The sequence below is a fragment of the Apium graveolens genome, chromosome 5 (assembly GCF_009905375.1).
Source record: "Apium graveolens cultivar Ventura chromosome 5, ASM990537v1, whole genome shotgun sequence".
NCBI classification, from domain to species: Eukaryota; Viridiplantae; Streptophyta; class Magnoliopsida; order Apiales; family Apiaceae; genus Apium; species Apium graveolens.
Window position 1 is genome coordinate 66,917,865 of NC_133651.1, and position 72,089 is coordinate 66,989,953.

Consider the following 72,089-nt stretch of genomic DNA (forward strand, 5'->3'; position numbering starts at 1 on the left):
ATCTGTTGATAGAACAATTTTGGCTTTCAACGGATAGGGAATATCCGTTGATAGAATAATTTTTACTTAAAGCCAACTTTGTTCTTGCAGCAAATTCATTTCAGGCTTCAAGGCAGATTATAAAGAGGACAGAAATTTATGAATAATTAAGCATACCTAGCTCACTTACTAATCTTGTGAATGTTGATTCATCAAGTGGCTTGGTAAATATGTCTGCAATCTGCTTTTCACTGGGAACAAAATGAAGTTCCACTGTACCTTTCATCACATGCTCCCTAATGTAGTGGTACTTGATGTCAATGTGCTTGGTTCTTGAGTGCTGCACTGGATTTTCAGTAATGGCAATGGCACTTGCGTTGTCACAGAATATAGGAATTTTGTCAACAGTTAGTCCATAGTCAAATAGTTGATTCCTCATCCATAGCATATGTGCACAGCAACTACCAGCAACAATGTACTCAGCTTCAGCTGTTGATGTAGAAACAAAATTTTGTTTCTTGCTGAACCATGACACAAGCTTGTTCCCTAGAAATTGACAGGTGCCAGTTGTGCTTTTCCTGTCTATTTTGCAGCCTGCATAATCTGCATCTGAGTAGCCAATTAGATCAAAACCAGACTCTCTAGGGTACCAAATTCCTAGATTTGGTGTCCCTTTGAGAAATCTGAAGATTCTTTTAATAGCCACTAAGTGAGATTCTTAAGGGTCAACTTGAAATCTAGCACAGAGACATGTAGAAAACATTATATCAGGTCTACTAGCAGTTAAATATTAAAGTGAGCCAACCATGCCTCTATAACTTGAAATGTCCACAGACTTTTCAACCTTGTTTAGTTCAAGCTTGGTGGTAGTGGCCATGGGAGTTTTTGCAGGTGAACAGTCCATTAAGTCAAACTTCTTTAAAAGATCATAAATGTATTTAGTTTGACTAATGAAAATTCCACCACTAACTTGTTTAACTTGTAAACCAAGAAAATAAGTTAGCTCTCCCATCATGCTTATTTCATATTTACTTTGCATTAACTTAGCAAACGTTTTACAAAGCTTATCATCTGTAGATCCAAATATAATATTATCTACATAAATTTGAACAAGTATTTTAGAGCCATTAACATTTCTAAAGAAAAGAGTTTTGTCAACAGTACCTCTTGTGAAGTGATTATCTAGAAATTTTTTTTGACAAAGTCTCATACCAGGCTCTAGGTGCTTGCTTTAGTCCATAGAGTGCTTTCAGCAGATAATACATATAGTCTGGAAAGTTTGGATCTTCGAATCCTGGAGGTTGGCTTACATAAACTTCTTCCTCCAATTCCCCATTTAGAAATGCACTCTTGACATCCATTTAATAGACTTTGAAATTGGCATGGGCTGCATAGGCTAGAAAGATTCTGATGGCTTCAAGTTTGGCAACTGGAGCAAATGTCTCATCAAAATCTATTTCCACTTGTTGAGAATAGCCTTTAGCAACCAATCTGGCTTTATTCCTTATGACAATGCCATTTTCATCCATCTTTTTTCTGAATACCCATTTTGTGTCAATAGAACTCTTGTTCTTTGGCTTGGGTACCAGCTTCCATACTTTGTTTCTCTCAAATTGGTTTAGCTCCTCTTGCATTGCTAAAATCCAATCTGGATCCAATAGAGCTTCTTCTATTCTCTTAGGTTCCTCCTGTGATAGAAAGCTACTATACAGACATTCATCTTGAGTAGCCCTTCTAGTTTGCACTTTAGATGTAGCATCACCAATGATTAGTTCAAAAGGGTGATTCTTGGTCCATTTCCTTTGAGGTGGTAGATTAGCTCTAGATGAGGTTGCTTCAGTATTGTCATGATGTGAGATAGAATGTTGATTGGTTGAAACTCCCCCTGAGTTGCTGATCCTTTGAAAGGAATTGGGAGCTATATCAACTGATGAAGTGAATTGATTATCCGTTGATAGACTGTTATCAACGGATGCTTCATTGTGAACTTCAACGGATGATGCACTTTGTCTTTCAACGGATGCTGCATTTCTTCTTTCAACGGAAGCTGAATTATGACTTTCAACGGATGCAGCATTCTGTGCATTATCCAAAGACAGATTTTGAATACTTCTTGAGATGCCTTCTTCATCATTCTCATCTTCACTATCATCATAATATATCTCGATATTGTCAAATTTGAGTCCTTCATGATGTCCCTCATCTGTTAGTCCATCAATCTTTTTATCATCAAACACAACATGCACAGATTCCATGACAATGTTGGTTCTTAGATTGTAGAGCCTATATGATTTTCCAGCAGAATAACCAACAAATATTCCTTCATCAGCCTTTGCATCAAACTTCCCTTTGTGATCGGGTTGATTCCTTAAGATGTAGCATTTGCAACCAAAGACATGCAGAAAGTTTAAAGTTGGTTTTCTTCTCTTGAATAATTGATAGGGGGTCATGCCTTTTGCCTGATTGATTAGAGAAATATTCTGAGTGTAACATGCACAGTTAACAGCCTCAGCCCAAAAATAAGTTGGGAGTTTTGACTCTTCAAGCATTGTCCTTGCAGCTTCAATTAGTGATCTATTTTTCTTTTCCACCACACCATTTTGTTGTGGAGTTCTTGGAGCTGAGAACTCATGCATGATCCCATTTTCTTCACAGAACAACTTCATGGTTGAATTCTTAAACTCAGTTCCATTGTCACTCCTAATATTCCTTACTTTGAAATCAGGATGATTGTTGACTTGCTTGATATGATTGATAATGATTTCACTATCTTCATCCTTTGATCCAAGAAAATAAATCCATGAAAACTTTGAGAAATCATCTACAATCACTAGGCAATATCTTTTCCTTGAAATTGACAATACATTGATTTGTCCAAAAAGATCCATGTGTAGCAGTTGTAATGGTTCATCAATTGCAGATTCAAGCTTCTTACTGAATGATACTTTCTTTTGCTTTCCTTTCTGACAAGCATCACACAGTCCATCCCTTGTGAATTCTACTAGAGGCATTCCTCTAACTAAGTCCTTTTTGACTAGATCATTCATTGTCTTGAAATTCAAGTGGGACAGCTTCTTGTGCCATAGCCAACTTTCAACTGAACTTGCTATGCTGAAAAGACAAGTAATGGATTCTGCATCTGTAGAGTTGAAGTCAGCTAAATACACTTTCCCTTTTCTAACTCCAGTTAGAACCACTTTATTGTCCTTCTTACTTATGACAATACAGGCTTCAGAATTGAAGGAAACAGTATTCCCTCTGTCACATAGTTGACTGATGCTCAATAAGTTGTGTTTGAGACCATCAACCAATGCAACTTCATCAATGATGACATTTTCTTTTGAAATCAAGCCATATCCCATAGTAAATACTTTGATGTCATCTCCAAAGGTTATGCTAGGGCCAGCTCTCTCTTTAAACTCTGTGAGCAGGGTGAAATCTCTTGTCATGTGTCTTGAACAGCCACTGTCCAAGTACCAGAGATTCCTTCTTTTTCCCTGCACACAACAAAATCAATCAAGTTAATTTTGGTACCCAAGTTTCCTTGGGTCCAGCCTTGTTAGTCTTCTTCCTAGACTTCATTCCTCCTGCATCTTTTGACTTAGGTAACTTTGGGTCAACCTTGGTCTCAGATGTGGTTAGTTGAAGTGTAGGGTTAGTCACAGAATCATTTAGCACATTTGATTGAATTTGATAAGGCATAGATTGTGCAAACATATTATTCCACATAGGCATATTATATGGCATTTGAGGCATACTAATTGCAGTAAAATAAGGATTATTAATATATGGCATGTTTGCAAAGTGTGCATGGACATTCTGATGAGACATAATAGGCATAGCATGCAGAGGTGACATAGACATGTTAGGCATGGAGGAATTTGAAGGCATGGGAGCATTCTTGACAGATTTGCAGTTATTAGATAGATGATTAACACTTTTACAATGCACACAGCTTTTTCTAGGAGCATACCTATCAGGTGTGTAATTGTTATGTTTATTAATCCCTACCTTCTCATTTCTTTTAGATTTTCTTTTAGTTTCCTTTTTATCCTCAACCAACTTAAGCCTATTTTTCAGCTGATCTAAAGTCATGTGTCCTATATTCACCTTACTGACATCTTTGGATGTGCTAGCTCCTTCTTTGACAAAGTTCTTGAAAGTTGAACCATCCTTCTTATTAAGATTTTTATTTTTGAAATTACTTGCCTGTTTTAATTGATGAGCCTTCAACGGATGCTCTTTTTCTTCCTTCAACGGATAACTTTTATCATCCGTTGATTCCACATCCGTTGACAATCCATCAATTAATTCTAACTCTTTTTTGTTTTTCTTCCAGGCATCCTCACAGAATGATTCAATTTCCTGAACCTTGGCAATCTGAACACTAACATCCCTAGATGTTTTCCAGGCCTTGATTACCTCTTGCTCACTTTCTAACTGTTTACAAAGAATTTCTACTTTCTTAACAGCTTCTTCTAGTTCATTCTCAACAGTCAAGCATTTAAGTTTAATCTTTTCAAGCTCAATTACCTGATCCTCTAACACAGCATTCCTATCACTTAAAAACATATTATTCTCTTTGATCCTAGTGTTTTCTTTAGCTAGTGATTTAAGGGAAACATGCAAATGATATAATTCATTGGACATATCATTTATGGCTTCATTGCATTCATTTTTAGAAAGCTGAGAGAGATCAGTAGTAATTACCTGGTTGCTTGATGAACTAGTTTCATTTTCATCAGAATTAGCCATCAGGGCTAGGTTGACATATTCCATATCATCATCTTCATTGACTCCATCTGCTGCCCAATCATCTTGAGTGAGAAAAGCTCTTTCCTTTTGTTTGAGCAAATCAAAATACTTCTTTTTTTTTAATTAACTTGCTCAAATTTCTTCTTGTCAGAGGTTGGCTTCCTACACTCACTTGCAAAGTGTCCACTAATGCCACAGTTATAACATTTGAACTTGGATTTGTCCACCATGTTTTTGTTTGGCTTAGTGAATTTTGTATTTTTCCTGAACTTCATCTTTGCAAACCTCCTGGACAGAAAAGCCAGATGTTCATCAACATCATCAGATTCATCCTGACTGGAATTGTCTTCATCCTCGGCTACTTGCTCTTTACCCTTGCTTGATTCTGATTTGCTTGTGCCAATTTTGAGACTTGGCATTGTCTTCTCCTCATTCCTGGCTTCAATCTTCTCACTGTCAGCTACAAGTGTAACTGTTCCTCCTTTTCTCTTTCCCTTTTCCAGCAGCTCATCCTGCTTCATTTCAAGTTCATAAGTCTTCAAAATTCCATATAATCTTTCAAGTGTGAAGTTCTTATAATCTTGAGAATTTCTTAGAGAGACAGTCATAGGCTTCCATTACTTTGGTAGAGACCTCATAAATTTTAATTTGGAGTCCTTGACTTGGTACACTCTACCATACAGCTTCAATTCATTTAACAGTTTCTGAAATCTGTTGAAGGTATCATTTAATGATTCTCCTTCTTCAAAGTGAAAATATTCATACTGTTGAATAAGAAGCTGCATCTTGTTCTCTCTAACCTGCTCAGTATCTTCACAGATGATTTGTACAGTATCCCAAACTTCCTTTACAGTTTGGCTATTGATGACATTGTCAAACATATCTTGATCTAAGCCATTAAACAAAATGTTCATGACTTTCTTGTCCTTGCGGATTTGTTCCATGTCTTCAATAGTCCATTCTGCTTTTGGCTTGGGAATGGACTGTCCAACAGCAACTGTTGCAGTAGCAGTTGTGGCCACTTTGTGAGGGATGTGAGGATCATTTTTAATATAGTTGATGTAGCTTTCATCCTGAGAAAGAAGATGTAAATGCATCTTCACTTTCCAGTGATGATAATTATCTTTTTCCAGGACTGGAATCTTTATACCAATATCCTTCCTACTCATGTTGACAGCAGGAGGATTCTTCTGTGCACTCATGATGTTAGCAGAATAGATCTTTAAACTCTTTGTATGTTAAGAGCTTGCTCTGATACCAATTGTTATTCCCAGTGGACTAACAATGAGATTTACAGAAGGGGGGTTGAATGTAAATCTCAAAACTTTTTCAAGTTTTGAGTAGTTTTTAAGGCTAAGTGTTTTAGTGAGCAAATGTGTGTGAATGGCTTGAAGCTGATACAGACAGATATATATTCAAACACAAATGTAAAGAACACAAAGAACTTAAAAACTTTTCTGGTGGATTTGTTGTTCCACCAGAGATGTGTTATTTCAGAAAATCTTTGATTCAAGGAATTAAATCACAGTTGCTTCCTAGTACAAACTAGATGATTTTCTCTCTGGATTTTTCTAAACAGCTCTTGAAAATTCACATCTAATTACTAGCTGCTACTTGGTTTATATAACACCAAGTTTACAAGTGAAGACAAAACTGTAAAATACAATTAAAAAGGCTTCTCACATGTTTCTTCTTCATTTCTCTATCCAATGCAATTTAGGTTTAGCTGTTAATCTTTGAATACTCCCTTGTTTGCACCAGAATGGAAATGCTGTATTTTCTTGATTCCTCCTAGAGGCTGCCACATTCCAATTTGTCTCTATCAACCCATGTGCCTCTGACAGCTTATGAATTATCACTATCAACTGCTAATGAACTAAGCATCCGTTGAAGCTTTCATCCGTTGATGCCTTATCCGTTGAGCCTTTATCCGTTGAAGCTTTATCCCTTGATGCATTAGGAGTTGAAGCCTTATCCGTTGAAGCATTTATCCGTTGATGGATATTATCCGTTGAAGCTTTAGAGACATCTGTTGAAGCTCTGTTTCTTATCCGTTGAAGGTCTTCAATATCAGTTGATACTTCTTCACTTATACAAAATTACAAGGCATGAAATATTTACAATTTGCCCTCCTATTTGCATATCCACTAGTAGTCAACATGACTGATAATTTCCTATAACATCTAAGAATTACAACTTGAATCCAGAGAATGAAATGTGCTACAATACTAAACTTATTTCTAAGTAAAGCTACTCCTTCAACGGATAGCCAAGATGGTCTTATCCGTTGAGGTTACAAACACTAGATTTCTACTTAAGTGTTTTGTTTAACTTATCATCAAACTAATACACATATTCCTAACAATAGCACCCAAATTGAATTTTATATAATATTTCACATATAATGATCGACTTATATCTCAATAAACTTAAATTTTACTTATACAAATATCATCAATTAAAATTTTAACTTGGGTTTTATTTACACACAAATATTATTAATAAAAATATTTTATAATATTACTTCGTTAATAATAAGTCATTCTCAAATACTTTTAAATATACAATTTAACACTTCTAGCATGACTGTTATGATGTATATCGATATTTTAAAAAAATATATTATTTTATATATTAATTTATTAATTAATTACACATGCGCGTCTCATACAAGAGCCCCCAAATGTTAGGGAATAATGGCACTTAATATCACAATTTTGAGGTGAATGGCCCAAATACTCACAACTAGAAAAAGATGGACTTAAATATCACATAGTAACATAATAAATAAATTCGTTTATGACTTCAACAAGTGTTTCTCAGTTCAGCTGATTTGAAGCTTGCGCGCAAGTGTGGAGACGGAGGATCGAATTGCCTTTGCACCATTTTATTTTATAAAAACGCATTTAAGACTTGCGTTAACTGACGCGGTTTCACCTCAGACACTGCATATATCACCCCATAAACGCAATAGAAACTTGCGTGGGTAATTCAGGAAAAAAACGCAAAAAAGAGTTGTGTTTCTGAGTGATAAAGAGAATCAATTTCCCGCTCTTGTAAGATTTGGAGTCTTCTCTATTCAAATTATGATACCAAGGCCCATCACCCAATGTTGGGCCACATTTTCCCCCATTTTTCCCTTCTATTTTAATTTACTTAAAACTGATAAAAGGTGAAGGGAACAAGTACGACACCGTTTAGAGATGACTTGAATCTAATCCAACCAGCCACAAGACTTCCCTCGTTTAGAGAGAGAGACACACAAAAAATGGCAACCATGCTTACTCCCACTCTCTCTCTACAACTTCCCTCCAAATACCCTTCATTTTCTTCTTCAACACCCCCACTTCTCCTCTCCAACAGCCCCTCCCGGTTCATATGTCAAGCGGGTCAAACCGGGTTCTTCACAAAACTAGGCCGGTTGATCAAAGAAAAGGCCAAGAGTGATGTTGATAAGCTCTTCTCAGGCTTCACAAAGACTAGAGAGAACTTAGCTGTTATTGATGAGCTTCTTCTTTATTGGAATCTTTCTGATACTGATAGAGTTCTTGATGAGCTTGAAGAGGTTTTAATCCTCACCATTTACTATGTGTGTTTGTATGTGTTTCTTTTTTCGAGAATTTGGAGTTTGAATTTTTGTGTATTATTGGGTATTTTGATGTTTTTGTAGTTATTATGGATTTTGGAATCATGGGTTATTAACAAGTTTTTGGAATCATGGGTTATTAACAAGTTTGCATCTTGTGCATGCCCTCTTTAGATGTGTTTATATGTGTTGATACAAATGCAATGTTTGTGAGTGTGGTACATTGAGGTGGCAATGTCCAAGACGATGAGGCGGAACAGGGATCTGTTTTTCGACAAAATTGGAATATGATATGACTTGACTCATCTGCTTATATCACGAAATGACTAGTTTTTGCAAGAACTATACACAAACATGATCCCACTCTCGAAATTGCCAATTTTTTTTTTTGCTAAATCGAAATTGCCAATTGCCAACCCTGTTCCATAAAAAGCAGAGACTGAGACAGAATTATGCTAGTTTGTCATCATATTAGTAGTCATGAACACGAGTTATATTAAAGGGTTGTTAAAAACTGGAACTAGAACTAAGTTTAAGAGATGAGAGTGTACATTATAGTTTCTATATCTACATCTATTATTTCATAGGAAATGTGACAAAGTGCATTCAAGAGCACTGTTGAGGTATGTGAGCATGACGTGCTTATAAAACAGTAGTAGTGTTCTTTTGTAAAACCATTAACTCGACTAATGTGCTGAATGTCATTAAGTTTGGTAATTAGGTCTTCTAAATTGCACAATTAAAACTGCAGGCGTTGCTGGTTTCTGATTTTGGTCCAAAGATTACTATAAAGATTGTGGAGAGTTTGAGGGATGATATATATGCTGGTAAGCTCAAATCAGGAAGTGAGATTAAGGTAACTATGTCTTGCATTATGGTCAGATCAGATGATTTGGATCCCAAATAAAATGATGTTAATATATCCCTTATATATGTATATTTCATGGTGATTTATTGTGATCGTTTAGAAGTGTTGTGACATATACTGCGTGTGCGTTGTTCACTTGGTGCTATATATTGAGCTCAACACATTTTGTTGACCACCAAGGACTGGCAAATCTCACAGGGTTTTACATATGATGATATGTGAATTATAATGGCATGTAGGATGCTTTAAAGAAGAGTGTGCTGGATTTGCTGACAAGTAAAGGTCTTAAAACAGAGCTTCAACTTGGATTCAGGTTTGATGCATTTGGTACTTTTGTTTAATATCTCCATGCTGTTGTGATTTTACCTATTTTAGCTTAATTTCGGTGGTGGTAAATTATGCTTTTGCTAGGAAACCAGCTGTAATCATGATAGTTGGTGTCAATGGGGGTGGAAAGACAACATCTCTGGGTAAGACATGAATAATAAATCCCGGTTGACTTTGGCAGGTTACTAGTATAAACAGTAACAAAAGCTAACATGTAAATTAGATGATGGTAAAAATATTATTGGAAAAGAATATTCAATCTTTTTATTTATAAATCTGTCAATATTTTAGAAGAAATAGATGGATTATACAACCTAGTGTTTGCCATTGTAAGTGTATTTGTGCCGTGCCAGTGTTGGGTGTTGACACTAAAGCAGTAACTACCTTTTCCCACTTTTCTACTGAAATGCAGGTAAGCTGTCCAGTAGATTAAAAAAGGAGGGGGCTAAGGTAAGGTAACTATTTTTTTTATTAAAATAGTTCATCTGCTATGTGTTGATTTGGAACAAGTATGAAAATCATTACTTTTATTTCCCTTGACCTCCTGGGTTGAGTAAGTATGGCATTGACATGAAATACCAGAATCAAGCTAGTTTTCGGAATGCCAGCTGATTTGCTCAGCCATTCACAAAGATGAATCGCTGTTATTACCTATCATCGAGTTTTATATTCAAAGAGAAAATTGGCCTCATAGTTAACAATGAGAAACTCATTAAAGAGTTTATAATAAGATTAAGAGTTGGAGCCTATTTTAAAGTCCATCGTGCATTGGTCAGTCTAGAGCTATGTATTTCAACAAAGGTTAAATTATTAATTGTAAAAAATCACGTACTTGGTTTTAAACATATACTTTCCTTTAGTTTTGACTTGGGATGATTCACTTTACAAGATAAACATAATATTGGACTTTTTGACGGTATTCTGTAGTTCCATAGAATTTACTTTATGTTCTTTATTTAACTGCTATGCAGTGTAGGCTATTGGCATTTCCGTGAAAAATTAAAACATAATAAATAGTAAACAACAATTCAAACTAAGACGCTCTTCATTTCTTGAAACTTCATTTCTTGAAACTTCACGTGCTGTCATTTTAATTGACTTCAGTTCGTCTAACATTGTAGCAAGCATTTGTTCTGATTAGCGACTTACTGACTTGTGTCTTCTGCCCGTGAGAATATTGCTAGTACCTCTAGTAGCTTTCTTCTTTTCTGTCTTTCCTTTTGATTTATTATTTCAATGTTTTTATGTTTCTGGTATTGCCAAAGTAGATGTTTAGGTCACAAATTTGTTCTTGTCCAATATTTGCGTTTGATATTGTGCCAGATATTGATGGCTGCTGGCGATACGTTTAGAGCAGCTGCTAGTGATCAATTGGAGATATGGGCTGAGAGGACGGGGTGTGAGATTGTTGTTGCTGATAAAGAGAAGGCCAAAGCATCATCTGGTAAACTGCAATCTCAAAAGTTCTTTAGCTCGTCATATCTATAAATATTGACGTGCACAATAGTAATAAATCACTAACCTATGTTTTGAATAGTTCTTTCACAGGCTGTCAAAAGAGGTAAAGAAGAAGGCTTTGACATCGTCTTGTGTGACACCTCTGGCCGTAAGTATAGATGACATAAATCATTGATCTGATCCAGATTTTATTTGGTGATTAAGTGGACTCAATATATTTCTCAGGTCTGCATACCAATTACAGCCTTATGGAAGAATTGGTTTCTTGCAAGAAAGTTATTTCTAAAGTTGTTGCAGGTGCACCTAATGTATGCTCAACTTGCTGCGAAATTCATTAGTATCACAAAATTTTGAACATACGAATGTTAACAAGCATCTACTTATTTGCATTTGATTAAAGTTAACCATCATAGTAAGACCCGTTGCGTACATTGTCATCGAACTTCTGAGTGTATGTGTGGTTTAATATATTTTTAAACATATTCACAGGAGATTCTGCTTGTTTTGGATGGCACAACAGGGTTGAATATGCTTCCACAGGCAAGAGAGTTCAATGAGGTAACTTCTTGTTTTTTTTTTGTTTTTTTTGTAGCACGGGGAACTAAAATTAAATTTCACTCGACCAGAAAAAAACATCACATCTCTTAAATTCAATATATACTAGTTAGAACATTAATATACTATTATAGATATCACTTATTAGGAAGAATTGATCAATTATCCATCTATGTAAAACATTTATGATAAAAGAAAGGAACCTTTTTTTCCGGTTAAATCTGAATAAATTCAGGTAATATCTAAAAACGATTAGTCAAGGATTCTTGCTGCAGAATGTTAAACACCAAATTATTATCAAATAGCAAAATAACGTACCCCGCTCATGAGATAGGCAACTTACACTAAACATGTAATAGATTTTTGTTTTGTCAACTAACTTGGGCTAGGTTTTGGTGGCGGGAAAGCAAGAAAATTCTGGTAATGTAAGCTGTTGATCTGCAAAACAAAGTTTGGTGTAAGTTGTTTCGGTAGGGAAATTACTTGACACTTTCCAACACGCGGCAAACAATAATCTGTAGAAGAAATCCCCACTTTCCCCTCCCACTGACATAGCTTTTCTGCCACCATAGAACCCATACATGCTGTAAATGTTGAAAACGTATGATTTGCATTTATATTGTTTGTTGTTTATTTATCTTGGCACCAGAAGCCAGTTGCTCTGCCAACAATAACTATACTTTATTAGAGAATTTATATATTACTGGGTTCATTGGTTTGCATAAACTTCATGACAGGTTGTCGGGGTGACTGGTTTCATTTTGACAAAACTTGACGGTTCTGCAAGAGGAGGCTGCGTGGTATTTTTTTCCTTAGGCTTGTTTCATTTCATTTATAGAGACTATAATCCATGGATGCTAGCCTTCAACAGTTATGGTAAAGTAATTGTGTTACTAATCTGGCTTCCAGGTTAGCGTAGTTGATGAGCTTGACATTCCTGTGAAGTTTGTTGGCGTTGGTGAAGGTGTAGATGACCTCCAACCCTTTGATGCCGAAGCATTTGTTGATGCAATATTTTCATGAGCATGAAAAAGGTCAGTTTCTGCATTTTCTAGAAGTTACTCCTATTAGGCCTTTATTGTGTGTGGAATTTTGTTTATATTTCTTAAACTGCACTCATTCAGGTGTATAGTGATAGACTGATAGTCCATTTTGGTTTTTCCCATATTCATTCCTGGAACCTACTTCACTCTGTTATTCTTTTCAAAGTTCATTTACATACATTCAGGTCAAATTTGCTTTTATATATTTTTTATGTGAATTAGACAAGTACTATTTTTCTTGGAATGGTTGGTTGCCAAATTGAATACTGACGCATCAGGCCTCCACTGAGCCACAAACCCCTGACCTCACATATAACCAACTTTGGGGGTATCGGCTAAAGTAAATCCAGGGATAGGACAACAAGTAACATTTGATGATCATATATTTTGGACCATCTTTTTCATTTTAGACTTATTCCACATGGTTGAAATATGTTTATTTGCTGGTGACAAACCTCTATTCCTTTTATGTGTAATTTCTCATGCACCAAACACAAAGCTAGTTAGAAATCTATACCTAACAGCTTATACAAACTTAAAATTTGAAATGCTTCCTAAATTTACAAATTCCAATATCTTCTTTCTTGTGTTCCTTTCAGAGCAAATTATGGCACAGCCCAGTTGAGCTTTGTAATAGGATTGCAAAATCATATCACAGTTTTGTGAAAGATCAGTGTTGATATTCAGAGGTGGAATAACTATTACATTGAAGACAAGCTGGAGTTCATATTTGCATATACACTAAAATGTAAATTAGCTCCTTACTCCTGTTTGTTTGCTAATTGTTTGATGTTATAATTTTTAAGAAGATACAGAGTAATGTTTTTCTTGTCAAATATAGATAGGTAGAAGGAAACCAGGAAGCTATTAGGTCAGATCTTTTTTTTGTCAAGGCAACTGGATAAGAAACCAAATAGGAAACATATTTTTATTTGTTTGCTTTTTAGTTACATTAACTTGCATTATAATTCTAATCAGCAACTCTATCGAACTCAATATGAAGATTTTATGAAGTAATTACTCGTTCGGAGAAGGATTATTCTGTACCAAGAAAGATTATTATGTATCCTGTTTTGTTAATTACTTGGTAAAAAAATCCCTCCTACAAAAAAGTTGAGCTGGAATTCAGGTACTTAAAGATTAAACCAAGTAAATAAATTCTTAACTTCACGTGCTATTAAAATTGTATGTAGCCGCTTTGGTTAAGAATGGCGAAAATCAATAACAATGCTCAAATTATTTTGGACAGCAAAATTTTAATAATGTTCCAATGACCAGAAGAGTAATGAAATGATACCCCCACAGGAAATACTGGTGAACTATAGATGTTAAATACCAGTATCAGTATACTATGTGTAAGGCCAGAAGCACATCTACTATATGGAAAGCCAAAAAGTATGCATACTTTGGTCCAGTTCAGTCAATTAGAGTAAACTTCTGTCTCTTTGTTTTTTTTGTAATGTTCGCAACTATAACACAATCAATATTGCCATTATTGATCTTCATTCAAATAAAGAATAAAACTTCGAGAAAGCGTTATTGATCTAATTACGTATAAAATCTTCATCCTATCATATCTGTCATCAGAATTCCGTACAATTAATCAGAAATATGACGGAATAACGAAGCAGACTGTAGATATCTTACCAAGATGTCGAAAATTAACACCTGAATTTGGTAATTACAAATTTGCCACTGGCATATTATAGAAGGTAGCACGAGAAGTGTAGACCAGCTTCTCAGATTCCTTCATTCTGAACTCAACTGCAACTACTGTCAAGTTCCTTCCGCTCCTTACAATAGAGGCATCGACTATCACCTCTGCCTGCCAATATGATAAAGAATTTGTTAGGATAGACATTTAGTAATCAAAGCAAACCGTGTATGGTGCAGATGCTGTAAACAAGCTGAAATATAACAGGTTTCTATCAATCCCATGCCAACTCCGGACTCAAGTTAGCCCCATTTATTTATGCATGCAAGAATTGTACAAAATCCTGCTCTTAATACCAACGAAAATTTCTATAACCTAAACTGCATACTTGTATCAGGAAAAAAGGGAAAATCATCATCAGGCACCAAGTACTGAAAAAAAGTGCATTCCACTACTTCGAGGCTTGCAAGAAATGGGTTTATGTATGGGACAACTAGCACCAGTATGTTGAAAACTATCAATTGCAGACCGTAAAATTATTTAACTAATCTTAATTCAAGAAATAAGAACATATTGCAATATCAAGCTATATTAAATTATTATTAAAATATGTATTCCAATCACATTTTTGCTACAGAATGTTTGTAAACACAATAAAAAGCACTTTTAGAAAATACAACTGAGCATTATAGAAGTGTTGATATTTGTGCACACTCAGTTCACTTGTAGACAATTAGACATCCTTATGCAATTGTACTGTTGTATATTTAAAGTGTGTATGCTACAAGCCTAAGATGTAAAAAGTGAGTGCAAATTTAAGCCCCAAACAATTTCATAAGAATTACTCAATTCACCTATTAAAATTAAGTCTCAAAAGGAGTCGTGAAGTTGAATAATTAATTCAGGAAACTTACATTTTGTGGAGCAGCAGAGAGATAAGAATTGCTTAGTTCTCCAAGAAAAAGCTCCTTCTCTTTACCCACAACAGTTCTAGCACAAGCTATTGCTATCATCTCTGCTACAGAAGCTACTGCCCCTCCATGCAATCCCCCATACGCGTTCTAAAATGTCCAATGAACTTAATATTACCCTCCATTTGGAGTAAAAGCAAACCCAATATAAGAATTCAAAATATGTAAATAAATACAGCGAAAAAAAAGAGATTGCTTCCCCTAAGGGCCTCGAAGGAGTTGTCTGATATTAAAAGAAAATCTATCATAAAGCACGGGTAATTTTTTGAATATAGGGGTGGGCTTTGTATTTACAGTATTCCCCTTTAATACTGTATTGAAAAATAACCTAACATCATGAAGAGTGCCCGAGGACACACCCTCAGGCCCATTTTTCTCATAAAAGAAATCTCGAAAGCTCAGTTTATAAGTTTATCCACAATTCTTATAAACAAAAATTTCGATGCACAAACAAAACATCGAATTTAATGTTTTCAAATATTCAATTTGCGTATTTGCAGATTCCCAATCATAACTTTAAATTGTCAAGAAACGCGAGATACAATTGATGACTGCATAAAATTCTAAATCAAAATGAAGTATTCGTTTACGGTGACAACGGCTTGGACATGTAGGAGTAATGAGATGTGGCCCCTTTCGACCCGATCAACCCTAAGCAAACCCCCGACAATGTTGGAGAAAAAGTCCTTTCTAGCACAATTCAGCGGGATGGTGTCAGAGGCTCCAATTCTCTCCAAATATCCTTTAAATTGAGAAATAATCTGTGCAGACACTTCCTTAGAAATGTTTGCTTCTTTAAAAAGTAGAGATTTATCCATCTTTCTGACTTAATGCCTTCTACCCCACAATCCCAGATATAGGCAATAGAGATACAGATCAGAAATACACGCTCATTGACATTACCATTTAACAGTCTCTACATATAAATATATCGAAAAGCTAGTTTTTTCAGTATTTCCTTGCCAAGAATAAAAAAATACCACAAAATCAAAGATTCTACACCTAATTTGGCAAATACAATAGTGTTTTGCATCTGGTTGATTCTTGGTTTCTGACATTTCCACCTTGGCACAAACAGACCAATAAATTAACAAAAAGAATTCATTTTTATTATATGTCTTTGCCTAAGCTCTAAGCTCTATACATATAATTAAAAGTAAGTTTTTTCATTCTTTTTAAGTCAAGAATCAAAATATTTAATTCATTATCCACAAAATGAAAATGTGTTTTGCATCTGGGTCTCTCTAATATTTCCATTTTTGCCACAAACACACCAACATAAAAATCCCAACTTTCTAGGAACCACAAACAGACATGATATACAGAGAGAGAGAGAGAGAGATTACAGTGACAGGAGGCTTGACAGAGAGAGAGCAAGAGATGTGGCCAGGGTGAATGTGAGTGAGCTTGAGAAGACCCCGGATTAAAAGGGAGAAAGTGTCTTTATTTTCAAGATGAGAGGGAACAGTTGTGCTGCTTTTTACTCCAATTACATCTCTAAAGAACACATCCAGTAAAGAACCAAGCTCAGAATTGCTTGGAACCATGCCCATCTTTTTTATTACGCCAATTTTTCAGGCTCAATGCACAAATTATGCTTTAGTTTTGTTAGGTCCCTGAAAAGGTGCAGTAAAGAGCACCCTCCGTTTATACCTATATATATATATTGTACACGTGCATATCTATTGTACTGTTGTATATATAAAATTATTTATATATTTTTTATCTATTATTTTACAATTATTTCAAAATAAAACTAATATTAAATTTTAAAAAATATATTAATCTCCGCATTGACACATTGCGGTTACCGCAATGTAGCATTGCTCATTGCGGGGACTGCCGCAACGGAAGGGCACCCTTTATTTATAAGTGCATATATTTGACAAATACAGAGTATTTTTTATTTAAAAGTGCATATCTTTGACACAAGGACTAAAATATCAATTTTGGAATAAAAAATTATCTCCATGTAGCGTTTAGAAAATAGGCCAAAATGTTATATGAAGTGTTTGTCTTGTTTTTTTTTAATATTGTAAGTAGCTTAAAACTATGTCAAGAAACGTTAAATATTCATTCTGATTTTTTTATTATTTTAGGCATATTTTTGTATATCATTTTAGAGAACACTATTTAATATGATATTTTAGATCTCACAATATTGAATAAAATATGTTACTATTATTTTTTAATAACAATATTAAAAAAAAGTGAAGTTAAAACAAAAACAATTCGAGCAGAATCCCATCGAAATGAATCCTGCTCGAAATCTCCGAGAGCAAAACAAATCATCCCTTAATTCGGCACGAGGAGGATTTTATGGCAAAGTGCAACTTGGTATCCCAAGTTGCACAAACTTTACAAGATCTATCCTGAATTTTTAAAATTTATAAGGTCGCCCCTAAAATTTAAAAAGGTACAAATTTGACCCTGAAATTTCAGAATTAACAAATTTGACCCTGAAATTTGATAATTTACAAATAAGTACTCGCAAAATTATGAAAATACCTGGAAGTACAAAAAAATTCCTATAATATTAGAAAAAATCACAAAAAATACCTGGATGTACAGAAAAATTTCTAAAATATTAGAAAAAGTCACGAAAAGTACCCGGAGGTACTGAAAAATTCCTAAAATATTAGAAAAAATTATAAAAAATACCCAGAGGTATAGAAAAATTCCTAAAATATTGGGAAAAATCACAAAAAATAACCGAATATACTAAAAAATCCTAAAATATTAGGAAAAATTACAAAAAAATCCCGGAGATACGAATTATTTTTAAAATATTAAGAAAAATCATGAAAAATAACTGAAGGTATGGAAAAATTTCTAAAGTATTAGGAAAAATTATGAAAAATGTCTGGAGTAATGGAAAAATTCCTAAAATATTAGGAAAATTATGAAAAAATATCCTGCACTACGGAAAAATTACCAAAAACTAAGAAAAAATACTTGGAGGTAAGGCAAAATCCGTAAAATATTAGGAAAAAATATATGTGAATACGAGATAATCCCCAAAAAGTAAGGGAAATACCAGAAATTTTTCTAAAAATGGGAATAGGTAAGAAAATGAGTATGGAAAATTATGAAAACTCCAGAAAATATATTGAAGTCTCGAATAAGGCAAATCGTTGTAAATATGTAGGTCGCTCTACACTTTACGCTAAAAACGATACCGTGAAAGGGCATGAAATAACTTAACTTCAACAAAACCTCAAGTAGGTTTCTTATAAGTAGGGGGCTAATGATAGGGAATGAAAATAACCCTAATTACAAAATTAATGTCGCATTAATTATACCTGATTTGGTCCAAGAGAAAAATTTCTTTGATAACTCCCAAATCCCTAATTATTTATTAATTTCGTAACTAATAGAAGGAGTTAATTAAACAGGCCGATATAATTGTTCAAATAAGTAACTACTTCTACATGAAGTAGTCTCCAAACAACCTAAATTCAGAAGAAAATTAATTCCTGTTTTTTAATACTCCAAAGTCCAATTAGAGGTGGAGGCTTTCCCACCGAGTCACCTAATTCTATGTTGATTCCTAGACTCTCAACATTTATATAAAAGGTCTTACCCCCTCAAATTCAGGTGAACATTTTGGACAAGAGTTTTGCACGTCACAAAGCCGAGAAGTCATCCTACAAGCCACAAGGCCATTACCTACACCGACGTTTTAGACTCAGTTCTTGAAAGACATCAAATTCACTACGTCTTTGATGTGCCCTTGTCGTCATAGCCTCGAGTAAAAATAACACCAAAACTACGTTTTGGCGATCATTGACAGACACCAAGGTACGTAGGCTTCTTGCTAGTGCAGATTCAAAACACAAAACATAAGCACAACCATTAAAGTTCGAAATTTATCAAACCTAAGATTAAATGCGCACAATAAATAAATCTATTTTTTTATCCATAACACCTAGTTACTATGGGAAATAGAGTTACCCACTAAATCCACCCCTATATTATATATAATAATTATAGATTTAGATTTATAATAATAAAAATTAGGAATAAGCTCTGGTCGTAGTTTAGTAGGATAAATTTTGGGAATTTGTATAACATGTCCAATATTAAGGTGTTACTTTATCAATATATCCCATTTTATTTAATAATTATGAATTTATCCCATGGTTAATTTTTTACTCATATATAACTCATATAAATATTGTATATAAATATTAATCACTAAACAATACTAAAATATCCCTGACATAAAAATAAAACTAATTGAACACCAGATCATATGCAAAACAATTCAAGACCCCTGACACAGCAACTGTTTATATTCCATTATATACTATTGAGCAACTATTTGTATTTCATTATATACTATTGATTTTTTTTGTTGCATGTGGGGAAGGGGAAAGGGTAGCGGGTAGGTTTCTCCCTAGAATCGTACTTTAACCTGATGTCAAGTCTTATATATGATAATAACTTTGTTCTCTATTTTATATATGTTTGTAGGGTGACTATTTTCGGATGTTTAATTTTTTTTCACAACTACAGAAGTTAGTGAAGTTGAAAGATAGTACTGTAGTTACTATTTTTATTATATATATAAGGAATTAAATTACTCAATTAAACTAAAACATATTTTAATTTTATTAAAAAATAAATAAATACATAGTTTAGTATTAACACCATATTAGTATATTTTGTTCCCTTTTTTGTTGCAAATTATAATTTAGTTCGCATTCCAAAACTGAAACTTTTGTCCTGCCCTCTGATCATCATCAAGAACATCCATTCATTTTCTTATTTCTGGGTTTTCTATCTTAATCCATTCTAGTATTTTTATCAGTTTAAAGTGTTTTTTGTTCAATTAGGTTATTTCTTAATCATAAAGTTTGAATTTTTATATACAAGATAATATAAATGTTGAATCTTTTACCCAAATTTGTTGTTGTGGGCTTGTAAGTATATTTGGGTTTATCATATTTAAGTATGAAAGAAAAGAAAAAAAAACTCCATTATACTCCTATACATCTGGATAAAGGAAAGTTGTGTTCCATCTCGACCCGTGGGAGAAAATGTAAAAGATGTAGTGAGCGGTTTTCATAGTGGAAGAAGAAACAGGGGTGGTGGTGGTCGGAAGAAAACAAGGAAGTTATTAGGAATAAGATAGATAACAGTTTCTTTCGATTGGTTTTCTTCTCTAACACATATTGTTGTTTTGGCTAAAGTTGGTTTTGATTTTTGGAACTGCTTCTTATCATTGCCTGCAACAGAAAGTGCTCAATCCCTTAGATTGTCAGCGGTGTCTATTTGAAGAAAAGGATAATAAACATGGATGTATAGTAAGAGCTTAATTCCAATAATGGGTTATCTTCTTCCTACGTATAAGAAATGTTAAATGCATTTAAAATTAGGTAAGTCCTATGAATAATGTTATAGGCGCGATTTGTCTCGTACTAATTTTTTTAAATTATGTCATCAAATTTTATTTTCACTTAAAACCTTTATACTTTTTATATATTGTGCGCGCACACACACGGGGTCTTTTGGGAAACAGTCTCGCGAAAGCGGGATATACCGGATATATTTGGTTTGGTTTACCATATTAGTATTAAAAATTAATATGTAATTTATTTCTACTAAAAAGTAGTACATATTTAGAATTAATACTATTTTACTATTAAAAGATACCACTTCTTTTCCTTTCTTTATTAAATTTCTAGGAAAAAAATTAGAATTAAAATTGCAAGTCACATAAATGAGTCCATGTTCATACTTACTTGTACATGACAATCTTTTATAAAAAGGTTACAATGTTATATATGTAATGTAAATATATAAAATAGCAAAGCTAATCATAGTTAGTTTGAAATTGTTTTTTTTTTGAATATAGGATATATTAATAAATACAACTATAAATGGGATATTTTCTTAAATCAATTTTTAAAATGGGACATATAAGTAAAATACCCATAAATTTTTGTCGTAATTTAGACTATATTTAATAATTTGATAATTTAATAGTTTAACATATATATAACAATATTTATTTTTATTTTTAATAATTAAAATATGGGATAATCGTTAAACCAATATATATCTCATTCTGGTTATTATATTAGAGTATAGATTTTGTATAACTGTATTTTGTATTTCTTTTTGACGTTAATGTTAAAATTCATATTTTAGACAATTAAAATATTTTATAATACTTATACCTTTATTTAAGATTTTTGACCCTCTAAACAATACTTTTTAAAAAAGTTTAAAGAACGAAATTTGTAAGAGAATGCAAAAATCTTTTCAAAAAAATACCGTTTAAAATTATTAAAAATTTAACGCAGTTAAAATTAAATAATATCTATCAAAAAAATTACAAAAAAATAATTTTTAAAGATGATTATTTTTAATTTTAAATCTGTTTTCAGTTATAATTTGATTACACAATATTAGTTGGTAAACTCGCTGCAAATACTTTAATATTTTGTATTTTGAATATAATAATGGGATTAACTGTAGTTTGCGCAGTTATCCAGAACCATCCAAGGCTTACATTAACAATACCGTCCTACTTGCTGCTTAGTATAATCGAATCAAATTAAAATATTAAGAAGCCATCAAAACAGAAGAGGGCAGCTTATTATCTCGCAGAAATGGCAACATCACTAAACAATCCAACAACAAAGAGGTAACTTCTTGTTTCTTGAATACTTTTGATCATACAATCTTTAATTATATGTGAAGTGTGTTCTTTTTTTCTTAATTTGTTATAGCCTTGTAGGTGTGCAGTTGTGACAGGGGCAAATAAAGGGATTGGACTGGGAATATGCAAGCAACTAGCTGCTGATCATGGTATCACTGTCATACTAACTGCTAGAGATGAGCAAAGGGGTCTTGAAGCTGTTAAGAAACTCAAAGAATCTGCAGGTTTAAGTGATGATCAAATCATCTTTCATCAGCTTGATGTTGCTGACCCTTCGAGTGTTTCTTGTCTTGCTGATTTTATGAAAACCAAATTCGGAAGACTCGATATCTTGGTAATCGTCTTTTTCAACTTATAGTTACTGATTTTGCTAAAATTAGTTGTTTGTTAATTGTTCATGCGAATCTTTGTGTTATGTTGATCAGAAAGACAAAACTTATCTGAAATTGGGATCTTTCTTTAGCCTTAGCTATATTACTGTCTTTCCCTTCAGGCTATCTTTTCATTGTGATGACTATTCTAGAAATTGAAAGAAAAAAGTGCCTTTACATTTTTTTAAACATTCTAATTTATTTTCGTAATTTTCAACTTATTTCATAACTTGCCGGAGTTTCACAGGAATACAGGTAAGGTGTACGTGTTTTACCTCTTGTTAAATAAGCTGATAAGGTGTGTTCTTAAATATGGTTATCAATAACAGAGAGAATTTGAAACATTGTGCAGGTAAATAATGCAGGGATTGGGGGCGTTGCAGTAGACGAAGAACGTTTTGTAGACCAAGTGTCCAAAAATGATGCGGTGAGTCTGTTTGAATACTATATGAATATGTAAGCTCATTTAAAATTATTGTAGTTAATTTGTGGATTGTATTTAAGTTGTTTTGCTTTAGCTACGTGTAATGCGAGAGAAAGTTGGCTGATTATATTTATTTCATTTTATGTTTCAGTTTCTCTTTTCTTCTGTATCATTACTTGCAGACTAGGGGTATTTCAAATGTTATTAAATCATTGTCTACCTCTATTTTCATTTTAAGATGGTCATGATACAGGCAGTTACCATGTCTAATTTGGTTAAAAAGATTTTGATTTTTGACAAAGATGGATCTTGTACTTGGCTATATGCTTGTTCCCTTTATTAGCTCTATGCCTATATGAAATTACTAGTTGCTTATGTGTTCTTTTTCATTATTAACAACATACCTCATATACTACTAACTTGTATAAAGTACCTAAAGTAGGATTTAAAATGAAATGCATAGTTGCCTGTAAAGACAAAGTTTGTAAGAACTGACAAACGAAATAGAGTGAGAAATATTTATGACAAAAAGCATGCATAGAGGATGAAACAAATGAGTTAAACTGACGAAGATATCTAGTCACCTTGCAGGATATTTTCAGCATTTAGAAAGACTTCACTAAGTATTGAATAATAACTTCTCCTATTGTCGCTTACATAAATAAACCTTCTGCTATTCTCACTCACATATAAAAACCTACATACACAACAGATTTCTATGTTAACTCATTTTTACTGCTGTCCATGATCCTGTTCATCTAACTGTTGGTATTCAGGTAGCAGGAATCAAATGGGATGGGATTTTAACTGAGTCATACGGGTTAAGTGAACAATGCGTGCAAACAAATTACTATGGGGCAAAAAGAATGACAGAAGCGTTAATACCATTACTGCAGTTATCTGATTCACCAAGGATTGCAAATGTTTCATCATCCATGGGAAAATTAAAGGTATATAAAATATTGAATGACCATCACAATTAGAGAAGACTCGTTTTATATGCTTAGAGATAAAGTATTTATGCTAATTATGGGAGTGTATGTTTTCCACATCATTTTTTTGCTAAGTTTTACACAACTTGTTTCGGATACTCATATTGTATTTACATGTTCAGAACCTGCTCAACGCATTTAACCCTCAGGTAGTTGAGTCATGAATTCAATATACAACTAAGAAGATGTCATAGGGTCTTTTTTAGTCTTGAGTCATTTAGCTTTGTTTGTAAGAGATATAATGATTAATCCATCTCTCCCTTGTGGGTTACATATCACTATAATTGGAGTCATATTAATATGATCCCTGTTAATGGAGCTAATTACTTTTTCTGAAAAGACTCCGATAGTGCTCTTGTATAAAACAAGCCGTTATGCAAATATTTAGAGTTGACTTTGCACGTAAATTGCGGCATCTTCTCAGTAACATCTGGACTCTGTTACCTTTTGGGTGCAGATAGTTCTTTTGGTTCTAACTCATATTTTTTGCTAATCTATAATTTTGCAGAGCCCGTGAACCCTCTTCTACGTCTATAATGTATACCGGGTTTTTAAAATCTAAAATCATCATTGACTATTGGTTTTGGTTCTCAGCATTTACCAAATGAATGGGCTAAGGGAATACTGAATGATGAGCAAAACCTTACAGAAGCGAGAGTGGATGAGGTACTAAATGAGTACCTGAAAGATTTCAAGGAGGGTTCAATACAAGAAAAAGGGTGGCCCAGCAACATGTCAGCATATGTAGTCTCGAAAGCAGCAATGAATGCATTCACAAGGATTCTGGCTAAGAAATACCCAACTTTCTGCATCAACGCTGCTTGTCCTGGCTACGTGAAAACAGATATAAACATGAATACTGGAAAAAGAAGTGTCGAGGAAGGTGCTGAAAGTGTGGTGAAGCTAGTGTTGCTGCCTGATGGTGGACCTTCTGGCCTTTTCTTCGTTGAGGGTGAAATATCATCCTTCGAGTAAAGGTAACAACAACAACAATGCTGCTGCAAACAAACTAGAATGGCACTATATTGGTTATGAAGAGTGATTCAAATCAATTACAATAGACATTTAACATATATTGGTTATGAAGAGCTGAAAAATAATGTTATATTTACCTTCTACTATAAACTTTGTAATGAGAGATTAAAAAATGTATGTATGGTGCCCTGAAATAATGTGGCTACGCTTATCAGGATCCCCTGTTGTTCCCGAGAAATGCATTCTGTGTTATCAGGAATGTAGTAAGAATTTTATTAGCTGCTTCCTGAGATCGTGTAATTTTATCTAATATACTTGTATTTTGTTTAGAGAATCCTTTCTTTTTCTGGAATAGTTAGACTATAATTTGGCAACTCTACTTTTTAGTTAGTATTTCTTGCATGCGAGTTTCAGAGTTAATATGATTAAGCTTTTCAAATTATCAAAAAATATATTATGAAACTAATATTCAGAATAACTTACCCAAGTATATATTAAAAGAAATATCCCCTTTTTTTCATTTTGACTTGTTGCAAGTTAATTGACACATGATATACATCATCGGCAGGCTGAAAAATCTGCTTGCTGTCCACTGATCGTAAGAACATCCAGAGCGGGAGCCCAACTCCTGTCTAGAGACGCGTGAAATGGAACCGGGCTCACCAAATTCTTTGTTTTTCCGTTGGAGAGACCCAGTATGAATTGGGCAGTCCCACTGTGGTGGGCAGTCCCCACTTGATTTCTTTGTATTTTATATTCCTACATTATTCAGCTCTTCGGCTCTTCATCTGTTTTATTAGTAAACTATCTGATAAATGGGTCCCTAAAACATGAAAAAGAGGTCAATGCATTGGACGTGCTGGCCAGTTTTTTGCAAAACCCATTATTAGCTAGGTGGCATCAAGTGGGGTCGCTAAAAAATGGAAGTGGGTTAACTTCCGCTGTAGATGCTCTGCATCCCAGCGCAACCCACTTTGCTGCCTGGGGACACGTGAAATGGTATGTGGCCGGGAGAGAAGCGCTGGAGGAAATCAAAAGAAGAGGTCAAGCCTGGTGCAGTAGGCTCGGCCCGAGTGAATAAATTAATAAAAAGAGGCAGCACTTTATCACTTTATCAGACTTGATTCTTATTTTTATTTTTTTCTTACTTTGCTTTATTCATTGAATGGTAACGTAAACATTACCGTTTGAATTTTAATTATATATATACAATCTAAACGTTAGAAATATAACGGTTATATTTAAAATTTTCTATAAATACTAACTCTTCGTAATATGTTTCTCCCACTTCTATCACTCTCCAAAAAATATTTCTGAAATTATTTTGTCAAAAACAAAATAATGAATCCAAATAATCATCCCTCTTCGGACCAAAATTCTCAACTCCCAAATACCCAATTTCCATATTATTTTTCAAATTCTTATTTTCCAAATCCAAATTCTCAAGTTATAAATACACAATTTTCTAGCCCACAAAATTTTAATTCAAATGTTCAATCTCCTAATTCTCAATTTCCATTTTTAAATCCATATTTTCCGGGTGCTCAAAATCCTCAATATCAATTTCCATTTGTTCCAAATTTTCAAACACCCGTCGATAATCAATCTCCAAATTCGAATGTTCAATCTCCAAATTCACAATTTTCAGCTTTTGGTGGCACTAATACAATTGATCTGAACGATGATTGTCATGAGGTTGAAGACATACGAGAAGCTATTGGTCAATGGAAATGGGATGAAGACAAGCTCTTAATAAGTGCGTGGTTAAATGTATCAACTGATCCCATGATCGGTACCGATCAAAAAGGTGAAACATTTTGGGAGCGAATTCGTGAATATTGTGAAGAAAGTATTCCCGGTCTCATCAAGAGAGGAGGTATTGCAATGAAAAAAAGGTGGCAACGGATAAATGAAGGGGCTCAACGATATGGAGCGTGTTACGATCAAGCCGAGCGAAGAGTAGGGAGTGGTTTAAATTTGGACAACATAACTCGGCTAGCTCATGAACTTCACATAGCAAAATACAAAAAGAAGTCCAATTTTGATAAGCATTGGAATGAGTTTCGGAGACAACCCAAGTGGAGAGCTCCTTCAACAAATAGTGAAAGCATGAAGAGAACTAAATTGAGTGATTCTGGAGCCTATTCATCATCTACAAATACTGAAGTTGTGACTTATTCCTTCTATATAAGTTGTGACTTATTCCTCCAATATCACATCCCAATCTCACATCACTTGTTTCTTCTTTCATATTACTTCTCATTTAAATATTCAATATGTCTGATTCGGATAACTCCTCTGATGGAGCTCAAGAATTTATTCAAGAAATTATATTCGATGATTCATTGGAGCAACGTCGCTATGAGCTTTATGAGCAAATTTATGGTGGATCATCATCGAAGCCACGAAGAATGATACATAGAGATCGTGAAGCTGGCGCCGAACGTCTAGAGAGGGATTATTTTGCACAAAATCCGGTGTATCCTCTTGAGACATTCCGACGTAGGTATCGAATGGGAAGACATGTTTTTCTTCGTATTGTTCATGCACTTTCAAATCATGATACGTACTTTCAACAAAGGGTTGATGCATTGGGAAGAAAAGGTCTTTCACCTGTACAAAAATGCACTGCCGCCATGCGTATATTGGCGTATGGAGTATCTGCCGACGTCGTTGATGACTATGTGCGGATTGGCGAGTCGACTGCGGTTGAATGTTTGAAAAGATTTGTCACAAATGTTATTGTGATATTTGAGGGTGAATACTTACGAAAACCAAACTCGAATGATATACATCGTCTGCTCGAAATGGGAGAGGCTCGTGGTTTTCCGGGTATGATGGGCAGTATTGATTGCATGCATTGGCAATGGAAAAATTGCCCAAAAGCGTGGAAATGGATGTTCATGAACGGTCACAAAGGAGTTCCAACACTTTTACTTGAAGCGGTTGCCTTGTCTGACTTATGGATATGGCATGCCTTTTTCGGAGTTGCTGGTTCTAACAATGATATCAATATGTTAGATCGGTCACCGATATTTGATGATATTTTAGAAGGCCGTGCTCCACAGGTAAATTACAATATTAATAGCAACAACTATAACATGGGGTATTATTTGGTAGATGGAATTTATCCCGAATGGGCAACATTCGTTAAGACAATCCCACGTCCACAAGGAGAGAAGAGAAAATTATTTTCTAAATATCAAGAAGGACAAAGAAAAGATGTGGAAAGAGCATTTGGTGTGTTGCAGTCTCGCTTCGCAATTATACGTGGTCCGGCTCGATTCTGGGACAAAGGAGATCTCGCTAGAATAATGAGAGCATGTATCATATTACACAATATGATAGTTGAGGATGAGAGAGACACGTATGCCACTCCGGCTCGATGACATAGAGAATGGTTTATCACAACCAAATTTAGGTGAGGAACCTTTTGCTCCTTATGAAGACTACGTTCAAAGAAATATTAGAATTCGTGATAAACCAAAACACCGTCAACTAAAAGCGGACTTGGTTGAGCATATCTCGCAGTTCCACATTTCCCGTTAATTTATTTAAGTTTTAACATGTTTAATTATATTGTTCCTGTTGCGTTTTATTATGATGTTTTTGTAATATTCTTTTTCCGAATTATGTAATATATTTTAATTATAAATCAAATATAATATTTTTATTGAAATTAAATATTTTTTAATATGTTCATATTTTTTATATATTTAAATTAAGTATAACTATATAATCATAAGACATTTATAATTATATTATAAATTGAAACAAGTATTATATAAAGAAAGATAAGTTTTGATGGGACCCATTTGTAAGTGGAAGTGGGCTTGTGCATTGGAGTAGTGTGACCACTTTTTTTAAAGTTCACTTAATACTTATGTGGCATTAAAAGGGACCCACGTGTAAGTGGACTTGGGCTCCCCCATTGGGGATGCTCTAAGGGCCTGTGCAAGAAGGTATTAAGGGGGTGCAGGTGTTTGACTGTCATCTACACCAACATGTTGGAGGAAACGAAAGAAAAGGTGTCATCTACACCAACATGTTGGAGGAAACGAAAGAAAAGGTCAACTAAAAACCATCAGTTATCTTGCTTTCCTATCGCTCTTCCTATTAACCCTCTGCCAAGCTTCTTCCAGTCTAGCCCCCCAGAATTTAATTTAATGGCAATCCTCTTTCCGATTTTCGAATAATATATAATATATGCTACAGACAGGCTCACGCAATAGACCACATGAACGTGAACCAAGACGCAAATTCTACAGACTCACATAATAGACCACGTGAACGTGAACCAATGTAAACCGCATTTAAGTGACATGTTCTCCTCTCATGGGATTCGAACATGTGATTAAAAGGATAGTTTTCCTATTTTTAACCAACTGGGCCAACCCTTTAGAGCTGGCAATTTGGTATACGACACAATAAAACGACACGAGAACGACACAATATAAATGAATATGTGTTCGGCTTTTCGGTATACGAACACGAAAGTACACGACACGATGAAACACCGAAATCTAAACGGGTACGTATATGTTTTTACTCTCGGGTACACGATACGACGCGAAAGTACACTAAATAAATAAATAAATTTATTAATAAATATATATATATATATATATATATATAAATATATAAGATACTTATATATCCATTTATATAAATACACATATTTTGTAATATTATATGTATATATACATATCATTCATATATATTTATAAAAACATATTAAAAAATATACCATTATATGTAAACATATAAATTTTTATTATATATATAGGTCTTTACTCCGTGAAGAACCATCTTATATTAAAAAATATAAAATTCGATGCTAATCTAGAATAATAAATATAATAAAAAATTTGACAATTAAAATTTGATAAATTACTTGATTTTAAATTTAATTCTACAGTAGAATAATTTTTAATAAGTGTGATTTTACTGTGATTCTGCTATATGGAACCAATTTAAACTTTTTTAATAATTTCAATGATTTTTTAAATAAAAAATTGTGTAACTTCGATTTTTAACTTGATAATTAAAATTTATAACTATGTATGATGAAAAATAAAATAAATTATATGTATTATATTTTTTAAATAATGGTTCTCCACGATTCTCTATATAAGAGGGTACTCCATGGAGTATTATCCTATATATATATATAGGTATATGATCAAATAGAAACCAACCTTATTCTAAAAATTAGAAACCAATAACAACCACTAATAATTTTATAAATTGGATTGAATCTCCACCTCACAAATTTTATCCACTCATTCTCTCTCCTCCCTCCAATTTCAGGTGACTCCATATGTGCCCTCTGTATACTCTGTACCTTACGTAAATAATTTTATTCCTATTTTAAATTTATTTTTTTCATTAATCGACAAACCTTTTTTAAAATCTGACTTCACTATATTTTTCTCCATCTTCCAACGATTAATTTGCATACCATATTTGCTATATTCCGACGATAATCACTATTTATACTTAACACAATCACTAAACCGGAATTACTATAATTTCAGAACTTTCTTAATTTTAGTGATTCTCGTAAGCATAACTAGTGATTCAAGATCTAGAAATTACTATCTAAAATTAAAATTGGAACTTAATTTAGTAGTTGTTAAGTTTTTACGGTTCACCAATTCCTTAAATAGATTTAAAAAAAATTAAGTTCTTTCTAATAATAAGAAATTAATTGATAAACATTACATTTATTTAGGATTTAGTGTCCTAAACCCCTAAACCCTAAACCCTAGAGCCTAAACCCTAATTTAGTCTAGAGTTTAGGCCCTAAACCCTAGAAACCAGACCATGTAAATCATGATTTCTATTTACAATAAAGTGATTACTGTGTGTAATTTGGTGATTACTATGTACAATTTAGTGATTGTCGTCATACGATTCAGTGATTGAAGAGTATATCAGTATGGATACCATACTCACAACAACACTTTGTCTCCCCCTTTTTGATTTCTTTGTCTGCTCTCAGACCTTTTCCTGTAGTTTTTTTCATTTATTTATTTGGGCTTAATAAAACCATGACCCACATAAGTGGATCAGGCCCAACAAATTCAGTATATCTCTCTGTTCCTTTTATATTATTAGTTAAATTAGCTAAATTTTAGTGATTGTTGTAAGTGTAATTAGTGATTTATCGCCGGAATATAGCATATATGGTATTTATATTGATCGTTAAACACAATCATTATAGCACCACCACCTATCCACCTTCATCACCATGACTGTAACAACCATAATATCAAACTGAAATCACTAACTTTAACTATTAATATAGTGATTATCATGTGTAGAGAGGTGATAAAAAGAAAAAGCTCATAAAAAAAGAAGAAAAGTTTAGAAAATATGAATGAAGAAATATATATGGGTTAAATGGAGAAGAACGAACATGGATGACGGTGGTAACGGGGGCTGATGATGGTGATAGGGTGGGCTAATGAGGTAAGTTGAACTGTGAAGTTTTGGGGGAAGAGTCGGGGTTATTTACAGTGAATTGAGAATGAGGTGGGTGGATAGTACTAAAGTGAGATGGGCTGGGCCTTAGTTTCTAGTTTTTATTTTAAGGCAGTTTTTATTTGAACAGCTATATATATATATATATATATATATATATATATATATATATATATATATATATATAGGGTGCCCTTCCACAGCCCCAGTTGGTTCTAGCAACCACCTGCCTCATTGAGGCATTGCGGCAGCCCCTACAACATTGTTTCATTGCAGTTAGTGCAATGAAATATTGCTGGAGGACACTATTTGCCCGCTTTATTTTTTCTAATTTTTTTTTTGTTAAAAATGAATTTTTAAATATTTTTTCGAACTTATATTTTGATATTTTTTAATTAATATTATAAACTAAAATATTTAAATTTAATATTGAATTTAAAATTTTTGAGTGAATAAGTATTTTTTAATTATTTGTTCGAAATAGTATCTTCGAATTTTTATTATAACGGAATATTGTGAGTTTTATGTTTTTTTTAATTTTGTGAGTTTTTTGTTTTTTTTTTAATTTTTCTTGTACTTGTCCAATTTAATTTATCAATTTTTAATTTATAGTATACGAATATAATGCTAAAAATTGAAAATGTGAAAAACTAAAAAAAATGAAATTTTATCGATTTTTTGTTAGCTATAAAAAAAAATATAAAATAACTCAGCCCCCAGAATGCTAAACATTTTTCGTAACAAATAAAAAAAAATACCCTCTGCCACCTACAGCATTGTTTCATTGCAGCTAGTGCAATGAAATATTGCTGGAAGACACTGCTTGCCCGCTTTATTTTTTCTAATTTATTTTTTTATGTTAAAAATGAATTTTTAAATATGTTTTTCGAACTTGTATTTTAATATTTTTGAATTAATATTTTAAACTAAAATATTTAAATTTAATATTGAATTTATTTTTGAGTATAAAAGTATTTTTTAATTATTTGTTCAAAATAGTATTTTCGAATTTTTATTATAACGGAATATTGTGAGTTTTATGTTTTTTTTAATATTGTGACTTTTTTTGTTTTTTTTTTATTTTTCTTGTACTTTTCCAATTTAATTTATCAATTTTTAATTTATAATATACAAATATAATGCTAAAAATTGAAAATGTGGAAAACTAATAAAAATGAAATTTTATCAATTTTTCGTTAGTTATAAAAAATATAAAACACCTCAGCACCCGGAATGCTAAACATTTTTTTGTAACAAATAAAAAAAATACTCTATGCCACCTACAACATTGTTTCATTGCGGCTAGTGCAATGAAACATTGCTGTAGGTGGCCCTTTAACCACCCGCCGTAATATTTTATATATGTTGGGGTTGGGCTGAACACCTCCCGCAATGACGCATTGCGGGAGGGATTTTTATTATTATTTTATCCTCATTTTTTTTTTAAATTTAAAATTGTTTATAAAAAATATTTAATTCATCATAACTTCATTAAGGAGTACAAATGTGTTATTATACATAATTTTGACATATTTAAAATTTAAATTAAAACAGTTTGATTAGAATTTACTCAAAAAAGTTTTAGAGTAGACGACACATTTCGATCAATAAATAATCATACTTGCAATACTCCATTCATACATTTTGTTATTCCCAGTGGGCTAACAATGAGATTTACAGAAGAGGGGTTGAATGTAAATCTCAAAATTTTTTCAAGTTTTGAGCAGTTTCTAAGGCTAAGTGTTTGAGTGATCAAATGTGTGTGAATTGCTTGAAGCTGATGCAGACATATATATATTCAAACACAAATGTAATGAGCACAAAGAACTTAAAAACTTTTCTGGTGGATTTGTTGTTCCACCAGAGATGTGTTATTTCAGAAAATCTGTGATTCAAAGAATTAAATCACAGCTGCTTCCTAGTACAAACTAGATGATTTTCTCTTTTGATATTTCTAAACAGCTCAGGAAAATTCATATCTAATTACTAGCTGCTACTTGGTTTATATATCACCAAGTTTACAAGTGAAGATAAACTGTAAAATACAATTGAAAAGATTCTTCACATGTTTCTTCTTCATTTCTCTATCCAATGCAATCTAGGATAATCTTTAAATCTTTGAATACTTCCTTGTTTGTATCAGAATGGAAATGCTGCATTTTCTTGATTCCTCCTAGAGGCTTCCACATTCCAGTATGTCTCTGTCAACCCATGTGCCTCTGTCAGCTTGTGAATTGTCACTATCAACTGCTAATGAACTAAGCATCCGTTGAAGGTTTCATCCGTTGATGCCTTATCCGTTGAGGCTTTATCCGTTGAAGCTTTATCCGTTGATGCATTATCAGTTGAAGTCTTTATCCGTTGAAGCACTTATCTGTTGATGGATATTATCCGTTGAAGCATTAGAGACATCCGTTGAAGCTTTGTTTCTTATCCGTTGAAGGTCTTTAATATCCGTTGACACTTCTTCACTTATACAAAATTACAAGGCATGAAATATTTACAATTAGCCCTCCTATTTGTACATCCATTAGTAGTCAACATGATTGATTATTTCCTAACAACATCTAAGAATTACAGCTTGAAACCAGAGAGTGAAATGTGCTACAATACTAAACTTATTGCTAAGTAAAGCTACTCCTTCAATGGATAGCCAAAATGGTCTTATCCGTTGAGGCTACAAACACTAGATTTCTACTTAAGTGTTTTGCTTAACTTATCATCAAACTAATACATATATTCCTAACAATCTCCCCCTATTTATGTCTACTAGAACTGTAGGCATAAATTTGGGTTTAGCTTGATGATAACAAAACACTTAACAAATTTATAAACTGTAATAGAACAGAAATTCAAAAGTGCTACAAAAATGTATATGCTGAGATGGAATTGAAGAATTACATTGTTTCCAAGGGTGCTCCTTTAGCCTGAGCAAATTACTTTCTTTTACTTTGATCCCTGGTTTTCTTTCCTAGCCTCCTGTCATTCTCCTCTATTTGAAGTTGAAGTTGTCTGTAGAATTCAGCTTCATCTTCTTCATTGATATCTAACTTAGATTGCATATCCTTGAGAGTTTCATTACTGGCAATCTTTAGCTGATCTTCAATTCTGAAAAATCTTCTGACTCCTTTGTTATCTCTGAACTCCATCAACCAATGAGGTGATTTATGAATTGTAATTCCTCTTTCTTGAATGAGTAAAGTTCTAGGCAAAGCATTGGGCTCCCTCCAAGTTTTCCTTATGTTGGCAATCTTGTTGAGAATCTCAGTCTTGGCAGTCCTGGTAAAGCCAGAATCCCTTTGTATGGCTGAGTAGACTCTGATCAAGGTAGAGTAGCCTTCATTCAGAATTCTGTGAAGAGGCCATGTTCTTTCCCCAGCTCCTTTGTATTTGAACACTAGTCTTTCTGGTAGCTGTCTGTAGGCAGCTATTCCCCTTACATCCTCCAGCTCATCCAAATAGAGTTCAATGTCTGAAAATTCTTTTATGTCACAGATGTGAACATAATCATCTTTAGAGGTTTGAGGTTTAGGCTTAGGCTTCTGTGTGAATTTGATTGAGGCTTTAGAGGGTGTTGATTTGATTCTTCTTTTTTGCTTCTTTGATGGTGGAGAAGAGGTTAGGAAGGTGGGCAATTTGATGGTATCCCAATCAATTGGTTCCTCCTTGGGAATGATTGTTTCACCATGAATGTTCATGAAGGGGTCAGGTACAATGGGTTCAGGAATAGAGGGTAGTGGTTTGGATATTGATTGGGTTTCTTCAGTCTTATCTACCTTCTTTCTCTTTGTATTGACCTTCTTTCTTTTCCCTTTCTGCCATTCTTCCTTACTTCTTTCCTCCATCTCAGTACCAACCATGTCCCCCATAGCTTCATCTTCACCTTTATCTTCAATTTCTTTCTGTTCTTCAACCTGACTTGACTTTAGCTGTTTTTCAAGCTTTGCTTGTGCTCTTTTGTCAGCCTTTAGCTGTTTGGCTTCTTCCTTCAACCTTTTGGTTTCTTCCCTCTTGGCTATTGAGAATTTGGGATGTCCTTGCATCACACATATGCTCTTTCCCTCTCTGAATATAATAGCCATGTTTCTCCTTACAGCCTCATCCATGGTCTCTTTGAGATATGCAATACTTCTACCTAAAAGCTTGTCCTCATCAGCTTTTGGAAGAGGAAAATCCACCTCTTTTAGAGGATTCTTTGTAGAGTCCTTATTGGATCTGTTGTTGGGCTTGAGAACCATAGGTTGCAGATCTTTGGAAGAAGTTTCTCCATCCTTATGCCTCCCTATTGGCTTGAGTTCCATAATAATTGATTCCACTTTTGTGCTATGCTTCATATATTATGATTGAGAAGTTGTAGAACCAAATATTAGTTGCATCTTTTCATCAATCTTCTTCCTTTGCTCTTTGACTTGCAATTCAGCTGCTGCTATCTGGATTAGATCAATTCCATCTAGCTTTCATTTGACTTGAATAGTTGGAGAAGTTGTGATGACAGGAACTAGCACTTGAGAAATCTGAACTGTTGTAGATGGCTCTCCTTCCCCTTCCCCTTTATTCTCCCCCTTTTTGTTATCATCAAGGGTAGGGGTCAAGCCTTGTGCTTTTGCCAGCTGCATGAGTAGATTTGTTTGAGTTTGTTGATTCTGAAGAATGGTGACCATAGAGTCTTCAATGATTTGAACCCTATCTTCTAATCTGGCCAACCTCTTGTCAGCATCAGATGCTTTCCTTAGTCTCCCCAACAAATCTTACATAGTACCATAGGGTATAACTGAATCCAATTTCTCAGCATTGTAGGATTTCAGATCAGCAATGTCCTGCTTGAGCTCATCCACACTGAGATTTTGCTGGTAATGCTGCAACTGCAAGAGATGCAGAGATTCCAGATGAGGTTGAAGAATTACCTTGTTACCAGCATCTTGAGTCTCCTGAAGGGCCTTCTGAATTGTCATGACTTGTTTGACCAAAGTGACACCAAACTCTCCTGGTGTTGATGGTTTTGCCCATGCCCATTCAGGAAGATCAGGAACAGAACTTGGGCCTGCTACTCCCCCTAAGTTCATGCTCTCATTCAAAGAATTAGAGTCATCATCATTAGAATTTACTCCAAATTCTTCAGATGGCTCACCAGCTTGAGAAGGCAGCCTGTTGACAGCAGCTTTGTCTCTGAGAAGAGATTCTGAAGTGTGTACAATATGTAGTGTCTGTTCTGCCTCCACATTGCCCTGTGCAGCCAATAATTGATAGGCTGAAACAGGGTGAGTAAAAGTGTCAGCATCCAAGGAAATGTTATCAATGACAGCTTTGTAATGTTGCTGAAATTGTCTTTCCTTTTCAACATCATCCACTTTCATTAACTCACTAGCAATGGCTGGATCCACCCTTATAGCTTCTGGACCTGCCTTTCTCTCAATTTCTCTCTGTTCTTGCATCAGGGGCTCCCCCTGGCTCACACACACCCTCACACCCTCACCCTCACCTTCTAAGGTGGCACTCCTCTCACTCACTTTTGTCATGTTGGAAGAAATAGCATGCATATGGTGACTCTCAACCTCTCCTTTTGCCTGGGAGCAGCCCAGCCTCTCACTCAAAAGATCACTCCCTTCCCTCAAGCCTAAAAGTGATTGTACAGTTGCCATATCCTCTACAGTTGGAATTGTTTCTGTTAAGTGTGTAGAGACCATCAACGGATAGGGAATATCCGTTGAAGTGGAAACTGATGGCATCAACGGATAACTGCTTTTAAGCTTATCCGTTGAAGAACAACCACTTGTCAACGGATGAGAGATATCCGTTGAAGAAGGAAAAGATGTAGATATAGAAAGTGACATAATTGTTGAATCTGTGTGGATTGATTTTAAGTGTGGTGACACAGATTCTGCAACTACATCTGAAATAATTGGCTGATGATCCAATAAATCATCTAAAAGATGATGATCACCAGGTTTTGAGTGGGGCTCCTCCCTGAGTTTTAATGAGGGAGAATCAGGAATTGATGTGAATATCATATCCACATCCATAGAGGGTGTTGGAGAGTTTGATGAATGGTGTGTTTCTATATTGAGAGAATGGGGCTGTGATTCCACATTTGCTGGAATCACATCAAGCTGAATTTGAGAAGGCACAGATACAGGTGGATGTATCTGTGCTGTGTGTGTCCCTTGTGTGGAAACTAGGGTCTTGGCCTTCTTCTTCCTTGAAAAGGCTTTAAATGGTGAATGTGTGGCTTCAGTGTCCCTCCCTCTTTTGTTCTGTGTCCCTGGTTGGGGACTATTTTCAATAGTTACAACCTTTTGGGATGATGCAACTAGGGATGTGTTGGACTCCTTTTGAACCACCACATTCTTTTGAGAGACTGTGGCTTGGCTGGTTTGGGTACCACTCACCTCTCCCACCTTATCCTGGGGGGCTTTTTGATGTTCACCCCTCCCCTCACCACTCACACCCTGTTCACTCCCTTCAGGGTTTATGGTAGTTGTTACAACTGTTGTCTTTTGAGAAACAACAGAGGTAGGTTTCTTTGACTTGACTTTGGAAACTTTAGATTTGGTGGCTTTGGTAGGAGCCTGTTTGGACAAAGACACAGGTTCCATAGCCACACTAGAAGGCAAAGAAACATTGGGGTTGGAAATAGTGGGAGTTATAGAAGTATTTACCTCACTTACCTGTGGTGCATTCATGATTGGCAAGTATACCAATGGCACCTGGCTGTTGAGGTTCATTCTCAAAAGGTCTGCAAGGACCCTTTTCTCTTGTGCCCAGTATTTGAGTTTATTATTCTCATTGGATATAACCAAACCTTCAGCAACATGGTTAGCCAATAACATAAAGAATCTAGCATAGTAGATGTTATGTGGTCTATTAGCTTTGTTACCTAATCTGGAACCTAATTCTAGCATAACACAGTTGCTAAAATTAAAATACCTATCAGAAACTAGCATATAGAGCATATTAACAAGAGATGAAGTGATAGGATCAAAATTGTTAATCTTCCCAGAGAAAACCTTATTAAAGGCATCTCCAAGAAAACTCCATTCTTTCCTAAGGCCTTTCCTTCTAATACTACCTAAACTAGCAGAATCAAAAGCATAGCCTATGGAATCTAGCATAGCAGAGACATCTTTATCAGTGTGTGGTGTCATGGCATTATTCTCAGGCAACTTAAAGCAAGATTGTATATCATCACAATTAATGTGTTAGATATATTTAATAATGTCATGGCTAATATGTTTTATGTTTAGCTCTCAGATCTTACGTGAACAGGATAAATCAGTACTTAACTGTTGATCATTACTTATACTGGAAGTCAGGACTTAAGGATATCAGTACTTATATTATCAGGAGATAATCATCAGAAGATAGATATCAGAACTTAAGTGCTGAAGGACGATCAGAAAAGGACAGTAGCTGATTAAAGGAAAGAAGATCGAGATAAACATAAGAAGAGATATGCATGAAGAAGGAATTCCGTGAAGAATGGAATACTTGGAAGAAAAGATATCTGATTGATATATTTTAGGAAGCAGAATTATATTCCATATCAATTAGCGATTATCTTGTAACTGTGTAGTATATAAACACAGACATAGGGTTTACACTATAAGTGTTATCATTATTAGAAAAGATTATTCATTGTAACCCTAGCAGCTCTCGTGATATTTGTTCATCACTGAGAGGTAACAGTTCCATACTGTAACAGAGTTTATTGTTTCAATAAAGTTTGTTTTCTGTTACTTAAGTTCTTAAAGTTCGATTTAAGTGTACTCTACACTGTATTCACCCCCTCTACAGTGTGTGTGTGTGACCTAACAATTGGTATCAGAGCCTATCTGTTAACATACATACAGTTAAAGATCCAAACACAATCATGTCGGACACAGAAACTCCAACTAAGCCTACCACAACTGAGGAACCACCAAAGACACAAATTCTGAGTCGGTATGAGACCATCAGAGTCCCCATACTGAGACCATCAGAGTCCCCATACTGAGACCATCTGAATATCCCATATGGAAGGTAAGGATGACCATGTTCCTGGAAGCAACAGATCCAGAATACCTGGATAGAATCAAGGAAGGTCCTCACAAACCAACCAAACTCGCAGTTGCAGTTGCAGGTGAAGCAGCAAAGACCGTACCAAAGGAGAAGAGTGATTATACTGCTGAGGACATAGCATCAATTGCTAAGGATGCTAAGGTACGACACTTACTGCATAGTGCCATTGATAATGTAATGTCAAACAGGGTAATCAACTGCAAGACTGCTAAGGAGATATGGGATGCTCTGGAAACAAGGTGTCAGGGAACTAACACAATTAAGAAGAACAGGAAGGCAATACTCACTCAAGAGTATGGACACTTTGACTCAAAGACTAATGAGTCATTGAATGATTTATATGATAGATTTGTCAAACTTTTGAATGATTTGTCATTGGTTGATAAAGAGTATGATCTTGAAGATTCAAACCTTAAGTTCCTGTTAGCTCTTCCTGAATGCTGGGATTTGAAGGCAACGACAATAAGAGACAACAACAATCTTGATGAAACAACTCTTGACGAAATCTATGGAATGCTCAAGACTCATGAGCTGGAGATGGAACAAAGAAGCAAGAGAAAAGGAGGAAAGTCAAGGACAGTTGCTCTTAAGGCTGAAGAAGAATTCCCCAAAGCAGCTTCCTCAAAGAAAGACAAGGGTAAAGCTCTTTTCATAAAGTCTGATACTGAGTCATCAAGTTCTGAGAGTGATGATGACTCAGATTCTGAAAGCTTGCCTGAGACTGATGCTGATGAGGAGATGATGAAGCTGTGTGCTCTTATGGTGAAAGGAATCACAAAGATTGCATACAGGAAGTTCAGGAAGGGAAAGAAGTTTTCCAGGAAAAGCATAAGTTCTGATAAGAAGAATTTCAGAAGATCTGAAGGCAGAGGAGGAAAGTCTGACAGAGGAGATTACACCAATGTTAAATGCTATAACTGTGGTGAGAAAGGCCACATATCTCCTGACTGCAAGAAGGTAAAGGGTGACAGAGGCAAGGCTCTTGTCACAAAGCAGAAAAGCTGGACAGACACCTCAGACTCTGAAAGTGAGGAGAACTATGCATTGATGGCAAATGCTGATAAAGAAAGTGCTGAGAGCAGTTCTGAAGCTGCTGAAACAAAGGTACCTCAGACTACTTATGCTTTTCATACTGATGATATTAATGAGTTGAGAAGATATCTTAAAACCATGTTTGTTAGCTATAGAGACCAAACTTTAACATGTGAAAGATTAACCTCTGAAAATCTTGCATTTAAGAAAAGGAATGATTTCTTAGAAAAAGAGTTAGTCATGTTCCATCAAACTCAGAAGGATAGAGATGATGCTTTTTATGTTAGGAATGAAGTGCTAAAATTAAATGAATCTCTAAAAACTGAGTTAGAAAAGGAAAGAGAGATTATCAGGACTTGGACTAACTCTGGCAAAACAACTCAAAATTTGCTAAGTAGTGGAAACTGGAAAGAGGGCTTAGGTTATGGAGAAGATAAGAATAATAAAGGAACTGAAGAAATTAAGCCTGTTGTTAAGCAAAAGCCAAAGTATAAACCTGTTAAGTTTGTAACTGTAAAGTCTGAAAATGAGAAATCAGAAGTTAAAGAGGAATTAACTTCTGACAAACTAAAACAGGAAAAGATAGCTGAAGTGAACATAGGCTTAATGACAAAGAAGCTGCTTAAGCATAAGCTGAAAGATGTCAAGAATGCAAACAAGGTAAAATCACCTAGGAAAAATAGGAATGGAAAGGAAGGTGTGAATAAAAGCAATGATTATAAACCTGTTCCTGATGCTCCTAGGAAAACATGTCATAACTGTGGAAGTTCTAACCATCTGGCTTCTTTTTACAGGAAGAATAAGAATATTAACTCCTTACCTTCAAAATCAGGAGTTAAGAGTCAGTCTGTTAGATACAAACTACAAAATCCTTGTTTTCATTGTGGTAGTTTATGGCATTCCATTTATACTTGTAAGGAATATCATAGTTTGTACTATGATTATTATCAAATAAAACCTTCTTTGAAGAAAGTTTCCATTGTTCCTTCTAGTGTAAATTCTGATTCAAAGTCTGATAGTGTAAGTTCTGATAAGAAAAATGTTAACATAAACTCTGATGCTAAATCCGCTGCAAATGTTAACAAACTTAATAAGGCCAAAGGATCCAAGCAAGTCTGGGTCCTTAAAACTAATAATTAGTGGTCTTTGTGATTGTAGGGCAACAGGAAAAATATTCTAGTTCTGGACAGTGGATGTTCAGGACATATGACTGGAAATAAGGCCCTGCTATCAGACTTTATGGAGAAAGCTGGCCCAAGTGTTTCTTATGGAGATGGCAACATTGGAAAAACATTGGGATATGGCAATATCAATCTTGGAAATGTCATAATTAAACAAGTAGCTCTGGTCTCAGGACTTAAACACAACCTACTGAGTATAAGTCAAATCTGTGACAGAGGTTATCATGTTGATTTCTTTGAAGAACACTGTGAAATTGTGAGTAAATCTAAAGGCAAAGTCGTTCTGAAAGGATACAGACGTGGTAACATTTATGAACCTAAGCTTTCAACAAGTACTGATGGCTCTGCAATCTGTCTGTTAAGTAGAACATCAATTGAAGAAAGCTGGAATTGGCATAAGAAACTCTCTCATTTAAATTTCAACAATATAAATGAACTGGTCAAGAAAGATCTTGTGAGAGGATTGCCAAACACAGTATTTGCTCCTGATGGTCTTTGTGATTCATGTCAGAAAGCCAAACAAAGAAAATCTTCATTCAAGAGCAAGACTGAATCATCAATTCTTGAGCCTTATCATCTTATACATGTTGATCTATTTGGTCCAGTAAATGTCATGTCTATTGCAAAGAAGAAGTATGCATTGGTCATAGTGGATGAGTTCACCAGATACACATGGGTGTATTTCTTGCACACAAAAAGTGAAACTACATCTATCTTGACTGATCATGTCAAACAGCTGGATAAAATGGTCAAAGATTCTGTGAAAATTTTAAGGAGTGATAATGGCACTGAGTTCAAGAATTTGATAATGGAAGAGTTCTGCAAAAGCCATGAAATAAAGCATGAATTTTCTGCTCCTGGAACTCCACAACAAAATGGAGTTGTTGAAAGGAAGAATAGAACTCTCATTGAAGCTGCACGTACAATGCTTGAAGAAGCAAAGCTTCCAACCTATTTCTGGGCTGAAGCTGTGCAGACTGCTTGTTTTACTCAAAATGCAACACTCATTAACAAGCATGGAAAAACACCATATGAGATGGTGAAGAAAAAGAAGCCAAATCTGAAATATTTTCATGTATTTGGATGCAAGTGTTTTGTTCTCAAGACTCATCCTGAACAGCTATCAAAGTTTGATCTAAAAGCTGATGAAGGAATCTTTGTTGGATATCCACTTTCCACAAAAGCCTTCAGAGTCTATATTTTGAGAACAAAAGTGGTCATGGAATCCATCAATGTCTCTTTTGATGACAAGAAGATCACTGGTCTTAAAGATTTCATTGACCATGATCAGCTGAGATTTGAAAATGAAGACTCATATTCTGATACTGAAAATCCTGACAGTCTAAGTCCTGATACTACAAACTCTGATGGATTAAACTCTGATGTTATTGAAACTGTGGTGACTACGTTAAAGGAAGATGCACCTATGCAGGGGGAGCATACTCAAGATCCTACCACATCTCAAGAAACATCCGAACATGCATCTGGCTCTTCAAGTTCTGATTCGTCAAGTTCTGATAAGCCAAGTTCTGATAGTACTGAAAATCTAAATACTGAAGAATCCAACTCAGAGAGCATAGTTTCAGGGGGAGCATCAGAAAATGAAAATGAAGATAGCATGGATCATGGGGGAGCATCCAGTTCTAGAGAAAACCTTCCATCTGCAAGGAAGTGGACAAAATCACATACACCTGATTTGATAATTGGAAATCCTGATGCAGGTGTCAGAACTAGAACAGGTACTTCAAATGAGTGTCTTTACAATTCTTTTCTCTCTCAGACTGAGCCAAAGAAAGTGGAAGAAGCTCTTCAAGATGCTGATTGGGTGCAAGCAATGCAGGAAGAGTTGAATGAATTTGAAAGAAACAAAGTCTGGACCCTAGTACCAAGACCAAAGAATAGATCTGTTGTTGGTACAAAGTGGGTATTCAGAAACAAAACTGACAGTGATGGCATAATTACAAGGAATAAGGCAAGGCTGGTTGCAAAAGGATATTCTCAACAGGAGGGAATTGATTATGATGAAACATTTGCACCAATTGCTAGGTTAGAAGCCATAAGGATATTTTTGGCTTATGCTGCTCACAAAAAGTTTACTGTCTTTCAAATGGATGTGAAAAGTGCTTTTCTCAATGGAGAATTGGAGGAAGAGGTATATGTTGAACAACCTCCAGGTTTTGTAGATACCAAACATCCAGATTATGTCTACAGACTTGACAAAGCACTTTATGGACTTAAGCAAGCTCCTAGAGCATGGTATGAGACTTTAGCTCAGTTTCTTCTGGAAAGTGGATTCAACAGAGGGACAATAGACAAAACACTGTTCTACCTCAACCATGGAAAGGACTTACTTCTGGTCCAGATTTATGTTGATGATATCATTTTTGGATCTACAAATAACAAACTTTGCAAAAAGTTTGCCAAACTAATGCAGTCAAGATATCAGATGAGTATGATGGGGGAACTTAGCTATTTTCTGGGCCTTCAAGTCAAGCAGAATGAGGAAGGCACTTTTATTTGTCAAACCAAGTACACCAGAAACTTGCTAAAGAAATTTGGAATGCAAGATTGTTCAAGTGCATCCACTCCAATGGCCACTGCAACAAAACTGGATAAGGATACCGGTAAATCAGTAGATATTACTGACTACAGAGGTATGATTGGCTCTCTACTCTATCTAACTGCTAGTAGACCTGATATCATGTATGCTACCTATCTTTGTGCAAGATTTCAAGCAGATCCAAGAGAACCTCACTTAACAGCTGTAAAAAGAATCTTTAAGTATCTTAAAGGAACAGCTGCTCTGGGATTATGGTATCCTAGAGAATCAGATTTTAAACTAATAGGTTACTCAGATGCAGATTTTGCAGGTTGCAAAATTGACAGGAAAAGCACAAGTGGAAGCTGCCAATTTCTTGGTGGCAGATTGGTTTCTTGGTACAGCAAGAAACAAAAGTCAATTTCCACATCAACTGCAGAAGCAGAGTATATTGCTGCAGGAAGCTGTTGTGCACAGATTCTTTGGATGAAGAATCAGTTAATGGATTATGGGTTAACATATTTCAAAATCCCTATTTACTGTGATAATCAAAGTGCTATTGCTATGACAGGTAATCCAGTTCAACACTCAATGACAAAGCACATCAGCATCAGGTACCACTTCATCAGGGAACATGTGGATGAAGGTACAGTGGAATTGCATTTTGTTCCCACAGATCAACAATTGGCAGATATCTTCACAAAACCATTATGTGAAGCTACTTTTACAAGATTGGTAAATGAACTTGGAATGGTTTCAGGTTCTTTCTCTAAAACTGCTTAGACTTGTTCTGTGTTATCAGACTTTATGCTCAGTATTTACAGAATTAATCTCAGTTTATATTCTGTGCTTAATTGATAAATGTCTTTAAGTACTGACTGTTGTCTGATATATGTTTCTAAACTCTGATAAGTGATATGTTTGTTCTAGTACCTATTCAATCCTATGAGGATAACTGTGCTAGATAACTGACCTAGTAGTCTTCAATAAACATATGCTTCCATGTAAGAAGTAATTATTTTGGTGGAAATCTTATGACACTAGCAAATTCTGATAATTGAGCTTAGTTAAGTTTACTTTGTATATCTTATTACTAAGTCACAAATTAGAATAATGCTACTCATCTGTTCAGTTTTGATACTAGTAAAACTGCTGAATGTACTAAGTGCTGATGAATCTCTCTTATCAAAAGAAAAAGCAAAAAGATCAAAGAATAAAATCAGGTACTCCTTTGAGATCTAGAGTAAAAAATGTGGAAGGGACGACCCCAGTGCATTGCTGGTATTAAGTAAATATGCATTAGAAAAGCAAAATATTTTCTTGGTGACTTTTCACACTCTATGATTACTGGAGAAATACTCTGAAAATAGCATAAATTCTGATAAACAGTCGTGACTCACTTACAGTGAGAAGCCACTGTAAAATAGAATTGCAAAAGATGCATAAAATTAGCACAAAACAGTTGAGATGGACTCAAGCATGAACTCATTCATCAGTAGGTTTCAGGACAATGACAGATCTTTAGCAAAATTTTAGTTATGCCTTATTTCTAAGATGTACTGAAGTGAATCAGACTTTACTCTCTGTCTGTTTTTAGCTTAATGCACACACTAATCACTCCATCTGAATGATGAAAATTTCTGTTGTGGTCTATGTTATTTTAGATAAACAGTCATGGTGTCATTATTGCACAAATTCTGAGGACAAGTTCTAAGTTACACGATTAAGTTCTGACGTCCATAACTCAGAACTTGTATGAGTATTTAATAAGATGGGCATTCCTTTTTCGAGTTAAGAAATTATGTTCTGATGACTGTTAAGTTCTGGTATAGGTCTAAGTTCTGATTTCTCAGTCTAATCCTTTACTTGGCTTATCTGTGAATAAAATTTGATAACAGTCTCAGTTCGAACTAGAATATGTTGAAGTGGAAGATTAATAGTCACTATGATTAGGATTAATGGTATTTGTACTTGAACAGTCCACTGTTTCTTGTGTCTTGTGCGGTCTAGACCATGATTCCTCTTTCCAATGACTATTATTCTTTTTCAAAGTCTAGGGAGACGAGGTAGAATTAATTCTACCTGTCAGCATTAAATATCTTTGCGTCTCTTGGCATTCTCTTGCCTATATAAACAGCCACTTCACATTAGTCTTCTCATCACACTTTTATCACAAATTCAGTCTTGTTTTTCATTTAGTATCACAAATGGCTGAATTTGGCTGGTTCTACAATTACGGTGATGAGACTGTGCATGTCTTTTTGAATGGAATTCCAACTCCCTACCCTATCACCAACATCCCTCACAATCTCTGGATTCAATTTCCAGAGGTTATCAAACGTGATCTGGTGGCCGTTCGAAGAGACCTTCACCTTCGTCGTATCCGTCAGCAAGAGCGAATCATACGACTCGCCATCTTGTTCGTCGAAGATAGGAAGAGGAAGATGACTTAATCTTGTCTTCTTCCTGTTCTTCTTCATCCTCAGCTTTGTCAGGCTTCTTAGCTAGGACTAAAGCTGTTGATGTTAGGATTAGGAGCTTAGGGAAAATCTTGTATAAGTATTGATGTAATTTCCATTTCATAAATGTATTGTCTTGATATATTAATAAAAGTTGTTTTTACTTCAAGATTTTGTCTCTGAGTTATTTCATCTTGTGTTGATAAATCCTGATTGATGTTCTGATGACCATATATATATTGTGTTTCTTGTTAAGTTCTGATTCATTTTCAGCACTTACTCATCTAAATTATCTTGGTCATTTTCATGTGATGTATTTTCAGAATATCAATGATACAGTGAAAAATAATTCAATCAGTACTAATGGTTTAAATTTTGAATTAAAACTATTTCTCTTGATTAATGGAACGGTTTTTCCTTGAAACAAGGCAACTGGGTAAGTAATGATTCCTATTTTCTCGAGCCCAGTAACTGACCGTTATTACTGCATGTCTGACAGGTGTCCAACGGTAACATTTTTTTTCAGAGTATAAGTACAACAGAGAGAAGATTTCTTTAATCTTTTATTTTCTTTATACTTTATCTCTCTCCTTACTTTTACTCTCCTTCTCTTCTTTCTCACGTTGGTTTTTCATACATACATTATCTCAAACACCTAACAGGCATACTTGAATCTCAATATTTTTCACATGGCGCCAAAGGATTTAATCATTGATGGAGCAAAGTTTGTTCCAAACAACTATGCTGCAATTCTTGATCATGCTGACGCTCCATCTGAATTGCACTTTGTGCAATATCTTCTTGCACATAGTGAGGTTGGGTACGCCTTAACTCATCCTGAATTTTTTTCAAGTCAACAAGTTCTGAGGTTCTGGAGGACTGGAGTTTTGATGATGGTGGTAACCGTGGAACTCCCAGTATTATCTTCCAAGTGGGTGATTCATCCTTTGTAGTCACTCCTGGTACAGTACGCAGGGCTTTACATCTTCCAGAAGATTGTACTTTCTCAATTCCAGAGGACTCAGCCCTTCGGGAGTTAATGGCTGAATTGGGATATGAAAAGAGTCTGACGAAACTTGGACAGTTGAAACGGGCTAATATCAGAAGAGAATGGAGTTTCTTCTTTGATTGCATCACCAAAGCTTTTGGGAACAAATGTTCAAATTTTGATGCTATCCCAATTCTGAGTCAGCACATAGGGTATGCTATTATCCATCAAACTCATTTTGATTTTGCAACTGGAATAATTGGTTTTATTGGGGATAGGATGACAGAGGATCGAGATGTTGTTTATTTTGCTAGATTCTGTCAACTTATTTACACTTACTGTACTGATGAACCTCATTTAGTCAGCACTCAAACCCCACCTTTTAAGGTTGCAAAACGATACTTTAATGACCTGGTAAATGCTGATACTAAGAAGAAAGTGGTTAGACCATTACAGATTCCTAAGTCTGTACAACAGATCCTGGTAAATGCTGATCCTGATACTTATAGATCTGTTTACTCTGATGTCCAACCACCTCCAACCACCCAAAATCCATCAACCTCGGTACCTACCTCTCATTCTACTCAACCTACCCTCAGAACTTATCTCAAATCCTATCTCTCCACTTCACAGACTGCTCAACCTTCTTCTTCAGCACCTACTGTGAAGCCTACATCCTCTAAGCCAAAGAGAACAAAGACTGTTCCTCAAACACCTCAAAAGAGGAGGAGAATTACTTTGAGAGATGAATCAGATTCTGAGGAACAGATTCCTTCTTCAGAACCTGTGGTGAATGAAGCTGAGAATGCAACTTCTCAGAAGGATTCTGAAATTGGAGGTTCTAGGTTTCTCAAGAGGCTTAGACGTATGATAGTTCCTGAAACTCCCAAGGAATCCAAATCAACAAGGAAGTACAAGAAACAGAGGGCACAAAGGCCAGTTTCAGATGATGAGGAGGAAGCAGCTAAGGAAGGGGATCAGGAATCTCTGATCTCACAAGACAAGGAATTTGCTCCAGTCACTTCTTCTCCATCAACTTCATCTCTGGAAGCTGTATCTGACAAGGCTAACTCATCATCTGTGTCTCTTGTTGATCCAGACACAAGTGCTGAAATTGATATTCAGAACCTGGTTGTGCCTGAAATACTTTTCTTGGAAGCTCCAACAGCAAATAATTCTTCCACAACACCTGTTACTGATGCTGTTCAAACTCCAGAGTTATCAACAACACCTTCTCTGCATCAAGATGCTGATGATCAGAATTTAGGTGAGCATCAGGATATGGCTGTTGATCAGAACTTAGAACAAGATCCGCAATTAGAGGATGCTGAAGCCTCCATTGCTACTCACACTGTTGTCTTATCAGAAGATACTGATTCTTTAAGTTCTGATGCTGCAAATGTTGGAGATACTGGTGAAGCTGCTACAACTGTAGATGCTGATGAAGCAGGTCCTTCAGGACATACTCCTCCACCGACTCTTCCTAAGTCTGAACTGGTAAAGGAGTTTGTTATCAGGGATGTACCAGTGCCTTGGAGTGAAACTCCTGCAGGTCAGGAGTGGACTAAAGAATGGAACTCAGTTTCATGTGTTCCAAATGCTTTACATCTTGCTGAGCACTTGACTAAAGCTGATGAAATGTTAAATTCTGATGATTTTAAAACCCAGCTTAGAGTCACTGCATTGAGTACTAAACATTTACAAGGTCTTCATTCAACTACTCATGCAGAGCTACACAAGATTCAGGAGAACTTTATCAAATAGGAACAAGTTTGGAAAATTGATAAGAAAAAGTTCTTTCAACCTACCATTGACAGGATTGCTTATATTGAGAAAACTCAAGAGAAACAACAAGCTCAGATTGATCAAATTCTGACAAATCAAGCTTCTCAGCAATCGCAACTTACTGAAATCCAGACCTCAGTGGAACTACTTATCTCTCTTTTATTACCTGCTGATGCCAAAAAGGGGGAGAAGGTAATTAAGTCCAAATGTAAAACCAACAAGACACTGCAAGGAAAAGATGATGGAAAAGATGACCAAGGAAACTCTGGAATGGGTAGTGGTCATAGTCAAGGTAGAAGGTTTACATCAAGACAAGCTAGTCACAGAACAAGTTCTGATACTGGGAAAAGAATAAGTTCTGCTGCTGGTAAAAGGATAAGTTCTGATGAACTTCTAGATCTTGATGAGGAAATGTCAAGACAGTTATTTCTTCAAGAAAATCCAGGAATGGACTTGGAAAGTTTAAAGGAAGAAGAAGCCAGACTTAAATCAGAGAAAGTCACATCTAAATCTGAAGCTTCTGGTAAAAAAAGTCACTTCCAAAACCTAAAGGCATTGTGATCAAAGAAAGGACACATACTGAAGCAACATTGGCTAGATTACAACCACAGATAGATCCAAGATCCAAGGGTAAAGAAAAGGTTGGTGAACCTATCAAGGCTTATGTACCTCCTGAGGAAGAAGAAATTACTGATGGAAAAGATGATCTTGCTCTGACTTCAAGAAAAGTTCTTAAAACAACCTCTAACATGGCTCAAGTTGTTCAGAGTCAAGAAATTGTAAGTTCTGATATTCAGAAGAAGCAAATAACCTCTGACAGAGCTCAAGTTAACCTGATATCAGAAAATAGATCAAAGACACTCCTACCAGGATTCACTAAAGCAAAACAGACTCAATCTTTGAAGACTACTGCAAGTGGTTTTGAAGCAAGAGTAGTTACTGGAAAGGAAGCTAGAGATAAAACTGGATTGGGAAGTGCTGATGAAAGAAGAGTACACAACACTACCAATGATCCAACTTTCTTGAGTGAACCAGGTATTGGAGCAACTCCTGAGAGATTGAATCAACTAGAATCTGTACAGATGGTTTACCATACCTACTTGAAAGAATACATCATGTTGTATTTCATAACAGATGGTAGGGTTTATCATATAAGACAAAATGCCATTCCTTTGAAGTATTTTGAAGAATTGGAGCATGTATTTTTCTTACTTCAAGTGGATGACAGAATAACAGAGACTGCTGCAAACTACTTAAAAGAACAGATTCAGAGACAGAAAAGGCTTTATTCTGTTAAGTCTGACAGCATATATGTTCCAAAGTACAGAGATCACAATGGTGATATTGTTGATATGAAGCCTAATACTGCACAGATCAGAACGTATCTTGGTATTAAGGGACTTGAATTCAATCTTGAGTCTGACAAAGCTTATGTCATAAGACTAGATCAGGAGTTGAGAAAAGCAAAGATTAATGATCTCAGAGCTGCAATCTTTCAAACTGGTGAAGATACTGTAGAGCTTAAAGGTGTTAAAAGGAGAATGATTGATGAACTAAGATATGCTGGGAAATGTTTGTTGAAGAACTATCTCAGAACAACTCCTGACATCAGAGAGATCAGAAAATGAAGAAGCCAAGTCGAAGATCTACAACTGCTTAAATTCTGATATTTATACAGATTGAAGTTGTTATCAGAAGCTGAAATTGGTAAAAACTTTAAGGACTGTAAGTTGTAGTTATCTAGTCTAATTCTCATGCATTTGTACTTAATGTTTTTGACATCATCAAAAATCTGTTAAACTTGTATATTTTGTTAATTTACAAGTTGGGGGAGATTGTTAGATATATTTGATAATGTCATGGCTAATATATTTTATGTTTAGCTCTCAGATCTTACGTGAACAGGATAAATCAGTACTTAACTGTTGATCAGTACTTATACTGGAAGGCAGGACTTAAGGATATCAGTTTTTATATTATCAGAAGATAATCATCAGAAGATAGATATCAGAACTTAAGTGCTGAAGGACGATCAGAAAAGGACAGTAGCTGATTAAAGGAAAGAAGATCGAGATAAACATAAGAAGAGATATGCATGAAGAAGGAATTCCGTGAAGAATGGAATACTTGGAAGAAAAGATATCTGATTGATATATTTTAGGAAGCAGAATTATATTCCATATCAATTAGCGATTATCTTGTAACTGTGTAGTATATAAACACAGACATAGGGTTTACACTATAAGTGTTATCATTATTAGAAAAGATTATTCATTGTAACCCTAGCAGCTCTCGTGATATTTGTTCATCACTGAGAGGTAATAATTCCATACTGTAACAGAGTTTATTGTTTCAATAAAGTTTGTTTTCTGTTACTTAAGTTCTTAAAGTTCAATTTAAGTGTACTATACACTGTATTCACCCCCTCTACAGTGTGTGTGTGTGTGACCTAACATAATGCAATAGTCCTTACCTTTGAGAGAGAAGGCAATAGTCATATCTGTGAAGTTGAACTCTGCAGTTGTCCAAATCTCCTCAATCACCTCACAGTAGATGGGTGGGGCTTCCAGCATTGCTTAGCTTAGTTTGCAGTTTTTGATGAAGTCCATCATCTTGTGATAATCAGAATGGGCTTCATTCTTTTCAACCAAGGCTATGAAATTATTCTTTTCATAAACAAATCCTGTTTGAGACATAATTTTGACTATTGGTGCCATTGTAATGAGTAGAGGTTGCAGAGAAAAACTTGAGAATTTAGAGAGAAAGAGAATAAGAATTGCAAGAAAGCGTAAAGTGAGAATAAGAGTTCAATTGGACTTTTATACTTTCTTGAATTAAAATGTAAATAAAATGATTAAATGATACTTTTAAGTAAGTTACAGCCGTTCAAGAATAAATAAAACTTTAGAAATTCTGAAAACTACCTTAAATACAAATACATACAACACTGTATATCTGTATCAACGGTTGAGTTAAAGAATTAACGGCTGTGACTCACTTATAGTAACTGACGTGACACTTCAACGGATAAGGGAAATAGTTATCCGTTGATGAACAACACCATTTTATCTGTTGAAGGATAAAATTACCAGAAATGTATTTGTCTTTCAACGGATAATGAACATCCGTTGATAGAACAATTTTGGCTTTCAACGGATAGAGAATATCCGTTGATAGGATAAGTCTTAATTAAAGCCAGCTTTGTTCTTGCAGCAAATTCATTTCAGGCTTCAAGACAGATTATATAGATGACATAGATTATGAATAATTAAGCATACCTAACTCACTTACTAATCTTGTGAATGTTGATTCATCAAGTGGCTTGGTAAATATGTCTGCAATCTGCTTTTCACTTGAAACAAAATGAAGTTCCACTGTACCTTTCATCACATGTTCCCTAATGAAGTGGTACTTGATATCAATGTGCTTGGTTCTTGAGTGCTGCACTGGATTTTCAGTAATGGCAATGGCACTTATGTTGTCACAGAATATCGGAATTTTGTCAACAGTCAGACCATAGTCAAATAGTTGATTCCTCATCCATAGTATCTGTGCACAACAACTACCAGCAGCAATGTACTCAGCTTCAGCTGTTGATGTGGACATAGAATTCTGCTTCTTGCTGAACCATGATACAAGCTTGTTCCCTAGAAATTGACAGGTGCCTGTTGTGCTTTTCCTGTCTATTTTGCAACCTGCATAATCTGCATCTGAGTAGCCAATTAGATCAAAACCAGACTCTCTAGGGTACCAAATTCCTAGATTTGGAGTCCCCTTGAGATATCTGAAAATTCTTTTAATAGCCACTAAGTGAGATTCTTTAGGGTCAGCTTGAAATCTAGCACAGAGACATGTAGAAAACATTATATCAGGTCTACTAGCAGTTAAATATAAAAGTGAGCCAACCATGCCTCTATAACTTGTAATATCCACAGACTTTTCAGCCTTGTTTAATTCAAGCTTAGTGGCAGTGGCCATGGGAGTTTTTGCAGGTGAACAATCCATTAATTCAAACTTCTTTAAAAGATCATAAATATATTTAGTTTGACTAAGGAAAATTCCACCACTAACTTGTTTAACTTGTAAACCAAGAAAGTAAGTTAGCTCTCCCATCATGCTCATTTCATATTTACTTTGCATTAATTTAGCAAACTTTTTACAAAGCTTATCATCTGTAGATCCAAATGTAATATCATCTAAATAAATTTGTACAAGTATCTTAGAGCCATTAACATTTCTAAATAAGAGAGTTTTGTCAACAGTACCTCTTGTGAAGTGATTATCTAGAAGGAACTTTGACAAAGTCTCATACCAGGCTCTAGGTGCTTGCTTTAGTCCATAGAGTGCTTTCATCAGATAATACACATAGTATGGAAAATTTGGATCTTCAAAACCTGGAGGTTGGCTTACATAAACTTCTTCCTCCAATTCCCCATTTAGAAATGCACTCTTGACATCCATTTGATAGACTTTGAAATTGGCATTAGCTGCATAGGCTAGAAAGATTCTGATGGCTTCAAGTCTGGCAACTGGAGTAAATGTTTCATCAAAGTCTTTTCCCTCTTGTTGAGAATAGCCTTTAGCAACCAATCTGGCTTTATTCCTTATGACAATGCCATTTTCATCCATCTTGTTTCTGAATACCCATTTTGTGTCAATAGAACTCTTGTTCTTTGGCTTGGGTACCAGCTTCCATACTTTGTTCCTCTCAAATTGGTTTAGCTCCTCTTGCATTGTTAAAATCCAATCTGGATCCAATAGAGCTTCTTCCACTCTCTTTGGTTCCTCCTGTGATAGAAAGCTACTATACAGACATTCATCTTGAGTAGCCCTTCTAGTTTGTACTTTTGATGTAGCATCACCAATGATCAGTTCAAAAGGGTGATTCTTGGTCCATTTCCTTTGAGGTGGTAGATTAGCCCTAGATGAGGTTGCCTCAGTATTGTCATGATGTGAGATAGAATGTTGATTTGTTGAAACTCCCCCTGAGTTGCTGATCCTTTGAAATGAATCGGGAGCTCTATCAACTGATGAAGTGAATTGATTATTCGTTGACAGACTGTGATCTACGGATGCTTCATTATGAACTTCAACGGATGATGCACTTTGTCTTTCAACGGATGCTGCATTGCTTCTTTCAACGGAAGCTGAATTATGACTTCCAACGGATGCAGCATTCTGTGTATTATCCAAAGGCAGATTCTGAATTCTTCTTGAGATGCCTTCCTCATTATTCTCATCTTCACTATCATCACAGTATATCTCAATGTTGTCAAATTTGAGTCCTTCATGATGTCCCTCATCTGTTAGTCCATCAATCTTTTTATCACCAAACACAACATGTACAGATTCCATGACAATGTTGGTTCTTAGATTGTAGACCCTATATGATTTTCCAGCAGAATAACCAACAAATATTCCTTCATCAGCCTTTGCATCAAACTTCCCTTTGTGATCAGATTGATTCCTTAAGATGTAGCATTTGCAACCAAAGACATGTAGAAAGTTTAAAGTTGGTTTTCTTCTCTTGAATAATTGATAGGGAGTCATGCATTTTGCCTGATTGATTAGAGAAATATTCTGAGTGTAACATGCACAGTTAACAGCCTCAGCCCAAAAATAAGTTGGGAGTTTTGACTCTTCAAGCATTGTCCTTGCAGCTTCAATTAGTGATCTATTTTTCCTTTCCACCACACCATTTTGTTGTGGAGTTCTTGGAGCTGAGAACTCATGCCTGATCCCACTTTCTTCACAGAACAACTTCATGGTTGAATTCTTGAACTCAGTTCCATTGTCACTCCTAATATTCCTTACTTTGAAATCAGGATGATTGTTGACTTGCTTGATATGATTGATGATGATTTCACTAGCTTCATCCTTTGATCCAAGAAAATAAACCCATGAAAACTTTGAGAAATCATCTACAATCACTAGGCGGTATCTTTTCCTTGAAGTCGACAATACATTGACTGGTCCAAAAAGATCCATGTGTAGAAGTTGTAGTGGTTCATCAATTGCAGATTCAAGCTTCTTACTGAATGATACTTTCTTTTGCTTTCCTTTCTGACAAGCATCACACAGTCCATCCCTTGTGAATTCCACTAGAGGCATTCCTCTAACTAAGTCCTTTTTGACTAGATCATTCATTGTCTTGAAATTCAAATGGGACAGCTTCTTGTGCCATAGCCAACTTTCAACTGTACTTGCTTTGCTGAGAAGACAAGTAATGGATTCTGCATCTGTAGAGTTGAAATCAGCTAAGTACACATTCTCTTTTCTAACTCCAGTTAGAACCACTTTATTGTCCTTTTTACTTGTGATAATACAGGCTTCAGAATTGAAGGAAACAGTATTCCCTCTGTCACATAGTTGACTGATGCTCAATAAATTGTGTTTGAGACCATCAACCAATGCAACTTCATCAATGATGACATTTTCTTTTGAAATCAAGCCATATCCCATAGTGAATCCTTTGCTATCATCTCCAAAGGTTATGCTAGGGCCAGCTCTCTCCTTAAACTCTGTGAGCAGGGTGAAATCTCCTGTCATGTGTCTTGAACAACCACTGTCCAAGTACCATAGATTCCTTCTTTGTCCCTGCACACAACAAAATCAATCAAGTTGATTTTGGTACCCAAGTTTCCTTGGGTCCAGCCTTGTTAGTCTTTTTCCTAGACTTCATTCCTCCTGCATCTTTTGACTTAGGTAACTTTGGGTCAACCTTGGTCTCATATGTGGTTGGTTGAAGTGTAGGGTTAGTCACAGAATCATTTAACACATTTGATTGAATTTGATAAGGCATAGGTTGTGCAAACATGTTATTCCACATAGGCATATTGTAGGGCATTTGAGGCATACTAAATGCAGTAAAATAAGGATTGTTAATATATGGCATGTTTGCAAAATGTGCATGAGGATTCTGGTGAGACATAACAGGCATAGCATGCAGAGGTGACATAGACATGTTAGGCATGGAGGGATTTGAAGTCATGAGAGCTTTTTTAACTGATTTGCAATTATCAGATAGGTGATTAACACTTTTACAATGCACACAGCTTTTTCTAGGAGCATACCTATCAGGTGTGTAATTGTTATATTTATTAATCCCTACCTTCCCATTTCTTTTAGATTTTCTTTTAGTTTCCTTCTTATCCTCAACCAACTTAAGCCTATCTTTTAGCTGATCTAAAGTCATGTGTCCTATATTCACCTTACTGACATCTCTGGATGTGCTAGCTCCTTCTTTGACAAAGTTCTTGAGAGTTGAATCATTCTTTTTATTGAGATTTTTATTTTTAAAAGAACTTGCCTGTTTTAATTGATGAGCCTTCAACGGATGCTCCTTTTCTTCCTTCAACGGATAACTTTCATCATCCGTTGATTCCACATCCGTTGACAATCCATCAATTGATTCTAACTCCTTTTTGTTTTTCTTCCAGGCATCCTCACAGAATTATTCAATTCCCTGAACCTTTGCAATCTGAACACTAACATCCCTAGATGTTTTCCAGGCCTTGATTACCTCTTGCTCACTTTCTAACTGTATAGAAAGAATTTCTACTTTCTTAACAGCTTCTGCTAGTTCACTCTCAACAGTCAAGCATTTAAGTTTTATCTTTTCAAGCTCAATTACCCGATCCTCTAACACAACATTCCTATCACTTAAAAACACATTATTCTCCTTGATCCTAGTGTTTTCTTTTGCTAGTGATTTAAGGGAAACACGCAAATGATATAATTCATTGGTCATATCATTTATGGCTTCATTGCATTCATGTTTAGAAAGCTGAGAGAGATAAGTAGTAATTACCTGGTTGCTTGATGAACTAGTTTCATTTTCATCAGAATTAGCCATCAGGGCTAGGTTGACATATTCCACATCATCATCTTCATTTACCCCATCTGCTGCCCAATCATCTTGAGTGAGAAAAGCTCTTTCCTTTTGTTTGAGCAAATCAAAATACTTCTTTTTGTAATCAACTTGCTCAAATTTCTTTTTCTCAGAATTTGGCTTCCTACACTCACTTGCAAAGTGTCCACTAATGCCACAGTTGTAACATTTGAACTTTGATTTATCCACCATGTTTTTGTTTGGCTTAGTGAACTTTGTGTTTTTCCTGAACTTCATTTTTGCAAACCTCCTGGACAGAAAGGCCAAATGTTCTTCAATATCATCAGATTCATCCTGACTGGAATTGTCTTCATCCTCAGCAACTTGCTCTTTACTCTTGCTTGATTCTGATTTGCTTGTGCCAATTTTGAGACTTGGCATTATCTTCTCCTCATTCCTGGCTTGCATCTTCTCACTGTCAGCTACAAGAGCAACTGTTCCTCCTTTTCTCTTTCCCTTTTCCAACAGCTCATCCCGCTCCATTTCAAGTTCATAAGTCTTCAGAATTCCATATAATCTTTCAAGTGTGAATTTCATATAATCTTGAGAATTTCTCAAAGAGACAGTCATGGGCTTCCATTCCTTTGGCAGAGACCTAAGAAATTTTAAGTTGGAATCCTTGACTTGGTACACTCTACCATACAGCTTCAATCCATTCAACAGCTTCTGAAACCTGTTGAAGGTATCATTTAATGATTCACCTTCTTCAAAGTGAAAATATTCATACTGTTGAATAAGAAGCTGCATCTTGTTCTCTCTGACCTGCTCAGTACCTTCACTGTAACACCCCCAAATCCGGGGTCGGGGATCCGGGTTGTCACGAGTTCCAATTCCCTTTATAACACCCAATCTTAATAAATAATCAACTACTCTGTACTGTGACCCCACAATAAACACACACACCACAAGTTATAGTCTCAGAGATGAATATCCAAAAATAATCACAAGTCTTTTTATTCCACCAATATGCCAATACACCTAAAAAGGGTTTTCTGAATAAATTTACATTTCTTTGCCATTATTACAATTCATAAATATACATAAATCTGGTACATCAAAAGTTGAAAGCCTAGCCTATTGGTAGCTCCTATCTCAGCTACAACGACATCAACGCCTATAGAAAACTGCGGAACGTTTCCTATCCGCTCGCGAATTGGGAGCTTAGTCCTGTTCATCTTGTCTATCTGGTGTTGTGTGATGAAAGAAGAAAGCAAGGGTGAGCAGCAAGCCCACCAAAATAATATGTATAATGATTAACAATATATGAGCCTTCTCATAGTACTCATGAAAGTCTTGGTCAAAAGAAATGAACCAAGTTGATATCTTAATGCGATGAAGTCGCAAAACATTCAGTATATATATATACATATATACTTTTCAAAATATTGGAAGTCCTCTTCCATGCATAATACACACAGAGTTCCAGTGTCAAATCAACATACTTCTTATGTCCATCTTGGGCTACTACCAGCCGTCCTCTGATTAAATCTATTGAATCCTTGGTCCTTTGGACCACTGCTGGTCCGAGTATCTTGCGCTCTACAACTTCATCCTAACATAAGGGAGATCGACATTGTCTTCCCTCAAGGATCTCATAAGGCGATATCTCGATAATGACATATGATCTATTGTCGTAAGAAAATTCGATCCGCGTTAAGTGATCATTACAAATTCTTTCAAGTCTATTGCATGGAATTTTTATCACAGCTTCTAGCACTATAGCTTTGGCGTCTCAATACCCATTCTTTTCCAGTTCGTAATCGCTACTACCTTCCGTTCCTAATATTATACTGGTTATACTTTTGCTCGTTAGCGTTCTATAACCTTTTAATAACCACGTCAACCTTAGTATCACGAATGTGTTTCCATTCCGAATACTACCACAACTTTATTACTCCTTTTTCAGCTGTTTCTATTTCCCAAAGTTTGATCAATCATATAGAAGTAAATGAATTTGTTGAGAGATCACTATGATCATGAACACTTGTTATATCGCATAGTTAGTACAGAAGGTGGCCAGCCTTTAGTACTTGACAAGCAATTAAACAATAGATGGTATCCTACTAGGCTTCTATCACACAGATAGATAGTCATTCGGCAATACCTCCCCTTCTGGAAGGGTTGTTCTTCTCAGCTTACTTGAAATGAAAAGAAGAGAAAAGAATGAACTGGAGAGAATTGTGTATTCATAAAAAATTTATTGCCATAAAATATCTGGCTTGGAATCTACCTCTGAACTATAGAGGTCTATCATAGGAGAACAAAACATATATATTTATATCAACATCAAGTGTTATAGCATCGTATTTCACATGCCTAAATATTTGCTATTCCGTCCATCCTTCTATGGACCCATGCTCTTCCTCGAGCTTATACACAATCACCTTTGAAACTCCCTCGATATCGAAAATCGAACCCGGGATCTCATTCTAGACATCATCGTTACTAGAATTCTATGCTTGCACCGCAACCTTCCTCGTATAATAATACGACTCTCTATTGATAAGAAAGAATAAATATTCAATAGGTAGATACTCTACTTAATTATTCTATCAATGATAACTTATACACTACCACGACCCGATTAGTGGTACTCAATCTCAACACCCATTCCAATACAACTCTCACGGTTATAACCAGCTCATTACTCGCAGAATCATTGCTGCATTACTATGGTCCACTACTGACCTACTGTCATCATTCACGTTCCATGAAATCTTAATATCTAACCATACGGAGTCCGTACATGTCGTATCAAATCCTTCTAAGGAGGTAACATAATCACCATTCCTGATTCATGAAGAACACTCCTGATCCTGACATACATACATGACATGAAGCAGATAAAATTGTAGAAGAGTTTCAATCAAAGCAACGATAGCAGGTTAATACCATTCTTACTCATATGCCTTAATTAGAAGACTTAACTCAAAGGTTCGCTTAGTCCCTTTTGAAACATGGTCCAGGCTCATTCTCAAGATAGTACCTTCTAAGATAGATAGCCCGCTCATGGCGATTACACGAATTAAACCTTTACCAACTACTATTACGGTTGGGTATTGCACAGTCATCAGAAGGAATGTCAATCTTCCAAACCATAATACAATCTGCATAGCTTTAACCATCATCACTGTATTGCTTTGGCACAAGCGCCTATAATTATCCTCTTACCTTTAAAGTGTCGACCACCTCTTTGGCCCTTCCTGATAGTAAAATTTCCTTACAGTCAATGTCATTTTAACCACCTCCAAATAAATTTTCTACCTCATTTCAATCACAGCTTATGTGAAGATGTTTTCCTTAAAATCTGATGAGAAAAAAAAATCACCATTTTTCCATAAGTTATTGCCTCAGTCTTTAGAGGTTAATCACTGTCACGACTGACTCTCAATCATACTTAGAACATCTTTAATCTTAGGTCCTAATTTCCTGGAACAAATTCGACCTTTACTGGTTCGATCCATACTTTCTCGTGGTTTAACATGTGCCCCACTTGGCATCATTATAATTACGTCATATTTCCTTTATCAACATTTTTATTCTTGAGAATTTTGAATATTACCTTTCTCCTTGTAAAACCTCTAAGGTTATCCTTCAATCATTCCTCCTGTATTCCCTATATACAGGGCATATCAAGATACCATTTATTAATACCAGAATCATTGTTTATATACTTCTGAAAAAATTTCTCCATTGATTCTTAAAGGTTGTTATTACCTTAATCCTTTCCAATTCATACTGTCAAAACTCATACTATCCCTATTAAGGGTGAAATGCCAACCTTTAGGCATTCCCCTAGGATTCGTTTTAAGTTACCGATGTTCTATCCTTAATTCTATCTTTAAAAAGGTACATGCATCCTTTCATGGATAAATCAAGTCATATATCCCTGATGAGGATGTCTTATTCGATCATTCCTACCTCGATAGTATATGCCTAATTTTACAATAACATCTGTATTCCAAATGAGTTCAATCAATATGGCCTCCAAAAGATAACAACGGTTATCCGCTTGTCTTGCCTAATTTGATAACGATAACAAGGATGTTCTGGAAGATATTGGTCATGTTCAACGTGAACCTCTTCTTAATAATTCCTTATTTACTTTTGTTGTTTACCTCAACAGTCACCTCAATGTTGGGATATCTTTCATACCTGGCGTCTCCCTTTCTGGGTATCAAGCCACCGGTCTTACACTTCACATTCTTGAAGGTCAATTCCTTCATCCAATTTTCCTAATTTCTTACTTCCTTGTCTCCTCAGTCTATCCGCGTCTCATTATTTATCCTTCAAACTATCTCAAGGTTTCCTCAAATCCTCCCAACTTACAGGGGGTAAACTATATGTATCTCTTATGCCTTCAACCATCAACTTTAACTCATGGTGAATCACCCTCATCCTGAAGATTACATACTTTTCTATTTCTATTGCTACGAGTCTTTAGGGTTTCCTCATACCCAACTCCCTAATCATTCCTCAAACTCTATTGTCTTTATATTCCTTTCCACTTCAGTTTCTTTTTATTTTCCTTTCTCTTATCGTTATTTCATGAACCAACACAACATAAGCATTGATTTCATACATCCCGTCATTCTGGATTCGTGTCCTCCGAACGAATCTTGATAACTTTTACAACTTAGATTCATAATTCATCATACTCGTCTGCCTTTGTTCTGTCTCTAAAGCTTTTACACTATCTCCATAACCTTGGGAAGTACTTTCCTAAAAACAATTGACTGAACTTAAATCAGTTTATTATAATCTCTTGCTCCGTGCCTTCCTTGGCCTTTCACCAGCGGGTGGTCTCTCTCTTAGGAGGGTAAGTGACAAAAACCATCTTTTGTGATTCGTTAATCATTTAGAATCTCAAATGATTCCTATATTTCCTTTAGCCAGGCTCTTTCCTCGACTGGGTCAACTTGTTCCTTGGAACACTGAGAGCTTAGCGATTTAAAGGTCCTGAAAGAATTTCCCCCTACATTGTTTCCCTCAAGGTGGTGGTTGGGAATAAAGTATAAGTTCTGTTTAGACAGGTCCATGAATTTCTGTATAGGAGTACCGTCTCGGGTCTCCTTATCTTACTCGACTTTCTGTTTCCTTAGTATGAAATGTTTCAACCTTCTCCCATAATCGGGGTTATCTTATACATTAAAAACCTTATTTTCCACTCTATTATGTTATGGGTTCTTTCTTTCTTGATGGGAACCTCCCTGACTATCACATTCAGGGTTTGCCCTAAATCTTATTCCTCAAACTATGGCTCTCATCTAAGTTCTCATCCTTAAGCTCTTGAACTTTTGGAACCCAATTTCTGTAGGAACACCTCACTATCCCCTTATCATCTTTCTCGGTATGGATCTCTTCTCCAGTCATTGACTCTCTGCCTTCATTCATCACTTTTTCTGGCACAATATGTTCTTTTCCAAAAATTCGGTCTGTATTGCAATCTCAAACAGCTTTTCGGTACCGGCTCCGGTTACCTTCACTTCTATTTCCATTTTCTCAAAATTTCTTATAAACTTTCCCAAAGACATTGTTATCTTGAGTCTCTCCTTTTTACTAAGGGCATCAGCCACCACATTGGTTTTCCCTGAATGATAAAGAATCTCCCAATCATAATTCTTGATTAGCTCTAACCACCTCATTTGGCGCATGTTGAGCTCTTTCTGCGTGAAAATGTACTAGAGCACTTATGGCTTGTGTAAATCTCGCACTTTTCTCCATACAAGTAGTGCCTTCAATCTATAGGGCAAAACTATTACCACGAGCCCAAGCTCATGGGTGGGGATATCGAATTTTATATTCCCTTAATTGTCTTGACGCGTACGCGATTACCTTGCTGTGCTGTATATGAAGCACCCTAATTCCTTATGCGAAGCGTCACTACACTACACTTCACAAAATCTCATTTTCCATCCGGCAACGCCAACATAGGGAACATCACCAACCTTTGCTTCGGTTCTTAAAAGTTGTTCTCGCATTTCTCTGTCTATTCGAACTTCTCAGTCTTACGAGTAAGCCGCGTTAAAGGGGCTACTATCTTTACAAACTTGAACGAACCTCCGGTAGTGACCGGCCAATCCTATCTCTGGTAGTTTCCCTAACCATGGTCATCAATTCCTCAGTGGTCCTTTATTCATTCTTGTCAGGATCCTCCACGGGATCCTCCTCAGCAACAATCCCTTCTAGGACAACATCCTCAACCGCTACATCCTCAATATCAACATCATCCGGTCCTGCATTAGGATACTCTATCGGATCCACAATCCGATCTCCAATTAGTAATAAAACATCATCGCGCTGTTGCTCCTCAACCTCAGGGTTCGGAGTCCCGCTACCATCTACGATAACGAACTACGCTTCTATCACGATATTTATAAGGGTTCCCATAAGGGTTTTAACTATCGGTACTACGTTAGGTAGCCCGACTATGAACTTGGCAAGAGTTCTTATTATCTTAGTGAACTTATTATTTTAACGTCATATCATCTCTGAGGTTTATAACGCTTAGCTCTGATACCATTTCTGTAACACCCCCAAATCCGGGATCGGGGATCCGGGTTGTCACGAGTTCCAATTCCCTTTATAACACCCAATCTTAATAAATAATCAACTACTCTGTACTGTGACCCCACAATAAACACACACACCACAAGTTATAGTCTCAGAGATGAATATCCAAAAATAATCACAAGTCGTTTTATTCCACCAATATGCCAATACACCTAAAAAGGGTTTTCTGAATAAATTTACATTTCTTTGCCATTATTACAATTCATAAATATACATAAATCTGGTACATCAAAAGTTAAAAGCCTAGCCTATTGGTAGCTCCTATCTCAGCTATAGCGACATCAACGCCTATAGGAAACTGCGGAACGTTTCCTATCCGCTCGCGAATTGGGACTTGGTCCTGTTCATCTTGTCTATCTGGTGTTGTGTGATGAAAGAAGAAAGCAAGGGTGAGCAGCAAGCCCACCAAAATAATATGTATAATGATTAACAATATATGAGCCTTCTCATAGTACTCATGAAAGTCTTGGTCAAAAGAAATGAACCAAGTTGATATCTTAATGCGATGAAGTCGCAAAACATTCAGTATATATATACATATATACTTTTCAAAATATTGGAAGTCCTCTTCCATGCATAATACACACAGAGTTCCAGTGTATAACTGTATAAAAATATCGTTGCAAGGTGATCTCATATATCTAACATTGTCTCAACGTTTTTCTGAAAATCTTTGTCATGCATAAGATAATCATTTACTAGATATAAGTTTAAAAGATGAAGTTACAAGATACTCCAATATACTTATATCTTTTTCAAATACTACTTGAACTACCACCATTCAAGTTATAATTAGTTTCAAAAGTTCATCACATAGATGAGACTACAAGACCAGATTTGAATAGATTAAATCTTTAAAATATCATCAAAATAAAATGAAGTTACGAGATACTTCATTTGATGCAAACATCATTTTGAAAACTTGACCCTACCAACACTCAACAATCACCCAACCGTAGCCTTTCTATCGAAGTGCTCTGGGTAGTGTTGCAGAAATATCCAATTGGATGATGAACTCATTACGGGAGTTTGCCGCGCCAGGAAGACCACTTACGATGATCAGTCGTAGTAGTGCAACCCCACCATTTTCTACATGTAGAGGAGAACCTGTCGGATTTACTTGTCAACCGAACACTGAACTCCTAAGGAATGGACCGCCTTAGCGGAACTTCCAGGCCATTTGGGCCAATATAATAAGGCTGGGCCGGCGCCACTCGACCACTTACGCCACTCCTAGTTCAGATGAAATCCATGACTCTGAAACGTAAAGCTCGTTCCCCCTTTCCCCAAGTAGAAACTTGTTGATACGGCTCCAACAAGAAGTCGTATCTAGTTGGAAAGGAAAACTCATCGATATTTCCCAGGCGATGCCTGTTAATGGATTAACTTATTCCAAGAATTTTACTTCCCGAGTGTTGGGTAAGTAATCAATTCATTTATCAAAATAGCAACCTTGTTACGAATATAAAACACACCACAGAGCCGGATCCCTCAGGTTTTGAGCGAGTATTTAAATCCCCTTCGAAAGGAGGATCTTAAATATAAAAATGAGTTTTGGGATCCGCTCTAACTTTTAAAAATCATTTTGAAGGCTCGCGAAACATTTTTAAGAATGTTCAGAGTGATGTTGATTTAGTAAAATAAATCAGTCCCAATATATTAGAGAATATCTGAATATTATTATTTAAATAATATTCCCATAAAGAATAATCTTTATAAAAATAATTGAAGTAGAAGTTTTAAAACTCTTACTTGAATGAAAATTAAATAATCAAAGATATACTTATACAAAAGTACTATCTTTATTTGAATAATCAAAAATAAGTTTGATTATCGAAACATTATTCTTTAATAAAATAAAGAATATATCTCAGCAAATAATCGGAGTCATAGATCCTCAAATGAATATTCAAATAATATTCAATAAATAAATTAAGCTGAGTCATAAGCCCTCGAATGAATATCCGAAATAATATTCAATAATAAAATACAGGAGTCATAAGTCCTCGGATGAATATTCGAAATAATATTCAATAATAAAATAAAGGAGTCATAAGTCCTCGGATGAATATTCGAAATAATATTCAATAATAAAATAAAGGAGTCATAAGTCCTCGGATGAATATTCGAAATAATATTCAATGATAAAATAAAGGAGTCATAAGTCCTCGGATGAATATTCGAAATAATATTCAATAATAAAATAAAGGAGTCATAAGTCCTCGGATGAATATTTGAAATAATATTCAATAATAAAATAAAGTTATCGAATAAATCTTATTCGATTAATAGTTTTGAAAACTATAACCATATATATATAAATATATATATATATAAAATCTACTCGGGATCCTCGACTCCCGGTTTTAGAAAATGTTTTCACCTTTGGGTCCCTATACTAAGGGTATATGCAATTTACCGCTATTCTCTAGCATAGGTATTATCAACTGAACCAACAGATATATATGGCAAGAATACGAAACAGGCATGCATATGTACCATATCACATGCTACAATATATCGCAAGAATTTGCTAATATAACCGTCATGCATCTATTACAAGATAATGTATATACAAGTGTATACATCACAACAACAGTATAACGGATAGAAAACTTGCCTGAGCGACTGGGGTGATAAAAGGCTCGGGACGAGTCTGGTAACCTATAAACAACAAGTAAGTTGGAATTAAACCAAAGTCACTTGTAAATCTATACTTTAACTAACTTAGACTCTAACGCTTGTTTTGCGCTTACTGATTCTCTTAAGTCACTCGAGTACCCTCGGCTCCACCATTTTTAATAATTTAACCATTACGAGTTTTACGACGATTCCTTTGCGAGTGTCTTACCAACTGCCTAACAAATTTAACATAATTGTTTCATACACTAATTAACCCTTTTTGGTCTTTAACCTATATTTCAAAGTAAGGTGAGGGGAAAAGTTTCGTTCGCGAAACGCCGTTACTTAAAACAGTCGTTTCTCCTAAACCGTACATCGGAATCAAATGAACTACATATCAAAACGAAGCTCGTAACATGAACTATCTAAACATGGCAATGATCAAAACCTATCAGGGAGTTTTCGAATCCTAATGTTATGAATAAAAGCAGTCTAAAGTAAATCGGACATTACGACGGCTATGTTTACGCGATTTCCCAAATTTTTACCATTCCAAATCATATCAATCCAACTACCAATCAACAACAACTCAAGATACACATCAATGCTACTGATTTCAGTCATAATAAGCTCAAGGATCTCAATCCAATCATATATTATAACATCTCCAAATTCAACTAAACTACTTAACAATTACGCTCGAATCATGCTTATCATTCAAATTACTACTCATCCATCCAAACCATCTCCAAACTTCAACATTCAAACTTATTACTAAAGGGTGTGAAGATTTATACCTTCCTTGGGAGGTGTTAAGTTGCTAGGAAGCCTTAGGGAGCCTCCTACAAGCTTGATCTTTCCAAAGAAATCAAGAACACAAAGTTAGGCTTTGAAGTTTCTAAAAGACCGATTTAAATAACTGTAAAAATGAGGGTCTTACCATGCTTATTTGGAAGAGACTTGTGAACAAGAGTTGTAGGACATCTCAATACCTTTCCAACGAGCTATAGAAAACAACATTTGAGTGAGTATTGAAGGAGATATGGCAGTTTGAAGTTGCTGGGTTTGTTTTAGCCGAAAGCTTTCTTCTTGAAATGGGAAAGTCAACTTCTAATTTTTGTGTTTTATGATATTTGCTTGGTTGCTTCTCCTTTTTGGCCTTGGAAAATGTTTTAGCTTTTTACCATGGTAAATTTTACATGGCCCAAAATCAACCAACAAAACAAAACCCCTTGTCATGCTTATGTCATCTTGCACATGTCATAATGCTTCCACTTGTCCACACCTTGTTGGTTTGATGACATCATCATCCCTAACCTCCTTGATTAACTCCTAATTGTTTGCCTAATGACCGCTGATCTGTTATACGGTTCGCTTAACTTTCGTTCTCGTTTCTCGTTTGAGGGATCATACCCGGGATCTTATTACTTGGGTTTCCTTAACCTTTCTCAATACATTATAATCCTTTTATGATCCTTTCTTATAATCCTTTTATTTAAATCCTTTTTATCCCGTTACCTTATACTCAATTCTTTCCGTATCTAGTGGATTCTTGGGAAAAATCAAAGTATTCGGAATTGGATTCTGACGATCTTTATATACACTTATATACCAAATAGAGTACTAATAAAATCTCAGAATATCCATAACAGAATCCCTACATAGTGGGGCATGAAAAGTTTTCTCATTCAGCAAAAACACTATTCATAAGGGTTTCAAAAATTTCCAAAAATTGGGGTTATTACATTCACAGATGATTTGTACAGTATCCCAAACTTCCTTTGCAGTTTGGCTATTGATGACATTGTCAAACATATCTTGATCTAAGCCATTAAACAAAATGTTCATGGCTCTCTTATCCTTGCGGATTTCTTCCATGTCTTCAATAGTCCATTCTGCTTTTGGCTTGGGAATGGACTGTCCAACAACAACTGTTGCAGTAGCAGCTGTGGCCACTTTGTGAGGGATGTGAGGACCATTTTCAATACAGTTGATGTAGCTTTCATCTTGAGAAAGAAGATGTAAATGCATCTTCACTTTCCAGTGATGATAATTATCTTTTTCCAGGACAGGGATCTTTACACCAATATCCTTCCTACTCATGATGGTAGCAGGAGGATTCTTCTGTGCACTCATGATGTTAGCAGAATAGATCTTTAAACTCTTTGTATGTTAAGAGCTTGCTCTGATACCAATTGTTATTCCCAGTGGACTAACAATGAGATTTACAGAAGGGGGGTTGAATGTAAATCTCAAAACTTTTTCAAGTTTTGAGTAGTTTCTAAGGCTAAGTGTTTGAGTGATCAAATGTGTGTGAATTGCTTGAAGCTGATGCAGACATATATATATTCAAACACAAATGTAATGAGCACAAAGAACTTAAAAACTTTTCTGGTGGATTTGTTGTTCCACCAGAGATGTGTTATTTCAGAAAATCTGTGATTCAAAGAATTAAATCACAGCTGCTTCCTAGTACAAACTAGATGATTTTCTCTTTTGATATTTCTAAACAGCTCAGGAAATTCATATCTAATTACTAGCTGCTACTTGGTTTATATATCACCAAGTTTACAAGTGAAGATAAACTGTAAAATACAATTGAAAAGATTCTTCACATGTTTCTTCTTCATTTCTCTATCCAATGCAATCTAGGATAATCTGTAAATCTTTGAATACTTCCTTGTTTGCATCAGAATGGAAATGCTGCATTTTCTTGATTCCTCCTAGAGGCTTCCATATTCCAGTATGTCTCTGTCAACCCATGTGCCTCTCTCAGCTTGTGAATTGTCACTATCAACTGCTAATGAACTAAGCATCCGTTGAAGCTTTCATCCGTTGATGCCTTATCCGTTGAGGCTTTATCCGTTGAAGCTTTATCCGTTGATGCATTATCAGTTGAAGTCTTTATCCGTTGAAGCACTTATCCGTTGATGGATATTATCCGTTGAAGCATTAGAGACATCCGTTGAAGCTTTGTTTCTTATCCGTTGAAGGTCTTCAATATCCGTTGACACTTCTTCACTTATACAAAATTACAAGGCATGAAATATTTAAAATTAGCCCTCCTATTTGTACATCCATTAGTAGTCAACATGACTGATTATTTCCTAACAACATCTAAGAATTACAGCTTGAAACCAGAGAGTGAAATGTGCTACAATACTAAACTTATTGCTAAGTAAAGCTACTCCTTCGACGGATAGCCAAGATGGTCTTATCCGTTGAGGCTACAAATACTAGATTTCTACTTAAGTGTTTTGCTTAACTTATCATCAAACTAATACATATATTCCTAACACATTTCAGTTAATATCTTAGGTTTTTTTATTTTTTTCATTAAAACTAATATTTTAATTATTTTTCCGATTATATATCTAATTTATTTTTAAATTTTAACTCATTATACAATTGATAATAAATGGGAAGTAGTAATAAAATTAGAAAATATAGAACAAATGATTGTTAAAATTAATTATATATTTTCTAACTCCGTTATTATCGAAAAAATTAATTCATTAAAATATGATTTTTTGTTATTTTTGAAATTAAATAAAAACAGGAATCCTGCCGCATTATTTCATTGTGGTAGGTACCTCCCTCAATGTCTCATTGTTGGAGGTCTGTTGCAATGAAACAATGCTGGACACCCGGTGGTTACTACAACCATCCGGGGTTGTGGACCAAAACCCATATATATATATATATATGGAAATGATCAAATACAAACCAAATTTAAAATCGAAAGTTAAAACTAATCTCAACCATTAGTTAACCTAATCTAATGCCCCCTAAAAGCACCCCACCCAACTACTCTGCACCATCCCATACCCAATTTCAGCTTTTCCCCTCCATTTTTAATTTGATTTTTCCCGCCAAACCGTAACTTTTTTTAAAATCCGATTTCACTGTATTTTTCTACATCTCTCAACGATCGATTTGTATACCTTATATGTTATATTTCGAAGTAATTTAAAAAAAAATTTGGTTTCTAGTTTCTATTTTAAAATTGGTTTCTATTAGATTAGCTATATATATATATATGTAAAATAGTACCAAAAATATAATATATATATATATATTCATTTATTTATTTTTATACACAAATTGTACACAAAATGTACACAAAAGAATTGGTTACATATATGTGTTTATCCTTGAGTTCACGATTGCTAAACGTGTGGATGCCTGACATTAGGTACACGGAATTACGAAAGTACACGACACAAAAGTATATGAACGACCCGAATTGTCAGCTCAAGCCTTTCTAGATATGTAGCAATGTAGCAACTGAGTTGGTATACGAAGATGGTACTACAATCACAGTAATATAATCATACACGGGAGATAAACAAATATTGCAACTACAACTAAGCCTCATTGTAGCTAGGGCTGAGCATAAAACCGAAAAAAACTGAAACTGAAACCACGGGGTCTTCTCCTAGCTGGGCCCGGATTCACCCTCCGTCTGGACAGGAATGGCGGCGGCGAGCGGTGTAGCTGTAGGGTGGGGACCTACAAAACAGAATCGAAGGGGGTGGCGTCCCCGCGGCACCTCCGGCGTGAGAATGAGAGAGGGTTTCGAAGGAGAAAGGGGCAAAACGAGAATTATACAAGTTTATTGTGGTGTGTGTACATGTATGTATATATGAGTATATGTGAGAGAGAGTGTAACCTGTAACCTTCCTTTTGTCCTGCCTTTTATAGGCCTCCTACTAGGGTTTATGGGTTTGTACCTTTTAATCTGGACTGTAGGTGTGTCTTTTGGACTGTAGGACGTGTGGACGCTCAGGATGAGTTGGTGTACTATGTAATCCGGACCGTAGGAATGTTTTGGATCCGGGGTACCTGGACGGTGGTGATATTGCTACGCGTTCTTGGCTCTCTAGGGTTAATGCCGAGTGCTTCCTGGGCTCTTCTTATTGGGCCCTGGGCTTCTGTTATTGGGCATGTGCTAATATAGGCTATCATTTGCCCCCACTCCCTTATGCGGGTTTACTCGGATGGGGGAGTAGATTAGTTATTATCGTGCCGCGGAGCCTTAGGAAAAATTTTGGGGATTTTATTTGATTTGTTGCCCCCTCACCCCGGGGTCTAAGGGGAATAAGACTCCGGGGTTGACTTGGTTAGTCATTTGATTTGAGTTCAAGGTGGGATTCCTTGAAATGCTTAGAAGAATTCGGGGGTTTATTTGATTTGAAATTTGAATTTTGGGTAAGGTTTGGTGGATAAGGACAATCCTGAAATTTGATTTGACCAGATTCTGAAAAGCTGACGCTGCAAATCCGGAGTGTCAGATGACTGTTGGGATTCCAGTCGGGGTCAAAGATACACGCGTATATATATATATGTATCTTTTAAGTGTGAAGGCGGTTAATTTCCCCCTTTTTCTGAAAAGGCACGCCCACGCCATAATTACAGTAGGGGAAATAACTGCTGCGGTTACAATAATGGGCACCAATCAGGGGATGCCACGTGGCGCTGACGTCATGCAAACTCAAAATTGTTCAACTTTTCTCTCTTTCCCTATAAATACCCTCTTTCTAACTCTTTTTTCTCTTTACACAAACATTTAGTCGAGAGAGCAAAAAGAGAGTTTTCAGAGATTTATATCGGAGATTATCAGAGCTTTTCTTTGTGAAGCCTCTATATTTTCTCCTGCCTTTCTGTAAGTTCTTGTCTTCTTTCTTGATTTTTCATGTTCTTCCACCATGCAAGCCATTACTTTGTACTAGTTTTTCTTCGCTATTTCCCGTTGCTTTGTTCAAGTTTCGTAATTATGTCGTTGTTTTGAACATGGATCTTCGTAGTTGCATGAGTTTTTATGGTTTCTGTAGTGGTTTTGTGTCTGAT

The 72,089-nt window shown here is 35.4% G+C and overlaps 3 protein-coding genes across 4 annotated transcripts; 2 read left to right on the plus strand and 1 right to left on the minus strand.

Moving 5' to 3' along the window:
* The first annotated feature begins 7,926 nt into the window (after positions 1-7,926).
* Positions 7,927-13,539, plus strand: LOC141724130 (cell division protein FtsY homolog, chloroplastic). Of its 2 annotated transcripts, XM_074526129.1 has the most exons (12): positions 7,929-8,299; positions 9,072-9,176; positions 9,428-9,501; positions 9,600-9,658; positions 9,928-9,965; positions 10,839-10,959; positions 11,053-11,121; positions 11,199-11,281; positions 11,463-11,531; positions 12,266-12,328; positions 12,438-12,562; positions 13,171-13,539. In XM_074526129.1, the coding sequence occupies exons 1-11, from the start codon at positions 8,003-8,005 to the stop codon at positions 12,549-12,551; spliced, it is 1,092 nt and encodes a 363-aa protein (XP_074382230.1). In that variant the 5' UTR covers positions 7,929-8,002; the 3' UTR covers positions 12,552-12,562; positions 13,171-13,539. The 2 variants fall into 2 exon arrangements, 1 of the variants encoding a protein (XP_074382230.1); XR_012576512.1 differs by lacking the exon at positions 13,171-13,539 and having other exon boundaries at positions 7,927-8,299; positions 11,199-11,270; positions 12,438-12,514.
* Positions 13,540-13,995: 456 nt separating this feature from the next.
* On the minus strand, positions 13,996-16,833 carry LOC141661346 (uncharacterized). Its single transcript, XM_074468331.1, has 3 exons — positions 16,543-16,833; positions 15,140-15,286; positions 13,996-14,396 (listed from the first exon to the last, which is right to left on the minus strand). Exons 1-3 carry the CDS (start codon positions 16,747-16,749, stop codon positions 14,253-14,255), a joined length of 498 nt encoding a protein of 165 aa, XP_074324432.1. The 5' UTR covers positions 16,750-16,833; the 3' UTR covers positions 13,996-14,252.
* Positions 16,834-21,694: 4,861 nt separating this feature from the next.
* Positions 21,695-25,002, plus strand: LOC141724131 ((+)-neomenthol dehydrogenase-like). The gene is made up of 5 exons (XM_074526130.1): positions 21,695-21,851; positions 21,945-22,200; positions 22,590-22,664; positions 23,438-23,611; positions 24,248-25,002. The coding sequence occupies exons 1-5, from the start codon at positions 21,817-21,819 to the stop codon at positions 24,626-24,628; spliced, it is 921 nt and encodes a 306-aa protein (XP_074382231.1). The 5' UTR covers positions 21,695-21,816; the 3' UTR covers positions 24,629-25,002.
* The last annotated feature ends 47,087 nt before the right edge of the window (positions 25,003-72,089 follow it).

Bases quoted from the DNA above. Each gene is read 5' to 3' on its own strand.
- LOC141724130 (XM_074526129.1), top strand. From the start codon at position 8,003: ATGGCAACCATGCTTACTCCCACTCTCTCTCTACAACTTCCCTCCAAA. The intron at 9,966-10,838 runs GTAAGGTAACTA...ATATTGTGCCAG, and splicing joins TAAAAAAGGAGGGGGCTAAG to ATATTGATGGCTGCTGGCGA. The intron at 11,532-12,265 runs GTAACTTCTTGT...ACTTCATGACAG, and splicing joins AGGCAAGAGAGTTCAATGAG to GTTGTCGGGGTGACTGGTTT.
- LOC141661346 (XM_074468331.1), bottom strand. From the start codon at position 16,749: ATGGGCATGGTTCCAAGCAATTCTGAGCTTGGTTCTTTACTGGATGTG. The intron at 15,287-16,542 runs GTAATCTCTCTC...TGGACATTTTAG, and splicing joins CTGTCAAGCCTCCTGTCACT to AACGCGTATGGGGGATTGCA. The intron at 14,397-15,139 runs GTAAGTTTCCTG...TCATATTGGCAG, and splicing joins TCTCTGCTGCTCCACAAAAT to GCAGAGGTGATAGTCGATGC.
- LOC141724131 (XM_074526130.1), top strand. From the start codon at position 21,817: ATGGCAACATCACTAAACAATCCAACAACAAAGAG. The intron at 22,201-22,589 runs GTAATCGTCTTT...AACATTGTGCAG, and splicing joins TCGGAAGACTCGATATCTTG to GTAAATAATGCAGGGATTGG. The intron at 23,612-24,247 runs GTATATAAAATA...TTTGGTTCTCAG, and splicing joins CATCCATGGGAAAATTAAAG to CATTTACCAAATGAATGGGC.